Here is a 72,089-nt window from a genome sequence, read left to right on the forward strand (position 1 = left end):
AGCACCTAATCAGCCAAGCGATGATCATTTCTCAGCCGCACGATCATCGCCTCAGCCTCTTGATCTGTGCCTACTCAGCCCCACGACCAGCGCCTACACAGCCATTCGATCTGTGCCTGAGAGCCACTTGATCAACGACTACCAGCCGCTTGATCAGCACCTGTCAACCACTTTATCATCACCTGTCAGCCGCTTGATCAGCGCCTATTAGCCGCTTTATCATCACATAATCAGCTGCATGATCAGCGCCTACTCAGCGGCTTGATCAGTACCAGTCAGCCAGTTGATCAGCACCTGTCAGCAGCTTGATCAGCGCCTATTAGCTGTTTGATTAGGACCTGTCAGCCAGTTGATCAGCACCTCTCAGGCAGTTGATCAGAACCTGTAAGCCACTGGATCAGCGCCTGTTAGCCGCTTGATCATCGCCTTACCAGCTGCACGATCAGTGCCTACTCAGCCGCTTGACCAGAACCTGTCAGCCAGTTGATCAGCACCTGTCAGCCGCTTGATCAGCACCTGTCAACCACTTTATCAGCACCTTTCAGCCGCTTGATCAGCGCCTTTCAGCCGCTTTATCATCGCCTAATCAGCTGCGTGATCAGTGCCTACTCAACCGCTTGATCAGTACCTGTCAGCCACTTTATCAGCACCTGTCGGCCACTATAACAGCACCTGTCAACTGCTTGATCAGCGACCAATTTGCTGCGTGATCAGATCCTTCTCAGCCACGTGATCAGTGGCCTTCAGCCAGTTGATCAGCACCTGTAAGCCACTGGATCATCACTTGTTAGCCGCTTGATCATCGCTTTATCAGCTCCATGATCAGCGCATACTCAGCTGCTTGATCAGAACCTGTCAGCCAGTTGACCAGCACCTGTCAGCCGCTTGATCAGCACCTGTCAGCAGGTTTATCAGCACCTATCAGCTGCTTGATTAGCACCTGTCAGCTAGTTGATCAGCACCTGTCAGCCAATTGATCAGCACATGTCAGGCGCTTCATTAGCACCTGTCAGCCAGTTGAACAGCACCTGTCAGCCCCTTGATCATCGCCTATCAGCCGTGTGATTAGCACCTGTCAGCCAGTTGATCAGCACCTGTCAGCAGCTTGATCATCTCCTATCAGCTACTTGATTAGCACTTTTCAGCCAGTTGATCAGCACCTGCCTACCGATTGATCAGTGCCTGTCAGCTGCTTGATCATTGCATTCTCAGCTGCGCAATCAGCACCTATCAGCTGCTTGTTTAGCACCTGTCAGCCAGTTGATCAGCACCTGTCAGCAACTTGATCATCGCCTATCAGCCGCTTGATTAGCACCTGTCAGCCAGTTGAACAGCACCTGTCAGCCCCTTGATCATCGCCTATCAGCCGTGTGATTAGCACCTGTCAGCCAGTTGATCAGCACCTGTCAGCCTCTTGATCAGAACCTGTCAGCAGCTTGATCATCGCCTATCAGCTACTTGATTAGCACTTGTCCGCCAGTTGATCAGCACCTGCCTACCGATTGATCAGTGCCTGTCAGCTGCTTGAGCATTGCATTCTCAGCTGCGCAATCAGCACCTATCAGCTGCTTGTTTAGCACCTGTCAGCCAGTTGATCAGCACCTGTCAGCACCTTGATCATCGCCTATCAGCCGCTTGATTAGCACCTGTCAGCCAGATGATCAGCACCTTTCAGCAGCTTGAGAAGAGAGTATCAGCTGCTTGATCAGCACCTGTCAGCCAGTTGATCAGCACCTGAGAGTCGCTTCATTAGCACCTGTCAGCCAGTTGATCAGCACCTGAGAGTCGCTTCATTAGCACCTGTCAGCCAGTTGATAAGCACCTGTCATCCGATTGATCAGCACCTGTCAGCAGGTTGATCAGTGCGTATCAGCTGCTTGATTAACACCTGTCAGTCTATTGATCATCACCTGTCAACCGCTAGATCAGCACCCACTTTGCTGCATGAACAGAGCCTACTCAGCCACGAGGTCAGTGACGCTCAGTCGGTTGATCTTCTCCTGTCAGGCGCTTGATCATTTCCTGCTCTGCTGGTCATTCAGCGGCTGGTCAACCACTGGATCAGTGTCAGTCAGCCGCTTGACCACTGCCCACTCAGCAGATTGAAAAGCGCCTACGCGGCCGAGCGATAAGCGCCTGTCAGCCGCTTTACAAGCACCTGTAAACCGCTTGATCAACACTTACTGAGCTGCGCTATCAGTGCTTAATCAGCCGCGAGATCAGTGTCTGTCAGCTGCTTGATCAGCACCTGTCAGCCGATTGAACAGTGCCTATTCAGCCGCACAAATAGCATCTCTCAGCCCGTTGATCTGCTCCTACTGAGCCCAAAGATCAGCGCCTACTCAGCCGCCCGATCAGTGACTGTCAGCCTCTTGAGAAGTACCTGTCAGCCACTTGATCAGCACCTGTCAGCCAATATATCAGCAACTCTCAACAGCTTGATCAGTGCCCGCTTAGCTGCGTAATCAGAGCCTACTCCGCCACAGGATCAGTGACCCTCAGCGGGCTGATCAGCGCCTGTCAGCGGCTTGATCATTTCCTGCTCTGATGGTCATTCAGCGCCTGGTCCACCACTAGATCAGTGCCTGTCAGCCCCATGACCAGTGCCCACTCAGCTGATTGATAAACGCATACGCATCCATGCGATAAGCGCCTGTCAGCCACTTGAGAAGCATCTGTCAGCAACTTGATCAGTACCTGTCAGCCAGTTGATCAGCACCTGTCAGCCACTTCATTTGCACCTGTCAGCCATTTTATCAGCAACTGTCAGGCGCTAGGGCAGCCCCTAGAAGCAGCTTGATCATTAACTGTCAGCCACATTATCAGCACGTGTTAGCCGCTGTATCAGAACCTGTCAACCGCTTGATCAGCACCTGTCAGCAGCTTTATCATCACCTATCAGCTGCTTGATTAGCCCCTGTCAGCCACTTGATCAGCAATTGTCAGCCGCTTGTTATGCACCTGTCAGGAGCTTGATCAGCGCTTGACCATTTTCCACTCAGCCGATTGAAAAGCAAAGACTCAACCGCGTGAATATCATCTTTCAGCCAGTTGATCTGTGCCTACTGATCCCCGCAGTCAGTGCCTACACAGTTGCCCGATCAGTGCTTGTCAGCCGCTTGACAAGTACCTGTCAGCCACTTGATCAGCACCTGTCAGCAGCTTGATGTGCACCTATCAGCCGCTTGTTAAGCACCTGTCAGCAGCTTGATCAGCGCTTGACCACTTTCCACTCAGCCGATTGAAAAGCACTGACTCAGCCGCGCGAATAGCATCTTTCAGCCAGTTGATCTGTGCCCACTGAGCCCCACAGTCAGTGCCTACACAGCCGCCCGATCAGTGCTTGTCAGCCGCTTGACAAGTACCTGTCAGCCTCTTGATCAGCACCTAATCAGCCACACGATGATCATTTACTCAGCCGCGCGATCATCGCCTCAGCCTCTTGATCTGTGCCTACTCAGCCCCATGACCAGCGCCTACTCAGCCATGCGATCTGTGCCTGACAGCCACTTGATCAACGACTATCAGCCGCTTGATCATCGCCTTATCAGCTTCACGATCAGCACCTACTCAGCCGCTTGGTCAGAACCTGTCAGGCAGTTGATCAGCACCAGTCAGCCGCTTGATCATTTCCTGCTCTGCTGGTCATTCAGCTCCTGGTCATCCACTTGATCAGTGCCTGTCAGCCGCTTGAGAAGTACCTGGCAGCCACTTGACCAGCACCTAATCAGCCACGCGATCATCATTTACTCAGCCGCACGATCATCGCCTCAGCCGCTTGATCTGTGTCTACTCAGCCCCGCGATCAGCGCCTACTCAGCCGTGCGAGGTGCGCCTGACAGACACTTGAGAAGTACTGTCAGCCACTTTATCAGCGACTATCAGTCACTTGATCAGCACCTGTCAACGACTTTATCAGCACCTGTCAGCCGCTTGATTAGCGCCTGTCAGCTGCTTGACCACTGCCCACTCAGCCGATTGAAAAGCGCCAATGCAGCCGCGCGATAAGCACCAGTCAGCCGCCTGAAAATCACCTGTCAGCAGCTTGATCAGGGCCTATTAGCCACTTGATTAGCACCTGTCAGCTAGTTGATCAGCACCTGTCAGCCAATTCATCAGCACCTGTCAGCCGCTTCATTAGCACCTGTCAGCCAGTTGAACAGCACCTGTCAGCCCCTTGATCATCGCCTATCAGCCGTGTGATTAGCACCTGTCAGCCAGTTGATCAGCACCTGTCAGCCCCTTGATCAGCGCCTATCAGCCTCTTGATCAGCACCTGCCAGCCACTTGATCAGCACCTGTCAGCAGCTTGATAAACACGTGTCAGCCTCTTGATCAGCACCTAATCAGCCAAGCGATGATCATTTACTCAGCCCCGCGATCATCGCCTCAGCCTCTTGATCTGTGCCTACTCAGCCCCACGAGCAGCGCCTACTCAGCCATGCGATCTGTGCCTGAGAGCCACTTGATCAACGACTATCAGCCGCTTGATCAGCACCTGTCAACCACTTTATCATCACCTGTCAGCCGCTTGATCAGCGCCTGTTAGCCGCTTTATCATCACATAATCAGCTGCATGATCAGCGCCTACTCAGCCGCTTGATCAGTACCAGTCAGCCAGTTGATCAGCACCTGTCAGCACCTTGATCAGCGCCTATAAGCTTCTTGATTAGCACCTGTCAGACAGTTGATCAGCAGCTGTCAGCCAGTTGATCAGAACCTGTAAGCCACTGGATAAGCGCCTGTTAGCCGCTTGATCATCGCCTTACCAGCTGCACGATCAGCGCCTACTCAGCCGCTTGCCCAGGACTTGTCAGCCTGTTGATCAGCGCCTATCAGCCGCTTGATTAGCACCTGTCTAGCCAGTTGATTAGCACCTGTCAGCTGCTTAATCAGCACCTGTCAGCAGCTTGATCAGCACCTGTCAGCAGCTTTATCAGCACCTATCAGCTGCTTGATTAGCACCTGTCAGCATGTTGATCAACACCTGTCAGCCGCTGGATTAGCACCTGTCAGCCAGTTGATAAGCACCTGTCAGCTACTTGATCAGCACCTGTAAGCCGCTTAAACAGCGCCTGCCAGCCGCTTCATCAGTGCCTTTCAGGTGCTTGATCATTGCCTTCTCAGCTGCGCGATCAGCGCCTACTCAGCCGCGAATCAGCCCCTACACAGCCGCGTGATCATAGTCTGTCAGCCTCTTTATCAGAGTCGGTCATCCGCTTGATCAGCACCTGTCAGCAAGTTGAAGAGTGCCTACTCAGCCGCGCAAATTGCATCTCTCAGCCAGTTCATCTGCACCTACTGAGCCCAGCAATCAACGCCTACTCAGCCGCCCGATCCGTGCCTGTCAGCCGCTTGAGAAGTACCTGTCATTCAGTTGATCAGCACCTCTCAGCCAGTTGATCACCACCTGTAAGCCACTGGATCAGGACCTGTCAGCCGCTTGATCAGCGCGTATCAGCTACTTAATTAACACTTCTCAGCCAGTTGATCAGCACCTGTTAGCCGCTTGATCAGCACCTATCAGCCAGTTGATCATCACTTGTAAACCACTGAATCAGCACCTGTCAGCGTCTTGATCAACACCTTTCAACAGCTTGATCAGCGCCTATCAGCTGCTTAATTAACACTTCTCAGCCAGTTGTTCAGCACCTGTTAGCCTCTTGATCAGGGCCTATCAGCCGCTTGATTAGCACCTGTCAGCCAGTTGATGAGCACCTGTCAGCCGCTAATCAGCACCTGTCAGCAGCTTGATCAGCACCTGTCAGCATCTTTATCAGCACCTATCAGCTGCTTGATTAGCACCTGTCAGCATGTTGATTAACACCTGTCAGCCGCTTCATTAGCAACTGTCAGCCAGTTGATCAGCACCTGTCAGCTGCTTGATCAGCACCTGTAAGCCGCTTAAACAGCGCCTTCCAGCCGCTTGATCAGTGCCTTCTCAGCTGCGCGATCAATGCCTACTCAGCCGCGAAACAGCCCCTACACAGCCGCATGATCATAGTCTGTCGGCCGCTTGATCAGAGAGTGTCAGACGCTTGACCAGCGCCTAAACACCCCCTCGATCAGCGCCTATTGAGCGGCGCGATCAGCACCTGTCAGCCGCTTGACAAGCTCCTATAATCCACTTGATCAACACCTAATTAGCTTCGCTATCAGTATTAACTGAGCCATGCGATCATCGCCTCAGCCGCTGATCTGTTCCTATTCAACCCCGCGATCAGTTCCTACTCAGCCATGCAATATGTGCCTGACAGCCGATTGAGAAGTACTGTCAGCCGCTTGATCAGCGATTATCAGCCGCCAGATCAGCATCTGTCAAAGACTTTATCAGCACCTTTCAGCCGCTTGATCAGCGCCTGTCAGCCGCTTGATCATTTCCTGCTCTGCTGGGTATTCAGCGCCTGGTCAACCACTTCATCAGTGCCTATCAGCCACTTGATCAGTGCCCACTCAGCTGATTGAAAAGCGCCTACGCAGCCGCGCAATAAGTGCCTCTCAGCCGCTTGACAAGCACCTGTCAGAAGCTTGATCAGGGCCTATCAGCCACTTGAATAGTACCTATCAGCCAGTTGATCAGCACCTGTCAGCCACTTGATCAGCACCTGTCAGCAGCATGATAAACGAGTGTCAGCCTCTTGATCAGCACCTAATCAGCCAAGTGATGATCATTTCTCAGCCGCACGATCATCGCCTCAGCCTCTTGATCTGTGCCTACTCAGCCCCACGACCAGCGCCTACACAGCCATTCGATCTGTGCCTGAGAGCCACTTGATCAACGACTACCAGCCGCTTGATCAGCACCTGTCAACCACTTTATCATCACCTGTCAGCCGCTTGATCAGCGCCTATTAGCCGCTTTATCATCACATAATCAGCTGCATGATCAGCGCCTACTCAGAGGCTTGATCAGTACCAGTCAGCCAGTTGATCAGCACCTGTCAGCAGCTTGATCAGCGCCTATTAGCTGTTTGATTAGGACCTGTCAGCCAGTTGATCAGCACCTCTCAGGCAGTTGATCAGAACCTGTAAGCCACTGGATCAGCGCCTGTTAGCCGCTTGATCATCGCCTTACCAGCTGCACGATCAGTGCCTACTCAGCCGCTTGACCAGAACCTGTCAGCCAGTTGATCAGCACCTGTCAGCCGCTTGATCAGCACCTGTCAACCACTTTATCAGCACCTTTCAGCCGCTTGATCAGCGCCTTTCAGCCGCTTTATCATCGCCTAATCAGCTGCGCGATCAGTGCCTACTCAACCGCTTGATCAGTACCTGTCAGCCACTTTATCAGCACCTGTCGGCCACTATAACAGCACCTGTCAACTGCTTGATCAGCGACCAATTTGCTGCGTGATCAGATCCTTCTCAGCCACGTGATCAGTGGCCTTCAGCCAGTTGATCAGCACCTGTAAGCCACTGGATCATCGCTTGTTAGCCGCTTGATCATCGCTTTATCAGCTGCATGATCAGCGCATACTCAGCTGCTTGATCAGAACCTGTCAGCCAGTTGACCAGCACCTGTCAGCCGCTTGATCAGCACCTGTCAGCAGGTTTATCAGCACCTATCAGCTGCTTGATTAGCACCTGTCAGCTAGTTGATCAGCACCTGTCAGCCAATTGATCAGCACATGTCAGGCGCTTCATTAGCACCTGTCAGCCAGTTGAACAGCACCTGTCAGCCCCTTGATCATCGCCTATCAGCCGTGTGATTAGCACCTGTCAGCCAGTTGATCAGCACCTGTCAGCAGCTTGATCATCTCCTATCAGCTACTTGATTAGCACTTTTCAGCCCGTTGATCAGCACCTGCCTACCGATTGATCAGTGCCTGTCAGCTGCTTGATCATTGCATTCTCAGCTGCGCAATCAGCACCTATCAGCTGCTTGTTTAGCACCTGTCAGCCAGTTGATCAGCACCTGTCAGCAACTTGATCATCGCCTATCAGCCGCTTGATTAGCACCTGTCAGCCAGTTGAACAGCACCTGTCAGCCCCTTGATCATCGCCTATCAGCCGTGTGATTAGCACCTGTCAGCCAGTTGATCAGCACCTGTCAGCCTCTTGATCAGAACCTGTCAGCAGCTTGATCATCGCCTATCAGCTACTTGATTAGCACTTGTCAGCCAGTTGATCAGCACCTGCCTACCGATTGATCAGTGCCTGTCAGCTGCTTGAGCATTGCATTCTCAGCTGCGCAATCAGCACCTATCAGCTGCTTGTTTAGCACCTGTCAGCCAGTTGATCAGCACCTGTCAGCACCTTGATCATTGCCTATCAGCCGCTTGATTAGCACCTGTCAGCCAGATGATCAGCACCTTTCAGCAGCTTGAGCAGCGAGTATCAGCTGCTTGATCAGCACCTGTCAGCCAGTTGATCAGCACCTGAGAGTCGCTTCATTAGCACCTGTCAGCCAGTTGATCAGCACCTGAGAGTCGCTTCATTAGCACCTGTCAGCCAGTTGATCAGCACCTGTCATCCGGTTGATCAGCACCTGTCAGCAGGTTGATCAGTGAGTATCAGCTGCTTGATTAACACCTGTCAGTCTATTGATCATCACCTGTCAACCGCTAGATCAGCACCCACTTTGCTGCATGAACAGAGCCTACTCAGCCACGCGGTCAGTGACGCTCAGCCGGTTGATCTTCTCCTGTCAGGCGCTTGATCATTTCCTGCTCTGCTGGTCATTCAGCGCCTGGTCAACCACTGGATCAGTGTCAGTCAGCCGCTTGACCACTGCCCACTCAGCAGATTGAAAAGCGCCTACGCAGCCGAGCGATAAGCGCCTGTCAGCCGCTTTACAAGCACCTGTAAACCGCTTGATCAACACTTACTGAGCTGCGCTATCAGTGCTTAATCAGCCGCGAGATCAGTGTCTGTCAGCTGCTTGATCAGCACCTGTCAGCCGGTTGAACAGTGCCTATTCAGCCGCGCAAATTGCATCTCTCAGCCACTTGATCTGCTCCTACTGAGCCCCATGATCAGCGCCTACTCAGCCGCCCGATCAGTGACTGTCAGCCTCTTGAGAAGTACCTGTCAGCCACTTGATCAGCACCTGTCAGCCGCTTGATAAACGCATGTCAGCAGCTTGATCAGTACCTGTCAGCCACTTTATCAGCACCTGTCAGCCAATATATCAGCAACTCTCAACAGCTTGATCAGTGCCCGCTTAGCTGCGTAATCAGAGCCTACTCCGCCACAGGATCAGTGACCCTCAGCGGGCTGATCAGCGCCTGTCAGCGGCTTGATCATTTCCTGCTCTGATGGTCATTCAGCGCCTGGTCCACCACTAGATCAGTGCCTATCAGCCCCTTGACCAGTGCCCACTCAGCTGATTGGTAAACGCATACGCATCCACGCGATAAGCGCCTGCCAGCCACTTGAGAAGCATCTCTCAGCAACTTGATCAGTACCTGTCAGCCAGTTGATCAGCACCTGTCAGCCACTTCATTTGCACCTGTCAGCCACTTTATCAGCAACTGTCAGGCGCTAGGGCAGCCCCTAGAAGCAGCTTGATCATTAACTGTCAGCCACATTATCAGCACGTGTTAGCCGCAGTATCAGAACCTGTCAACCGCTTGATCAGCACCTGTCAGCAGCTTTATCAGCACCTATCAGCTGCTTGATTAGCCCCTGTCAGCCACTTGATCAGCAATTGTCAGCCGCTTGTTATGCACCTGTCAGCAGCTTGATCAGCGCTTGACCACTTTCCACTCAGCCGATTGAAAAGCAGACTCAACCGCGTGAATATCATCTTTCAGCCAGTTGATCTGTGCCTACTGAGCCCCGCAGTCAGTGCCTACACAGCTGCCCGATCAGTGCTTGTCAGCTGCTTGACAAGTACCTGTCAGCCACTTGATCAGCACCTCTCAGCAGCTTGATGTGCACCTATCAGCCGCTTGATTAGCACCTGTCAGCCGGTTGATCAGCAATTGTCAGCCGCTTGTTAAGCACCTGTCAGCAGCTTGATCAGCGCTTGACCACTTTCCACTCAGCCGATTGAAAAGCAGTGACTCAGCCGCGCGAATAGCATCTTTCAGCCAGTTGATCTGTGCCTACTGAGCCCCGCAGTCAGTGCCTACACAGCCGCCTGATCAGTGCTTGTCAGCCGCTTGACAAGTACCTGTCAGCCTCTTGATCAGCACCTAATCAGCCACACGATGATCATTTACTCAGCTGCGCGATCATTGCCTCAGCCTCTTGATCTGTGCCTACTCAGCCCCATGACCAGCGCCTACTAAGCCATGCGATCTGTGCCTGACAGCCACTTGATCAACGACTATCAGCCTCTTGATCATCGCCTTATCAGCTTCACGATCAGCACCTACTCAGCCGCTTGGTCAGAACCTGTCAGGCAGTTGATCAGCACCAGTCAGCCGCTTGATCATTTCCTGCTCTGCTGGTCATTCAGCTCCTGGTCATCCACTTGATCAGTGCCTGTCAGCCGCTTGAGAAGTACCTGGCAGCCACTGGACCAGCACCTAATCAGCCACGCCATCATCATTTACTCAGCCGCACGATCATCGCCTCAGCCGCTTGATCTGTGTCTACTCAGCCCCCCGATCAGCGCCTACTCAGCCGTGCGAGGTGCGCCTGACAGACACTTGAGAAGTACTGTCAGCCACTTTGTCAGCGACTATCAGTCGCTTGATCAGCACCTGTCAACGACTTTATCAGCACCTGTCAGCCGCTTGATTAGTGCCTGTCAGCTGCTTGACCACTGCCCACTCAGCCGATTGAAAAGCGCCAATGCAGCCGCGCGCGATAAGCACCAGTCAGCCGCCTGAAAATCACCTGTCAGCAGCTTGATCAGGGCCTATTAGCCACTTGATTAGCACCTGTCAGCTCGTTGATCAGCACCTGTCAGCCAATTGATCAGCAACTGTCAGCCGCTTCATTAGCACCTGTCAGCCAGTTGAACAGCACCTGTCAGCCCCTTGATCATCGCCTATCAGCCGTGTGATTAGCACCTGTCAGCCAGTTGATCAGCACCTGTCAGCCTCTTGATCAGAACCTGTCAGCAGCTTGATCATCGCCTATCAGCTACTTGATTAGCACTTGTCAGCCAGTTGATCAGCACCTGCCTACCGATTGATCAGTGCCTGTCAGCTGCTTGAGCATTGCATTCTCAGCTGCGCAATCAGCACCTATCAGCTGCTTGTTTAGCACCTGTCAGCCAGTTGATCAGCACCTGTCAGCACCTTGATCATCGCCTATCAGCCGCTTGATTAGCACCTGTCAGCCAGATGATCAGCACCTGTCAGCAGCTTGAGCAGCGAGTATCAGCTGCTTGATCAGCACCTGTCAGCCAGTTGATCAGCACCTGTCAGCAGATTGATCAGGGCCTATCAGCCACTTGATTAGCACCTGTCAGCCAGTTGATCAGCACCTGAGAGTCGCTTCATTAGCACCTGTCAGCCAGTTGATCAGCACCTGTCATCCGGTTGATCAGCACCTGTCAGCAGGTTGATCAGTGAGTATCAGCTGCTTGATTAACACCTGTCAGTCTATTGATCATCACCTGTCAACCGCTAGATCAGCACCCACTTTGCTGCATGAACAGAGCCTACTCAGCCACGCGGTCAGTGACGCTCAGCCGGTTGATCTTCTCCTGTCAGGCGCTTGATCATTTCCTGCTCTGCTGGTCATTCAGCGCCTGGTCAACCACTGGATCAGTGTCAGTCAGCCGCTTGACCACTGCCCACTCAGCAGATTGAAAAGCGCCTACGCAGCCGAGCGATAAGCGCCTGTCAGCCGCTTTACAAGCACCTGTAAACCGCTTGATCAACACTTACTGAGCTGCGCTCTCAGTGCTTAATCAGCCGCGAGATCAGTGTCTGTCAGCTGCTTGATCAGCACCTGTCAGCCGGTTGAACAGTGCCTATTCAGCCGCGCAAATAGCATCTCTCAGCCAGTTGATCTGCTCCTACTGAGCCCCATGATCAGCGCCTACTCAGCCACCCGATCAGTGACTGTCAGCCTCTTGAGAAGTACCTGTCAGCCACTTGATCAGCACCTGTCAGCCGCTTGATAAACGCATGTCAGCAGCTTGATCAGTACCTGTCAGCCACTTTATCAGCACCTGTCCGCCAATATATCAGCAACTCTCAACAGCTTGATCAGTGCCCGCTTAGCTGCGTAATCAGAGCCTACTCCGCCACAGGATCAGTGACCCTCAGCGGGCTGATCAGCGCCTGTCAGCGGCTTGATCATTTCCTGCTCTGATGGTCATTCAGCGCCTGGTCCAACACTAGATCAGTGCCTGTCAGCCCCTTGACCAGTGCCCACTCAGCTGATTGGTAAACGCATACGCATCCACGCGATAAGCGCCTGCCAGCCACTTGAGAAGCATCTGTCAGCAACTTGATCAGTACCTGTCAGCCAGTTGATCAGCACCTGTCAGCCACTTCATTTGCACCTGTCAGCCACTTTATCAGCAACTGTCAGGCGCTAGGGCAGCCCCTATAAGCAGCTTGATCATTTACTGTCAGCCACATTATCAGCACGTGTTAGCCGCTGTATCAGAACCTGTCAACTGCTTGATCAGCACCTGTCAGCATGTTGATCAACACCTGTCAGCCGCTTCATTAGCAACTGTCAGCCAGTTGATCAGCAACTGTCAGCCGCTTGATTACCACCTGTCAGCTAGTTGATCAGCACCTGTCAGCTGCTTGACCAGCACCTGTAAGCCGCTTAAACAGCGCCTGCCAGCCACTTCATCAGTGCCTGTCAGCTGCTTGATCATTGCCTTCTCAGCTGCGGGATCAGCGCCTACTCAGCCGCGAATCAGCCCCCACACAGCCGCGTGATCATAGTCTGTCAGCCTCTTTATCAGAGTCGTTCATCCGCTTGATCAGCACCTGTCAGCAGGTTGAAGAGTACCTACTCAGCCGCGCGAATTGCATCTCTCAGCCAGTTGATCTGCTCCTACTGAGCACCGCAATCAGCGCCTACTCAGCCGCCCAATAAGTGCCTGTCAGCCGCTTGAGAATTACCTGTCAGCCAGTTGATCAGCACCTCTCAGCCAGCTGATCACCACCTGTAAGCCACTGGATCAGCACCTTTCAGCCGCTTGATCAGCACCTATCAGAAGCTTGATTAGCGCCTATCAGCTGCTTAATTAACACATCTCAGCCAACTGATCAGCTCCTGTTAGCCGCTTGATCAGCACCTATCAGCCAGTAAATCATCACCTGTAAGCCACTGAATCAGCACTTGTCAGCGGCTTGATCAGCACCTTTCAGCAGCTTGATCAGCGCCTATCAGCTGCTTAATTAACACTTCTCAGCCAGTTGATCAGCACCTGTTAGCCGCTTGATCAGCGCCTATCAGCCGCTTTATTAGCACCTGTCAGCCAGTTGATTAGCACCTGTCAGCCGCTTAATCAGCTCCTGTCAGCAGCTTGATCAGCACCTGTCAGCGGCTTGATCAGCACCTATCAGCTGCTTGATTAACACCTGTCAGCATGTTAATCAACACCTGTCAGCCGCTTAATTAGCAACTGTCAACCAGTTGATCAGCACCTGTCAGCTGCTTGATCAGCACCTCTAAGCCGCTTAAACAAGGCTTGCCAGCCGCTTGATCAGTGCCTTCTCAGCTGCGCGTTCAATGCCTACTCAGCCGCGAAACAGCCCCTACACAGCCGCATGATCATAGTCTATCGGTCGCTTGATCAGAGAGTGTCAGACGCTTGACAAGCGCCTAATCACCCCCTCGATCAGCGCCTATTGAGCAGCGCGATCAGCACCTGTCAGCCGCTTGACAAGCTCCTATAATCCACTTGATCAACACCAAATTATCTTCGCTATCAGTATTTACTGAGCCATGCGTTCATCGCCTCAGCCGCATGATGTGTGCCTACTCAACCCCTCGATCAGTGCCTACTCAGCCGTGCGATATGTGCCTGACAGCCGATTGAGTTTTACTGTCAGCCGCTTGATCAGCGATTATCAGCCGCTAGATCAACATCTGTCAACGACTTTATCAGCACATGTCAGCCGCGTGATCAGCACCTGTGAGCCGCTTTATCATCACCTAAGCAGCTGCGTGATCAGCGCCTGCTCAACCGCTTGATCAGTACCTGTCAGCCACTTTATCAGCACCTGTCAGCCACTCTATCAGCACCTGTCAACTGCTTGATCAGCGACCTATTTGCTTCGTGATCAGGTCCTACTCAGCCACATGATCAGTGACCCTCAGCCTGTTGTTCAGCGCCTGTCAGCTGCTTGATCATTTCCTGCTCTGCTGGTCATTCTCCGCCTGGTCAACCACTTCATCAGTGCCTGTCAGCCACTTGACCAGTGCCCACTCAGCTGATGGAAAAGCGCCTACGCAGCCGCGCGATAAGTGCCTCTCAGCCGCTTGACAAGCACCTGTCCGAAGCTTGATCAGGGCCTATCAGCCACTTGAATAATACCTATCAGCCAGTTGATCAGCACATGTCAGCCCCTACATCAGAGCCTATCATCGGCTTGATCAGCACCTGTCAGGGGCTTGATGAGCGCCTATCAGCCACTTGATTATCCCCTGTCAGCCAGTTGACCAGCACCTGGCAGCCTCTTGATCCGCGCCTATCAGTGGCTTGATTAGCCCCTATCAGCCAGTTGATCAGCAATTGTCAGCTGCTTGTTAAGCACCTGTCAGCAGCTTGATCAGCGCTTGACCACTTTCCGCTCAGCCGATTGAAAAGCACCGACTCAGCCACGCGAATAGCATCTTTCAGCCACTTGATCTGTGCCTACTGAGCCCCGCAGTCAGTGCCTACACAGCCGCCCGATCAGTGCTTGTCAGCCGCTTGACAAGTACCTGTCAGCCACTTGATCAGCACCTGTCAGCAGCTTGATAAACGCGTGTCAGCCTCTTGATCAGCACCTAATCAGCCACGCGATGATCATTTACTTAGATCTGTGATCATCGCTTCAGCCTCTTGATCTGTGCCTACTCAGCCCCACGACCAGCGCCTACTCAGCAATGCGATCTGCGCCTGACAGCCACTTGATCAATGACTCTCAGCCGCTTGATCAGCACCTGTCAACCACTTTATCATCACCTGTCAGCCGCTTGATCAGCGCTGTTAGCCGCTTTATCATCACATAATCAGCTGCATGATCAGCGCCTACTCAGCTGCTTGATCAGTTCCAGTCAGCCAGTTGATCAGCACCTGTCAGCACCTTGATCAGCGCCTATAAGCAGCTTGATTAGCACCTCTCAGCAAGTTGATCAGCACCTCTCAGCCAGTTGATGAGAACCTGTAAACCACTGGATCAGCACAACTTATCCGCTTGATCATCGCTTTACCAGCTGCACGATCAGCGCCTACTCAGCCGCTTGATCAGAACCTGTTAGCCAGTTGATCAGCACCTGTCAGCCGCTTGATCAGCACCTGTCAGCCAGTTGATCAACACCTGTCAGCTGCTTCATCAGCACCTGTAAGCCGTTTAAACAGCGCCTGTCAGCCGCTTAATCAATGCCTGTCAGGGCTTGATCAGTGCCTTCTCAGCTGTGCGATCAATGCCTACTGAGCCTCGAATCAGCCCCTACACAGCCACGTGATCATAGTCTGTCTGCCGCTTGATCGGAGACTGTCAGACGCTTGTTCAGCGCATAATCACCCCCTCGATCAGCGCCTACTGAGCGGCGCAATCAGCACCTGTCAGCTGCTTGACAAGCACCTATAAACCACTTGATCAACACCTAATTAGCTTCGCTATCAGTATTTACTGAGCCATGTGATCATCGCCTCAGCCGCATGATCCGTGCCTACTCAGCCCCGCGATCAGTGTCTACTCAGCCATGTGATATGTGCCTGACAGCCGATTCCGAAGTACTGTCAGCCGCTTGATCAGCGATTATCAGCCGCTAGATCAACATCTGTCGACGACTTTTTCAGCACCTGTAAGCTGCTTGATCAGCGCCTGTCAGCCGCTTGATCATTTCCTGCTCTGCTGGTCATTCAGCGCCTGGTCAACCACTTCATCAGTGCCTGTCAGCCTCTTGACCAGTGCCCACTCAGCTGATTGAAAAGCGCCTACGCAGCCGCGCATTAAGTGCCTCTCAGCCGCTTGACAAGCAAATGTCAGAAGCTTGATCAGGGCCTATCAGCCACTTGAACTGTACCTATCAGCCAGTTCATTAGCTCCTGTCAGCCGCTTGATCAGTGCCTATCAGTGGCTTGATTAGCCTCTGTCAGCCAGTTCATCAGCAATTGTCAGCCGCTTGTTAAACACCTGTCAGCAGCTTGATCACCGCTTGACCACTTTCCTCTCAGCGATTGAAAAGCACCGACTCAGCCGCGCGAATAGCATCTTTCAGCCAGTTGATCTGTGCCTACTGAGCCCCGCAGTCAGTGCCTACACAGCCTCATGATCAGTACCTGTCAGCCGCTAGACAAGTACCTGTCAGCCACTTGATCAGCACCTGTCAGCAGCTTGATAAACGCATGTCAGCCTATTGATCAGCACCTAATCAGCCACAGGATGATCATTTACTCAGCCGCGCGATCATCGCCTTAGCCTCTTGATCTGTGCCTACTCAGCCCCACGACAAGCGCGTACTCAGCCATGCTATCTGCACCTGACAGCCACGTGATCAACGACTATCAGCCCCTTGATCAGCACCTGTCAACCACTTTATCATCACCTTTCAGCCGCTTGATCAGCGCCTGTTAGCCGCTTTATCATCGCCTAATCAGCTGCATGATCAGCACCTACTCAGCCGCTTGATCAGTACCAGTCAGCCAGTTGATCAGCACCTGTCAGCAGCTTGATCAGCGCCTATCAGCTGATTGATTAGCACCTGTCAGCATGTTGATCAACACCTGTCAACCGCTTTTTTAGCAACTGTCAGCCAGTTGATCAGCCAATGTCAGCCGCTGGATAAGCACCTGTCAGCCAGTTGATCAGCACCTGTCAGCTGCTTGATCAGCACCTGTAAGCCGCTTAAACTCTGCCAGCCAGCCGCTTCATCAGTGCCCGTCAGCTGCTTGATCATTGCCTTCTCAGCTGCACGATCAGCGCCTACTCAGCCGCTCGATCAGTGCCTGTCAGCCGCTTGAGAAGTACCTGTCAGCCAGTTGATCAGCACCTCTCAGCTTTTTGATCACCACCTGTAAGCCACTGGATCACCACCTGTCAGCCGTTTGATCAGCATCTTTCAGCAGCTTGATCAGCGCCTATCAGCTGCTTAATTAACACTTCTCAGCCAGTTGATCAGCAGTTGTTAGCCGCTTAATCAGCGCCTATCAGCAGCTTGAGTAGCACCTGTCAGCCAGTTGATTAGCACCTGTCAGCCGCTTAATCAGCACTTGTCAGCAGCTTGATCAGCACCTGTCAGCAGCTTTATCACTACCTATCAGCTGCTTGATTAGCGACTGGAAACATGTTGATCAACACCTGTCAGCCGCTTCATTAGCAACTGTCAGCCAGTTGATCAGCACCTGTCAGCTTCTTGAACAGCACCTGTAAGCCCCTTAAACAGCGCCTGCCAGCCGCTTGATCATTGCCTTCTCAGCTGCGTGATCAATGCCTACTCAGCCGCGTGATCATAGTCTGTCAGCCGCTTGATCAGAGACTGTCAGACCCTTGATCAGCGCCTAATCACCCCCTCCATCAGCGCCTATTGAGCAGCGCGATCAGCACCTGTCAGCCACTTGACAAGCACCTATAAACCACTTGATCAACATGTAATTAGCTTGGCTATCAGTATTTACTGAGCCATGCGATCATCGCCTCAGCCCCATGATCTGTGCCTACTCAGCCCCGCGATCAGCGCCTACTCAGGCGCCCGATCAGCACCTTTCAGCCGCTTGATCAGCACCTATCAGCAGCTTGATCAGCGCCTATTAGCTGCTTAATTAACACTTCTAAGCCAGTTTATCAGCACCTGTTTACCGCTTGATCAGCACCTATCAGACAGTTGATCATCACCTCTTAGCCAATGAATCAGCACCTTTCAGCAGCTTGATCAGCGCCTATCAGCTGCTTAATTAACACTTCTCAGCCAGTTGATCAGCACCTGTTAGCCGCTTGATTAGAGCCTGTCATCCAGTTGATGAGCACCTGTCAGCTGCTTAATCAGACCTGTCAGCCGCTTGATCAGCGCCTGTTAGCCGCTTTATCATTACCTAATCAGCTGCATGACTTGCGCCTACTCAGCCGCTTGATCAGAACCTGTCAGCCAGTTCATCGGCACCTGTCAGCCACTTGATCAGCACCTGTCAGCAGCTTGATAAACGCGTGTCAGCCTCTTGATCAGCACCTAATCAGCCACGCGATGATCATTTACTTAGATCTGTGATCATCGCTTCAGCCTCTTGATCTGTGCCTACTCAGCCCCACGACCAGCGCCTACTCAGCAATGCGATCTGCGCCTGACAGCCACTTGATCAATGACTCTCAGCCGCTTGATCAGCACCTGTCAACCACTTTATCATCACCTGTCAGCCGCTTGATCAGCGCTGTTAGCCGCTTTATCATCGCCTAATCAGCTGCATGATTAGTGCCTACTCAGCCGCTTGATCAATACCAGTCAGCCAGTTGATCAGCACCTGTCAGCAGCTTGTTCAGCGCCTATCAGTTGCTTGATTAGCACCTCTCAGCCAGTTAATCAGCACCTGACAGCCAGTTGATCAGCACCTGTAAGCCACTGGATCATCGCCTGTTAGCCGCTTGATCACCACCTTATCAGCTGCACGATCAGCGCCTACTCAGCCGCTTGATCAGAACCTGTCAGCCAGTTGATCGGCACCTGTCAGCCACTTGATCAGCACCTGTCAGCATGTTGATCAACACCTGTCAGCCGCTTCATTAGCAACTGTCAGCCTGTTGATCAGCACCTGTCAGCAACTTGATAAACGTGTGACAGCCTCTTGATCAGCACTTAATCAGCCACGCGATGATCATTTACTCAGCCGCGTGATCATCCCCTCAGCCTCTTGATCTCTGCGTACTCAGCCTTGCAATCTGCGCCTGACAGCTACTTGATCCACGACTATCAGCCGTTGATCAACACCTGTCAACCACTTTATCATCACCTGTAAGCCACTTGATCAGCGCCTGTTAGCCGCTTTGTCATCGCCTAATCAGCTGCCTGATCAGCGCCTACTCAGCCGCTTGATCAGTACCAGTCAGCCAGTTGATCAGCACCTGTCAGCAGCTTGATCAGCGCCTATCAGCTGCTTCATTAGCACCTGTCAGCATGTTGATCAACACCTGTCAACCGCTTTTTTAGCAACTGTCAGCCCGTTGATAAGCAACTGTGAGCCACTGGATTAGCATCTGTCAGCCAGTTGATCAGCACCTGTCAACAGCTTAATCAGTGCCTATCAGCTGCTTGGTTAGCACCTGCCAGCCAGTTGATCAGCACGTCTCAGCCAGTTAATCATCACCTGTAAGCCACTGGATCAGCGCCTGTTAGCCGCTTGATCATCGCCTTATCAGCTGCACAATCAGCGCCTACTCAGCTGCTTGATTAGAACCTGTCAGCCGCTTGATCAGCACCTGTCAGCAGCTTTATCAGCACCTATCAGCTGCTTGATTAGCACCTGTCAGCATGTTGATCAACACCTGTCAGCCGCTTGATTAGCACCTGTCAGCCAGTTGATCAGCACCTGTCAGCTGCTTGATCAGCACCTGAAAGCCACTTAAACAGCGCCTGTCAGCCACTTCATCAGTGCCTGTCAGCTGCTTGATCATTGCCTTCTCAGCTGCACGATCAGCGCCTACTCAGCCACGAATAAGCCCATACACAGCCGCGTGATCATAGTCTGTCAGCCTCTTTATCAGAGTAGATGATCCGATTGATCAGCACCTGTCAGCAGGTTGAAGAATGCCTACTCAGCTGCGCGAAATGCATCTCTCAGCCAGATGATCTGCGCCTACTGAGGCCCGCAATCAGCACCTACTCTGCCGCCCGATCAGTGCCTGTCAACCGCTTGAGAAGTACCTTTCAGCCAGTTGATCAGCACCTGTTATCCACTGGATCAGCACCTGTAAGCTGCTTGATTAGCACCTGTCAGCCAGGTGATCAGCAACTCTCAGCCAGTTGATCAGAACCTGTAAGACACTGGATCAGCGCAAGTTAGCTGCTTGATCATCGCCTTATCAGCTGCACGATCAGCACCTACTCAGCCGCTTGACAAGCACATATAAACCACTTGATCAACACCTAATTAGATTCACTATCAGTATTTACTGAGCCATGCGATCAACGCCTCAGCCGCATGAACTGTGCCTACTCAGCCCTGCGATCAGTGCCTACTCAGCCGTGCGATATGTGCCTGACAGCCAATTGAGAAGTACTGTCAGCCGCTTGATCAGCGATTATCAGCCGCTAGATCAGCATCTGTCAACGACTTTATCAGCACCTTTCAGCCGCTAGATCAGCGCCTATCAGCCGCTTGATCAGCGATTATCAGCCGCTAGATCAACATCTGTCAACGACTTTATCAGCACCTGTCAGCCGCTTGATCAGCGCCTGTCAGCCGCTTTATCATCGCCTAATCAGCTGCGTGATCAGCGCCTTCTAAACCGCTTGACCAGTACCTGTCACCCCCTTTATCAGCACCTGTCAGCCACTCTATCAGCACCTGTCAACTGCTTGATCAGCGACCACATTGCTGCCTGATCAGATCCTACTCAGCCATGTGATCCGTGACCCTCAGCCTGTTGATCAGCACCTGTCAGCCGCTTGATCATTTCCTGCTCTGCTGGTCATTCAGCGCCTGGTCAACCACTTCATCAGTGCCGGTCAGCCACTTGACCAGTGCCCACTCAGCTGATTGAAAAGCACCTACGCGGCGCGATAGGTGCCTCTCAGCCGCTTGACAAGCACCTGTCCGAAGATTGATCAGGGCCTATCAGCCACTTTAATAGTACCTATCAGCCAGTTGATCAGCATCTGTCAGCCCCTTAATCAGCGCCTATCAGCCACTTGATTAGCACCTGTCAGCCAGTTGACCAGCACCTGTCAGCCGCTTGATCAGCTCCTATCAGTGGCTTAATTAGCCCCTGTCAGCCAGTTGATCAGCAATTGTCAGCCGCTTGTTAAACGCCTGTCAGCAGCTTCATCAGCGCTTGACCACTTTCCTCTCAGCCGATTGAAAATCACCGACTCAGCCACGCGAATAGCATCTTTCAGCCAGTTGATCTGTGCCTTCTGAGCCCTGCAGTCAGTGCCTACACAGCCTCCCGATCAGTGCTTGTCAGCCGCTTGACAAATACCTGTCAGCCTCTTGATCAGCACCTGTCAGCAGCTTGATAAACGCGTGTCAGCCTCTTGATCAGCACATAATCAGCCACGAGATGATCATTTACTCAACTGCGCAATCATCGCCTCAGCCTCTTGATCTGTGCCTACTGAGCCCCACGAGCAGCGCCTACTCCGCCATGCGATCTGCGCCTTACAGCCATTTGATCAACGACTATCAGCCTCTTGATCAGCACCTGTCAAACACTTTATCATCACCTGTCAGCCGCTTGATCAGTACCAGTCATTCAGTTGATCAGCACCTGTCATCAGCTTGATCAGCGCCTATAAGCTGCTTGATTAGCTCCTGACAGCCAGTTGAACAGCACCTCTCAGCCAGTTGATCAGCACCTGTAAGCCACTGGATCATCGCCTGTTAGCTGTTTGATCATCGCCTTATCAGCTGCACAATCAGCGCCTACTCAACCACTTGATCATAACCTGTCAGCCAGTTGATCAGCACCTGCCAGCCGCTTGATCAGCACCTGTCAGCAGCTTTATCAGCACCTAACAGCTGCTTGATTAGCACATGTCACCATGTTGATCAACACCTGTCAGCCGGTTCATTAGCAACTGTCAGCCAGTTGATCAGCGGCTGTCAGCTGCTTCATTAGCAACTGTCAGCCAGTTGATCAGCACCTGTCAGTTGCTTGATTAGCACCTGTAAGCCGCTTAAACAGCGCCTGCCAGCCGCTTGATAAGTGCCTTCTCAGCTGCGCGATCAATGCCTACTCAGCCTCGAATCAGTCCCTACACAGCCGCGTGATCATAGTCTGTCAGCCGCTTGATCAGAGGCTGTCAGACGCTTGATCAGCGCCTAATCACCCCCTCAATCAGCGCCTATTGAGCAGCGCGATCAGCACCTGTCAGCCACTTGACAAGCACCTATAAACCACTTGATCAACATGTAATTAGCTTGGCTATCAGTATTTACTGAGCCATGCGATCATCGCCTCAGCCCCATGATCTGTGCCTACTCAGCCCCGCGATCAGCGCCTACTCAGGCGCCCGATCAGCACCTTTCAGCCGCTTGATCAGCACCTATCAGCAGCTTGATCAGCGCCTATCAGCTGCTTAATTAACACTTCTAAGCCAGTTTATCAGCACCTGTTTGCCGCTTGATCAGCACCTATCAGACAGTTGATCATCACCTCTTAGCCAATGAATCAGCACCTTTCAGCAGCTTGATCAGCGCCTATCATCTGCTTAATTAACACTTCTCAGCCAGTTGATCAGCACCTGTTAGCCGCTTGATTAGCCCCTATCGGCCGCTTGATTAGAGCCTGTCATCCAGTTGATGAGCACCTGTCAGCTGCTTAATCAGACCTGTCAGCCGCTTGATCAGCGCCTGTTAGCCGCTTTATCATTACCTAATCAGCTGCATGACTAGCGCCTACTCAGCCGCTTGATCAGAACCTGTCAGCCAGTTCATAGGCACCTGTCAGCCACTTGATCAGCACCTGTCAGCCGCTTGATAAACGCGTGTCAGCCTCTTGATCAGCACCTAATCAGCCACGCGATGATCATTTACTTAGATCTGTGATCATCGCTTCAGCCTCTTGATCTGTGCCTACTCAGCCCCACGACCAGCGCCTACTCAGCAATGCGATCTGCGCCTGACAGCCACTTGATCAATGACTCTCAGCCGCTTGATCAGCACCTGTCAACCACTTTATCATCACCTGTCAGCCGCTTGATCAGCGCTGTTAGCCGCTTTATCATCGCCTAATCAGCAGCATGATTAGTGCCTACTTAGCCGCTTGATCAATACTTGTCAGCCAGTTGATCAGCACCTGTCAGCAGCTTGTTCAGCGCCTATCAGTTACTTGATTAGCACCTGTCAGCCAGTTAATCAGCACCTGACAGCCAGTTGATCAGCACCTGTAAGCCACTGGATCATTGCCTGTTAGCCGCTTGATCACCACCTTATCAGCTGCACGATCAGCGCCTACTCAGCCGCTTGATCAGAACCTGTCAGCCAGTTGATCGGCACCTGTCAGCATGTTGATCAACACCTGTCAGCCGCTTCATTAGCAACTGTCAGCCTGTTGATCAGCACCTGTCAGCAACTTGATAAACGCGTGTCAGCCTCTTGATCAGCACTTAATCAGCCACGCGATGATCATTTACTCAGCCGCGTGATCATCCCCTCAGCCTCTTGATCTCTGCCTACTCAGCCATGCGATCTGCGCCTGACAGCTACTTGATCCACGACTATCAGCCATTGATCAACACCAGTCAACCACTTTATCATCACCTGTAAGCCGCTTGATCAGCGCCTGTTAGCCGCTTTGTCATCGCCTAATCAGCTGCCTGATCAGCGCCTACTCAGCCGCTTGATCAGTACCAGTCAGCCAGTTGATCAGCACCTGTCAGCAGCTTGATCAGCGCCTATCAGCTGCTTCATTAGCACCTGTCAGCATGTTGATCAACACCTGTCAACCGCTTTTTTAGCAACTGCCAGCCCGTTGATAAGCAACTGTGAGCCGCTGGATTAGCATCTGTCAGCCAGTTGATCAGCACCTGTCAACAGCTTAATCAGTGCCTATCAGCTGCTTGGTTAGCACCTGCCAGCCAGTTGATCAGCACGTCTCAGCCAGTTAATCATCACCTGTAAGCCACTGGATCAGCGCCTGTTAGCCGCTTGATCATCGCCTTATCAGCTGCACAATCAGCGCCTACTCAGCTGCTTGATTAGAACCTGTCAGCCGCTTGATCAGCACCTGTCAGCAGCTTTATCAGCACCTATCAGCTGCTTGATTAGCACCTGTCAGCCAGTTGATCAGCACCTGTCAGCTGCTTGATCAGCACCTGAAAGCCACTTAAACAGCGCCTGTCAGCCACTTCATCAGTGCCTGTCAGCTGCTTGATCCTTGCCTTCTCAGCTGCACGATCAGCGCCTACTCAGCCACGAATAAGCCCATACACAGCCGCGTGATCATAGTCTGTCAGCCTCTTTATCAAAGTAGATGATCCGATTGATCAGCACCTGTCAGCAGGTTGAAGAATGCCTACTCAGCTGCGCGAAATGCATCTCTCAGCCAGATGATCTGCGCCTACTGAGGCCCGCAATCAGCACCTACTCTGCCGCCCGATCAGTGCCTGTCAACCGCTTGAGAAGTACCTTTCAGCCAGTTGATCAGCACCTGTTATCCACTGGATCAGCACCTGTAAGCTGCTTGATTAGCACCTGTCAGCCAGGTGATCAGCAACTCTCAGCCAGTTGATCAGAACCTGTAAGACACTGGATCGGCGCAAGTTAGCTGCTTGATCATCGCCTTATCAGCTGCACGATCAGCACCTACTCAGCCGCTTGATCAGAACCTGTCAGCCAGTTGATCAGCACCTGTCAGCCCCTTATTCAGCACCTGTCAGCAGCTTTATCAGCACCTATCAGCTGCTTGATTAGCACCTGTCAGCATGTTGATCAACACCTGTCAGCCGCTTCATTAGCAACTCTCAGCCAGTTCATCAGCCACTGTCAGCCGCTGGATTAGCACCTGTCAGCCAGTTGATCAACACCTGTCAGCTGCTTGATCAGCACCTGTAAGCCGCTTAAACAGCGCCTGCCAGCCGCTTAATCAATGCCTGTCAGCGCTTGATCAGTGCCTTCTCAGCTGTGCGATCAATGCCTACTGAGCCTCGAATCAGCCCCTACACAGCCACGTGATCATAGTCTGTCTGCCGCTTGATCAGAGACTGTCAGACGCTTGTTCAGCGCATAATCACCCCCTCGATCAGCGCCTACTGAGCGGCGCAATCAGCACCTGTCAGCTGCTTGACAAGCACCTATAAACCACTTGATCAACACCTAATTAGCTTCGCTATCAGTATTTACTGAGCCATGCGATCATCGTCTCAGCCGCATGATCTGTGCCTACTGAGCCCCGCGATCAGTGCCTACTCAGCCGTGCGATATGTGCCTGACAGCCGATTGAGAATTACTGTCAGCCGCTTGATCAGCGATCATCAGACGCTAGATCAGCATCTGCCAACGACTTTATCAGCACCTTTCAGCCGCTTGATTAATGCCTGTTAGCCGCTTGATCAGCGATTATCAGCCGCTAGATCAACATCTGTCAACGACATTATCAGCACCTGTCAGCCGCATGATCAGCGCCTGTCAGCCTCTTTATCATCGCCTAATCAGCTGCGTGATCAGCGCCTACTCAACCGCATGATCAGTACCTGTCAGCCACATTATCAGCACCTGCCAGCCACTCTATCAGCACCTGTCAACTGCTTGATAGCGACCAATTTTCTGCGTGATCAGATCCTACTCAGCCACGTGATGCGCGACCCTCAGCTGGCTGATCAGCGCCTGTCAGCTGCTTGATCAGTTCCTGCTCTGATAGTCATTCAGCGCCTGGTCGACCACTAGATCAGTGCCTGTCAGCCCCTTGACCAGTGCCCACTCAGCTGATTGAAAAGCGCCAATGCAGCCGCACGATAAGCACCAGTCAGCCGCCTGAAAATCGCCTGTCAGCAGCTTGATCATGGCCTATAGGCCACTTGATTAGCACCTGTCAGCTAGTTGATCAGCACCTGTCAGCCAATGGATCAGCACCTGCCAGCCGCTTCATTAGCACCTGTCAGCCAGTTGATCAGCACCTGTCAGCCTCTTGATCAGAACCTGTCAGCAGCTTGATCATCGCCTATCAGCTACATGATTAGCACTTGTCAGCCAGTTGATCAGCACCTGCCTACCGATTGATCAGTGCCTGTCAGCTGCTTGATCATTGCATTCTCAGCTGCGCAATCAGCACCTATCAGCTGCTTGTTTAGCACCTGTCAGCCAGTTGATCAGCACCTGTCAGCACCTTGAGCAGTGAGTATCAGCTGCTTCATCAGCACCTGTCACCCAGTTGATCAGCACCTGTCAGCAGATTGATCAGGGCCTACCAGCCACTTGATTAGCACCTGTCAGTCAATTGATCAGCACCTGAGAGTCGCTTCATTAGCACCTGTCAGCCAGTTGATCAGCACCTGTCATCCGCTTGATCAGCACCTGTCAGCAGGTTGATCAGTGCGTATCAGCTGCTTGATTAACACCTGTCAGTCTATTGATCATCACCTGCCAACCGCTAGATCAGCGCCCACTTTGCTGCATGAACAGAGCCTACTCAGCCACGCGGTCAGTGACGCTCAGCCGGTTGATCTTCTCCTGTCAGGCGCTTGATCATTTCCTGCTCTGCTGGTCATTCAGCGCCTGGTCAACCACTTGATCAGTGTCAGTCAGCCGCTTGACCACTGCCCACTCAGCAGATTGAAAAGCGCCTACGCGGACGAGCGATAAGCGCCTGTCAGCCGCTTTACAAGCACCTGTAAACCGCTTGATCAACACTTACTGAGCTGCGCTATCAGTGCTTAATCAGCCGCGAGATCAGCATCTGTCAACTACTTTATCAGCACCTTTCAGACGCTTGATCAGCGCCTATCAGCTGCTTAATTAACACTTCTCAGCCAGTTGATCAGCACCTGAGAGCCGCTTGATCAGCGCCTATCAGCTGCTTGATTAGCACCTGTCAGCCGCTTAATCAGCACCTGTCAGCAGCTTGATCAGCATCTGTCAGCAGCTTTATCAGCACCTATCAGCTGCTTGATTAGCACCTGTCAGCATGTTGATCAACACCTGTCAGCCGCTTCATTAGCAACTGTCAGCCAGTTGATCAGCACCTGTCAGCTGCTTGATCAGCACCTGTAAGCCGCTTAAACAGTGCTGCCAGCCGCTTGATCAGTGCCTTCTCAGCTGCGCCATCAATGCCTACTTAGCCGAGAAACAGCCCCTACACTGCCGGGTGATCATAGTCTGTCGGCCGCTTGATCAGAGACTGTCAGACGCTTGATCAGCGCCTAATCACCCCCTCGATCAGCGCCTATTCAGCAGCGTGATCAGCACCTGTCAGCCGCTTGACAAGCTCCTATACACCACTTGATCAACACCTAATTAGCTTCGCTATCAGTATTTACTGAGCCATGCGATGCTCGCCTCAGCCGCATGATCTGTGCCTACTCAACCCCGCGATCACTGCCTACTCAGCCGTGCGATATGTGCCTGACAGCCGATTGAGAATTACTGTCAGCCGCTTGATCAGCGATTATCAGCCGCCAGATGAGCATCTGTCAAAGATTTAACAGCACCTGTCAGCCCCTTGATCAGCGATTATTAGCCGCTAGATCAACATCTGTCAACGACTTTATCAGCACCTGTCAGCCACTTCATCAGCGCCTGTCAGCCGCTTTATCATCGCCTAATCAGCTGCGCGATCAGCGCCTACTCAACGGCTTGATCAGTACCTGTCAGCCACTTTATCAGCACCTGTCAGCCACTCTATCAGCACCTGTCAACTGCTTGATCAGCGACCACTTTGCTGCGTGATCAGTTCCTACTCAGCCACGTGATCCGTGACCCTCAGCCGGTTGATCAGCGCCTGTCAGCCGCTTGATCATTTCCTGCTCTGCTGGTCATTCAGCGCCTGGTCAACCACTTCATCAGTGCCTGTCAGCCACTTGACCAGTGCCCAATCAGCTGATTGAAAAGCGCCTACACAGCTGCGCGATAAGTGCCTCTCAGCCACTTGACAAGCACCTGTCAGAAGTTTGATCAGGGCCTATCAGCAACTTGATCAGCACCTGCCAGCTGCTTGATGAGTGCCTATCAGCCGCTTGATTAGCACCTGTCAGCCAGTTGATCAGCACCTGTCAGCCCCTTGATCAGCGCCTATCAGCCGCTTGATCAGCACCTGTCAGCCGCTTGATGAGTGCCTATCAGCCGCTTGATTAGCACCTGTCAGCCAGTTGACAAGCACCTGTCAGCCACTTGATAAGCGCCAATCAGTGGCTTGATTAGCCCCTGTCAGCCAGTTGATCAGCAAATGTTAGATGCTTGTTAAACACCTGTCAGCAGCTTTCTCAGCACCTGTCAGCAGCTTTCTCAGCACCTGTCAGCCGCTCAATCAGCACCTGTCAGCATGTTGATCAAAACCTTTCAGCCGCTTCATTAGCAACTGTCAGCCAGTTGATCAGCGGCTGTCAGCCGCTTCATTAGCCCCTGTCAGCCAGTTGATCAGCACCTGTCAGCTGCTTGATCAGCACCTGAAAGCCGCTTAAACAGCACCTGACAGCCTCTTGATCATTGCCTTCTCAGCTGCGGGATCAATGCCTACTCATCTGCGAATCAGCCCCTAAACAGCCGCGTGATCATAGTCTGTAAGCCGCTTGATCAGAGACTGTCAGACACTTGATCAGCGCCTAATCACCCCCTCGATCAGCGCATATTCAGCGGCATGATCAGCACCTGTCAGCCGCTTGACAAGCTCCTATACACCACTTGATCAACACCTAATTAGCTTCGCTATCAGTATTTACTGAGCCATGCGATCATCGCCTCAGCCACATGATCTGTGCCTACTCAGCCCCGCGATCAATGTCTACTCAGCCATGCGATATGTGCCTGAAAGCCGATTGAGAAGTACTGTCAGTGGCTTGATCAGCGATTATCAGCCGCTAGATCAGCATCTATTAACGACTTTATCAGCACCTTTCAGCCGCTTGATCAGCGCCTGTCAGCCACTTTATCATTGCCTAATCAGCTGCGCGATCAGCGCCTACTCAGCCGCTTGATCATAATCTGTCAGCCAGTTGATCAGCACCTGTCAGCCGCTTGATCAGCACCTGTCAGCAGCTTTATCAGCACCTATCAGCTGCTTGATTAGCACCTGTCAGCATGTTGATCAACAGCTGTCAGCCGCTTCATTAGCACCTCTCAGCCAGTTGATCAGCACCTGTCAGCTGCTTGATCAGCACATATAACCGGCTTCATCAGTGCCCGTCAGCTGCTTTATCATTGCCTTCTCAGCTGGGCTATCAGCGCCTACTCAGCCGCAAATCAGCCCCTACACAGACGCGTGATCATAGTCTGCCAGCCGTTTGAGCAGAGACTGTCAGGCGCTTGATCAGCGCCTAATCACCCCCTCCATCAGTGCCTATTGAGCAGGGCGATCAGCACCTGTCAGGCGCTTGACAAGAACTTATACACCACTTGATCAACACCTTATTAGCTTCACTCTCAGTATTTCCTGAGCCATGCGATCATGGCCTCAGCTGCATGATCTGTGCCTACTCAGCCCCGCGATCAGTGCCTACTCAGCCGTGCGATATGTGCCTGACATCCGATTGAGAAGTACTGTCACTCGCTTGATCAGTGATAATCAGCCGCTAGATCAGCGATCATCAACCGCTAGATCAGCATCTGTCAACGACTTTATCAGCACCTTTCAGACGCTTGATCAGCGCCTATCAGCTGCTTAATTAACACTTCTCAGCCAGTTGATCAGCACCTGAGAGCCGCTTGATCAGCGCCTATCAGCTGCTTGATTAGCACCTGTCAGCCAGTTGATTAGCACCTGTCAGCCGCTTAATCAGCACCTGTCAGCAGCTTGATCAGCATCTGTCAGCAGCTTTATCAGCACCTATCAGCTGCTTGATTAGTACCTGTCAGCATGTTGATCAACACCTTTCAGCCGCTTCATTAGCAACTGTCAGCCAGTTGATCAGCACCTGTCAGCTGCTTGATCAGCACCTGTAAGCCGCTTAAACAGTGCTGCCAGCCGCTTGATCAGTACCTTCTCAGCTGCGCCATCAATGCCTACTTAGCCGAGAAACAGCCCCTACACTGCCGGGTGATCATAGTCTGTCGGCCGCTTGATCAGAGACTGTCAGACGCTTGATCAGCGCCTAATCACCCCCTCGATCAGCGCCTATTCAGCAGCGTGATCAGCACCTGTCAGCCGCTTGACAAGCTCCTATACACCACTTGATCAACACCTAATTAGCTTCGCTATCAGTATTTACTGAGCCATGCGATGCTCGCCTCAGCCGCATGATCTGTGCCTACTCAACCCCGCGATCACTACCTACTCAGCCGTGCGATATGTGCCTGACAGCCGATTGAGAATTACTGTCAGCCGCTTGATCAGCGATTATCAGCCGCCAGATCAGCATCTGTCAAAGATTTAACAGCACCTGTCAGCCCCTGGATCAGCGATTATTAGCCGCTAGATCAACATCTGTCAACGACTTTATCAGCACCTGTCAGCCACTTCATCAGCGCCTGTCAGCCGCTTTATCATCGCCTAATCAGCTGCCCGATCAGCGCCTACTCAACGGCTTGATCAGTACCTGTCAGCCACTTTATCAGCACCTGTCAGCCACTCTATCAGCACCTGTCAACTGCTTGATCAGCGACCACTTTGCTGCGTGATCAGTTCCTACTCAGCCACGTGATCCGTGACCCTCAGCCGGTTGATCAGCGCCTGTCAGCCGCTTGATCATTTCCTGCTCTGCTGGTCATTCAGCGCCTGGTCAACCACTTCATCAGTGCCTGTCAGCCACTTGACCAGTGCCCAATCAGCTGATTGAAAAGCGCCTACACAGCCGCGCGATAAGTGCCTCTCAGCCGCTTGACCAGCACCTGTCAGAAGTTTGATCAGGGCCTATCAGCCACTTGATCAGCACCTGCCAGCTGCTTGATGAGTGCCTATCAGCCGCTTGATTAGCACCTGTCAGCCAGTTGATCAGCACCTGTCAGCCCCTTGATCAGCGCCTATCAGCCGCTTGATCAGCACCTGTCAGCCGCTTGATGAGTGCCTATCAGCCGCTTGATTAGCACCTGTCAGCCAGTTGACCAGCACCTGTCAGCCGCTTGATAAGCGCCTATCAGTGGCTTGATTAGCCCCTGTCAGCCAGTTGATCAGCAATTGTTAGATGCTTGTTAAACACCTGTCAGCAGCTTGATCAGCACCTGTCAGCAGCTTTATCAGCACCTGTCAGCCGCTTAATCAGCACCTGTCAGCATGTTGATCAAAAGCTTTCAGCCGCTTCATTAGCAACTGTCAGCCAGTTGATCAGCACCTGTCAGCTGCTTGATCAGCACCTGAAAGCCGCTTAAACAGCACCTGACATCCTCTTGATCATTGCCTTCTCAGCTGCGGGATCAATGCCTACTCATCTGCGAATCAGCCCCTAAACTGCCGCGTGATCATAGTCTGTAAGCCGCTTGATCAGAGACTGTCAGACACTTGATCAGCGCCTAATCACCCCCTCGATCAGTGCATATTCAGCGGCGTGATCAGTACCTGTCAGCCACTTTATCAGCACCTGTCAGCCAATATATCAGCAACTCTCAACAGCTTGATCAGTGCCCGCTTAGCTGCGTAATCAGAGCCTACTCCGCCACAGGATCAGTGACCCTCAGCGGGCTGATCAGCGCCTGTCAGCGGCTTGATCATTTCCTGCTCTGATGGTCATTCAGCGCCTGGTCCACCACTAGATCAGTGCCTGTCAGCCCCTTGACCAGTGCCCACTCAGCTGATTGGTAAACGCATACGCATCCACGCGATAAGCGCCTGTCAGCCACTTGAGAAGCAACTGTCAGCAACTTGATCAGTACCTGTCAGCCAGTTGATCAGCACTTGTCAGCCACTTCATTTGCACCTGTCAGCCACTTTATCAGCAACTGTCAGGCGCTACGGCAGCCCCTATAAGCAGCTTGATCATTAACTGTCAGCCACATTATCAGCACGTGTTAGCCGCTGTATCAGAACCTGTCAACCGCTTGATCAGCACCTGTCAGCAGCTTTATCAGCACCTATCAGCTGCTTGATTAGCCCCTGTCAGCCACTTGATCAGCAATTGTCAGCCGCTTGTTATGCACCTGTCAGCAGCTTGATCAGCGCTTGACCACTTTCCACTCAGCCGATTGAAAAGCAAAGATTCAACCGCGTGAATATCATCTTTCAGCCAGTTGATCTGTGCCTACTGAGCCCCGCAGTCAGTGCCTACACAGCCGCCCGATCAGTGCTTGTCAGCCGCTTGACAAGTACCTGTCAGCCACTTGATCAGCACCTGTCTGCAGCTTGATGTGCACCTATCAGCCGCTTTATTAGCACCTGTCAGCCAGTTGACCAGCACCTGTCAGCCGCTTGGTCAGCGCCTATCAGTGGCTTGATTAGCCCCTGTCAGCCAGTTGATCAGCAATTGTCAGCCGCTTGTTAAGCACCTGTCAACAGATTGATCAGCGCTTGACCACTTTCCACTCAGCCGATTGAAAAGCAAAGACTCAACCGCGTGAATATCATCTTTCAGCCAGTTGATCTGTGCCTACTGAGCCCTGCAGTCAGTGCCTACACAGCTGCCCGATCAGTGCATGTCAGCCGCTTGACAAGTACCTGTCAGCCACTTGATCAGCACCTGTCAGCAGCTTGATGTACACCTATCAGCTGCTTGATTAGCACCTGTCAGCCAGTTGACCAGCACCTGTCAGCCTCTTGGTCAGAGCCTGTCAGCAGCTTGATCAGCGCTTGACCACTTTCCACTCAGCCGATTGAAAAGCACCGACTCAGCCGCGCGAATAGCATCTTTCAGCCAGTTGATCTGTGCCTACTGAGCCCTGCAGGCAGTGCCTACACAGCCGCCTGATCAGTGCTTGTCAGCCGCTTGACAAGTACCTGTCAGCCTCTTGATCAGCACCTGTCAGCAGCTTGATGTGCACCTATCAGCTGCTTGATTAGCCCCTGTCAGCCAGTTGATCAGCAAATGTCAGCCGCTTGTTAAGCACCTGTCAGCAGCTTGATCAGCACTTGACTACTTTCCACTCAGCCGATTGAAAAGCACCGACTCAGCCGCGCGAATTGCATCTTTCAGCCAGTTGATCTGTGCCTACTGAGCCCCGCAGTCAGTGCCTACACAGCCGCCTGATCAGTGCTTTTCCCCCGCTTGACAAGTACCTGTCAGCCTCTTGATCAGCACCTAATCAGCCACACGATGATCATTTACTCAGCCGCGCGATCATCGCCTCAGCCTCTTCATCTGTGCCTACTCAGCCCCATGACCAGCGCCTACTAAGCCATGCGATCTGTGCCTGACAGCCACTTGATCAACGACTATCAGCCACTTGATCATCGCCTTATCAGCTTCACGATCAGCACCTACTCAGCCGCTTGGTCAGAACCTGTCAGGCAGTTGATCAGCACCAGTCAGCCGCTTGATCATTTCCTGCTCTGCTGGTCATTCAGCTCCTGGTCATCCACTTGATCAGTGCCTGTCAGCCGCTTGAGAAGTACCTGGCAGCCACTTGACCAGCCCCTAATCAGCCACACGATGATCATTTACTCAGCCGCGCGATCATCGCCTCAGCCTCTTGATCTGTGCCTACTCAGCCCCATGACCAGCGCCTACTCAGCCATGCGATCTGTGCCTGACAGCCACTTGATCAACGACTATCAGCCGCTTGATCATCGCCTTATCAGCTTCACGATCAGCACCTACTCAGCCGCTTGATCAGAACCTGTCAGGCAGTTGATCAGCACCAGTCAGCCTCTTGATCATTTCCTGCTCTGCTGGTCATTCAGCTCCTGGTCATCCACTTGATCAGTGCCTGTCAGCCGCTTGAGAAGTACCTGGCAGCCACTGGACCAGCACCTAATCAGCCACGCGATCATCATTTACTCAGCCGCACGATCATCGCCTCAGCCGCTTGATCTGTGTCTACTCAGCCCCGCGATCAGCGCCTACTCAGCCGTGCGAGGTGCGCCTGACAGACACTTGAGAAGTACTGTCAGCCACTTTATCAGCGACTATCAGTCGCTTGATCAGCACCTGTCAACGACTTTATCAGCACCTGTCAGCCGCTTGCTTAGTGCCTGTCAGCTGCTTGACCACTGCCCACTCAGCCGATTGAAAAGCGCCAATGCAGCCGCGCGATAAGCACCAGGCAGCCGCCTGAAAATCACCTGTCAGCAGCTTGATCAGGGCCTATTAGCCACTTGATTAGCACCTGTCAGCTAGTTGATCAGCACCTGTCAGCCCCTTGATCATCGCCTATCAGCCGTGTGATTAGCACCTGTCAGCCAGTTGATCAGCACCTGTAAGCCTCTTGATCAGAACCTGTCAGCAGTTTGATCATCGCCTATCAGCTACTTGATTAGCACTTGTCAGCCAGTTGATCAGCACCTGCCTACCGATTGATCAGTGCCTGTCAGCAGCTTGATCATTGCATTCTCAGCTGCGCAATCAGCACTTATCAGCTGCTTGATCAGCACCTGTCAGCCAGTTGATCAGCACCTGTCAGCAGATTGATCAGGGCCTATCAGCCACTTGATTAGCAACTGTCAGCCAGTTGATCAGCACCTGAGAGTCGCTTCATTAGCACCTGTCTGCCAGTTGATCAGCACCTGTCATCCGCTTGATCAGCACCTGTCAGCAGGTTGATCAGTGCGTATCAGCTGCTTGATTAACACTTGTCAGTCTATTGATCATCACCTGTCAACCGCTAGATCAGCACCCACTTTGCTGCATGAACAGAGCCTACTCAGCCACGCGGTCAATGACGCTCAGCCGGTTGATCTTCTCCTGTCAGGCGCTTGATCATTTCCTGCTCTGCTGGTCATTCAGCGCCTGGTCAACCACTGGATCAGTGTCAGTCAGCCGTTTGACCACTGCCCACTCAGCAGATTGAAAAGCGCCTACGCAGCCGAGCGATAAGCGCCTGTCAGCCGCTTTACAAGCACCTGTAAACCGCTTGATCAACACTTACTGAGCTGCGCTATCAGTGCTTAATCAGCCGCGAGATCAGTGTCTGTCAGCTGCTTGATCAGCACCTGTCAGCCGGTTGAACAGTGCCTATTCAGCCGAGCAAATAGCATCTCTCAGCCAGTTGATCTGCTCCTACTGAGCCCCACGATCAGCGCCTACTCAGCCGCCCGATCAGTGACTGTCAGCCTCTTGAGAAGTACCTGTCAGCCACTTGATCAGCACCTGTCAGCCGCTTCATAAACGGTGTCAGCAGCTTGATCAGTACCTGTCAGCCACTTTATCAGCACCTGTCAGCCAATATATCAGCAACTCTCAACAGCTTGATCAGTGCCCGCTTAGCTGCGTAATCAGAGCCTACTCCGCCACAGGATCAGTGACCCTCAGCGGGCTGATCAGCGCCTGTCAGCGGCTTGATCATTTCCTGCTCTGATGGTCATTCAGCGCCTGGTCCACCACTAGATCAGTGCCTTTCAGCCCCTGGACCAGTGCCCACTCAGCTGATTGATAAACGCATACGCATCCACGCGATAAGCGCCTGTCAGCCACTTGACAAGCTTCTGTCAGCAGCTTGATCAGTACCTGTCAGCCAGTTGATCAGCACCTGTCAGCCACTTCATTTGCACCTGTCAGCCACTTTATCAGCAACTGTCAGGCGCTAGGGCAGCCCCTATAAGCAGCTTGATCATTAACTGTCAGCCACATTATCAGCACCTGTTAGCGGCTGTATCAGAACCTGTCAATCGCTTGATCAGCACCTGTCAGCAGCTTTATCAGCACCTATCAGCTGCTTGATTAGCCCCTGTCAGCCACTGGATCAGCGATTGTCAGCCGCTTGTTATGTACCTGTCAGCAGCTTGATCAGCAACTATCAGGCCCTAGGGCAGCCCCTATAAGCAGCTTGAACATTAACTCTCAGCCACATTATCAGCACCTGTTAGCCGCTGTATCAGAAATTGTCAACCGGTTGATCAGCACCTGTCAGCAGCTTTATCAGCACCTATCAGCTGCTTGATTAGCACCTGTCAGCATGTTGATCAACACCTGTCAGCCGCTTCATTAACAACTGTCAGCCAGTTGATCAGCAACTCTCAGCCGCTTGATTAGCACCTGTCAACCAGTTGATCAGCACCTGTCAGCCGCTTGATCAGCACCTGTCAGCTGCTTGATTAGCCCCTGTCAGCCACTTGATCAGCAATTGTCAGCCGCTTGTTATGCACCTGTCAGCAGCTTGATCAGCGCTTGACCACTTTCCACTCAGCCGATTGAAAAGCAAAGACTCAACTGCGTGAATATCATCTTTCAGCCAGTTGATCTTTGCCTACTGAGCCCCGCAGTCAGTGCCTACACAGCTGCCCGATCAGTGCTTGTCAGCCGCTTGACAAGTACCTGTCAGCCACTTGATCAGCACCTGGCAGCAGCTTGATGTGCACCTATCAGCCGCTTGATTAGCAACTGTCAGCCAGTTGATCAGCAATTGTCAGCCGCTTTTTAAGCACCTGTCAGCAGCTTGATCAGCGCTTGACCACTTTCCACTCAGCCGATTGAAAAGCCCTGACTCAGCCGCGCGAATTGCATCTTTCAGCCAGTTGATCTGTGCCTACTGAGCCCCGCAGTCAGTGCCTACACAGCCGGCTGATCAGTGCTTGTCAGCCGCTTGACAAGTACCTGTCAGCCTCTTGATCAGCACCTAATCAGCCACACGATGATCATTTACTCAGCCGCGCGATCATCGCCTCAGCCTCTTGATCTGTGCCTACTCAGCCCCATGACCAGCGCCTACTCAGCCATGCGATCTGTGCCTGACAGCCACTTAATCAACGACTATCAGCCGCTTGATCATCGCCTTATCAGCTTCACGATCAGCACCTACTCAGCCGCTTGGTCAGAACCTGTCAGGCAGTTGATCAGCACCAGTCAGCCGCTTGATCATTTCCTGCTCTGCTGGTCATTCAGCTCCTGGTCATCCACTTGATCAGTGCCTGTCAGCCGCTTGAGAGAACCTGGCAGCCACTGGACCAGCACCTAATCAGCCACGCGATCATCATTTACTCAGCCGCCCGATCATCGCCTCAGCCGCTTGATCTGTGTCTACTCAGCCCCGCGATCAGCGCCTACTCAGCCGTGCGAGGTGCGCCTGACAGACACTTGAGAAGTACTGTCAGCCACTTTATCAGCGACTATCAGTCGCTTGATCAGCACCTGTCAACGACTTTATCAGCACCTGTCAGCCGCTTGATTAGTGCCTGTCAGCTGCTTGACCACTGCCCACTCAGCCGATTGAAAAGCGCCAATGCAGCCCCGCGATAAGCACCAGTCAGCCGCCTGAAAATCACCTGTCAGCAGCTTGATCAGGGCCTATTAGCCACTTGATTAGCACCTGTCAGCTCGTTGATCAGCACCTGTCAGCCAATTGATCAGCACCTGTCAGCCGCTTCATTAGCACCTGTCAGCCAGTTGAACAGCACCTGTCAGCCCCTTGATCATCGCCTATCAGCCGTGAGATTAGCACCTGTCAGCCAGTTGATCAGCAGCTGTCAGCCTCTTGATCAGAACCTGTCAGCAGCTTGACCATCACCTATCAGCTACTTGATTAGAACTTGTCAGCCAGTTGATCAGCACCTGCCTACCGATTGATCAGTGCCTGTCAGCTGCTTGATCATTGCATTCTCAGCTGCGCAATCAGCACCTATCAGCTGCTTGATTAGCACCTGTCAGCCAGATGATCAGCACCTGTCAGCAGCTTGAGCAGCGAGTATCAGCTGCTTGATCAGCACCTGTCAGCCAGTTGATCAGCACCTGTCAGCAGATTGATCAGGGCCTATCAGCCACTTGATTAGCACCTGTCAGCCAGTTGATCAGCACCTGAGAGTCGCTTCATTAGCACCTGTCAGCCAGTTGATCAGCACCTGTCATCCGGTTGATCAGCACCTGTCAGCAGGTTGATCAGTGCGTATCAGCTTCTTGATTAACACCTGTCAGTCTATTGATCATCACCTGTCAACCGCTAGATCAGCACCCACTTTGCGGCATGAACAGAGCCTACTCAGCCACGCGGTCAGTGACGCTCAGCCGGTTGATCTTCTCCTGTCAGGCGCTTGATCATTTCCTGCTCTGCTGGTCATTCAGCGCCTGGTCAACCACTGGATCAGTGTCAGTCAGCCGCTTGACCACTGCCCACTCAGCAGACTGAAAAGCGCCTATGCAGCCGAGCGATAAGCGCCTGTCAGCCGCTTTACAAGCACCTGTAAACCGCTTGATCAACACTTACTGAGCTGTGCTATCAGTGCTTAATCAGCCGCGAGATCAGTGTCTGTCAGCTGCTTGATCAGCACCTGTCAGCCGGTGGAACAGTGCCTATTCAGCCGCGCAAATAGCATCTCTCAGCCAGTTGATCTGCTCCTACTGAGCCCCATGATCAGCGCCTACTCAGCCGCCCGATCAGTGACTGTCATCCTCTAGAGAAGTACCTGTCAGCCACTTGATCAGCACCTGTCAGCCGCTTGATAAACGCGTGTCAGCAGCTTGATCAGTACCTGTCAGCCACTTGATCAGCACCTGTCAGCCAGTATATCAGCAACTCTCAACAGCTTGATCAGTGCCCGCTTAGCTGCGTAATCAGAGCCTCCTCCGCCACAGGATCAGTGACCCTCAGCGGGCTGATCAGCGCCTGTCAGCGGCTTGATCATTTCCTGCTCTGATGGTCATTCAGCGCCTGGTCCACCACTAGATCAGTGCCTGTCAGCCCCTTGACCAGTGCCCACTCAGCTGATTGGTAAACGCATACGCATCCACGCGATAAGCGCCTGCCAGCCACTTGAGAAGCATCTGTCAGCAACTTGATCAGTACCTGTCAGCCATTTGATCAGCACCTGTCAGCCACTTCATTTGCACCTGTCAGCCACTTTATCAGCAACTGTCAGGCGCTAGGGCAGCCCCTATAAGCAGCTTGATCATGAACTGTCAGCCACATTATCAGCACCTGTTAGCCGCTGTATCAGAACCTGTCAACCGCTTGATCAGCACCTGTCAGCAGCTTTATCAGCACCTATCAGCTGCTTGATTAGCCCCTGTCAGCCACTTGATCAGCAATTGTCAGCCGCTTGTTATGCACCTGTCAGCAGCTTGATCAGCGCTTGACCACTTTCCACTCAGCCGATTGAAAAGCAAAGACTCAACCGCGTGAAGAGCATCTTTCAGCCAGTTGATCTGTGCCTACTGAGCCCCGCAGTCAGTGCCTACACAGCTGCCGATCAGTGCTTGTCAGCCGCTTGACAAGTACCTGTCAGCCACTTGATCAGCACCTGTCAGCAGCTGGATGTGCACCTATCAGCCGCTTGATTAGCAACTGTCAGCCAGTTGACCAGCACCTGTCAGCAGATTGATCAGGGCCTATCAGCCACTTGATTAGCACCTGTCAGCCAGTTGATCAGCACCTGAGAGTCGCTTCATTAGCACCTGTCAGCAAGTTGATCAGCACCTGTCATCCGGTTGATCAGCACCTGTCAGCAGGTTGATCAGTGTGTATCAGCTGCTTGATTAACACCTGTCAGTCTTTTGATCATCACCTGTCAACCGCTAAGTCAGCACCCACTTTGCTGCATGAACAGAGCCTACTCAGCCACGCGGTCAGTGACGCTCAGCCGGTTGATCTTCTCCTGTCAGGCGCTTGATCATTTCCTCCTCTGCTGGTCATTCAGCACCTGGTCAACCACTGGATCAGTGTCAGTCAGCCGCTTGACCACTGCCCACTCAGCAGATTGAAAAGCGCCTACGCAGCCGAGCGATAAGCGCCTGTCAGCCGCTTTACAAGCACCTGTAAACCGCTTGATCAACACTTACTGAGCTGCGCTATCAGTGCTTAATCAGCCGTGAGATCAGTGTCTGTCAGCTGTTTGATCAGCACCTGTCAGCCGGTTGAACAGTGCCTATTCAGCCGCGCAAATAGTATCTCTACCAGTTGATCTGCTCCTACTGAGCCCCATGATCAGCGCCTACTCAGCCGCCCGATCAGTGCCTGTCAGCCTCTTGAGAAGTACCTGTCAGCCACTTGATCAGCACCTGTCAGCCAATATATCAGCAACTCTCAACAGCTTGATCAGTGCCCTCTTAGCTGCGTAATCAGAGCCTCCTCCGCCACAGGATCAGTGACCCTCAGCGGGCTGATCAGCGCCTGTCAGCGGCTTGATCATTTCCTGCTCTGATGGTCATTCAGCGCCTGGTCCACCACTAGATCAGTGCCTGTCAGCCCCTTGACCAGTGCCCACTCAGCTGATTGATAAACGCATACGCATCCACTCGATAAGCGCCTGTCAGCCACTTGAGAAGCATCTGTCAGCAACTTGATCAGGGCCTTTCAGCCACTTGATCAGTACCTGTCAGCCAGTTGATCAGCACCTGTCAGCCACTTCATTTGCACCTGTCAGCCACTTTATCAGCAACTGTCAGGCGCTAGGGCAGCCCCTATAAGCAGCTTGATCATTAACTGTCAGCCACATTATCAGCACCTGTTAGCCGCTGTATCAGAACCTGTCAACCGCTTGATCAGCACCTGTCAGCAGCTTGATGTGCACCTATCAGCCGCTTGATTAGCACCTTTCAGCCAGTTGACCAGCACCTGTCAGCCGCTTGGTCAGCGCCTATCAGTGGCTTGATTAGCCCCTGTCAGCCAGTTGATCAGCAATTGTCAGCCGCTTGTTAAGCACCTGTCAGCAGCTTGATCAGCGCTTGACCACTTTCCACTCAGCCGATTGAAAAGCACTGACTCAGCCGCGCGAATAGCATCTTTCAGCCAGTTGATCTGTGCCTACTGAGCCCCGCAGTCAGTGCCTACACAGCCGCCTGATCAGTGCTTGTCAGCCGCTTGACAAGTACCTGTCAGCCTCTTGATCAGCACCTAATCAGCCACATGATGATCATTTACTCAGCCGCGCGATCATCGCCTCGGCCTCTTGATCTGTACCTACTCAGCCCCATGACCAGCGCCTACTCAGCCATGCGATCTGTGCCTGACAGCCACTTGATCAACGACTATCAGCCCCTTGATCATCGCCTTATCAGCTTCACGATCAGCACCTACTCAGCCGCTTGGTCAGAACCTGTCAGGCAGTTGATCAGCACCAGTCAGCCGCTTGATCATTTCCTGCTCTGTTGGTCATTCAGCTCCTGGTCATCCACTTGATCAGTGCCTGTCAGCCGCTTGAGAAGAACCTGGCAGCCACTGGACCAGCACCTAATCAGCCACGCGATCATCATTTACTCAGCCGCCCGATCATCGCCTCAGCCGCTTGATCTGTGTCTACTCAGCCCCGCGATCAGCGCCTACTCAGCCGTGCGAGGTGCGCCTGACAGACACTTGAGAAGTACTGTCAGCCACTTTATCAGCGACTATCAGTCGCTTGATCAGCTCCTGTCAACGACTTTATCAGCACCTGTCAGCCGCTTGATTAGTGCCTGTCAGCTGCTTGACCACTGCCCACTCAGCCGATTGAAAAGCGCCAATGCAGTCGATCGATAAGCACCAGTCAGCCGCCTGAAAATCACCTGTCAGCAGCTTGATCAGGGCCTATTAGCCACTTGATTAGCACCTGTCAGCTCGTTGATCAGCACCTGTCAGCCAATTGATCAGCACCTGTCAGCCGCTTCATTAGCACCTGTCAGCCAGTTGAACAGCACCTGTCAGCCCCTTGATCATCGCCTATCAGCCGTGTGATTAGCACCTGTCAGCCAGTTAATCAGCACCTATCAGCCTCTTGATCAGAACCTGTCAGCAGCTTGATCATCGCCTATCAGCTACTTGATTAGCACTTGTCCGCCAGTGGATCAGCACCTGCCTACCGATTGATCAGTGCCTGTCAGCTGCTTGATCATTGCATTCTCAGCTGCGCAATCAGCACCTATCAGCTGCTTGTTTAGCACCTGTCAGCCAGTTGATCAGCACCTGTCAGCAGCTTGAGCAGCGTGTATCAGCTGTTTGATCAGCACCTGTCAGCCAGATGATCAGCACCTGTCAGCACCTTGATCATCGCCTCTCAGCCGCTTGATTAGCACCTGTCAGCCAGATGATCAGCACCTGTCGGCAGCTTGAGCAGTGAGTATCAGCTGCTTGATCAGCAACTGTCAGCCAGTTGATCAGCACCTGTCAGCAGATTGATCAGGTCCTATCAGCCACTTGATTAGCACCTGTCAGCCAGTTGATCAGCACCTGAGAGTCGCTTCATTAGCACCTGTCAGCCAGTTGATCAGCACCTGTCATCCGCTTGATCAGCACCTGTCAGCAGGTTGATCAGTGCGTATCAGCTGCTTGATTAACACCTGTCAGTCTGTTGATCATCACCTGTCAAACGCTTGATCAGTGCCCACTTTGCTGCATGATCAGAGCCTACTCAGCCACGCGGTCAGTGACGCTCAGCCGGTTGATCTTCTCCTGTCAGGCGCTTGATCATTTCCTGCTCTGCTGGTCATTCAGCGCCTGGTCAACCACTTCATCAGTGGCTGTCAGAAACTTAACCAGTGCCCTCTCAGCTGATTGAAAAGCGCCTACACAGCAGCGAGAAAAGTGCCTCTCAGCCGCTTGACAAGCACCTGTCAGAAGCTTGATCAGGGCCTATCAGTGGCTTGATTAGGCCCTGTCAGCCAGTTGATCAGCAATTGTCAGCCGCTTCTTACGCACCTGTCAGCAGCTTGATCAGCCCTTACCCCCTTTCCACTCAGCCGATTGAAAAGCACCGACTCGGCCGCGCAAATAGCATCTTTCGGCCAGTTGATCTGTGCCTACTGTGCCCCCCAATCGTCGCCTACTCAGCCGCCCGATCAGTGTCTGTCAGCCGCTTGAGAAGTACCTGTCAGCCCGTTGATCAGCACCTGTCAGCCCCTTGATCAGCACCTATCAGCCGCTTGATCAGCACCTGTCAGCCACTTGATCAGCACCTGTCAGCAGCTTGATAAACGCGTGTCAGCCATTGATCAGCACCTAATCAGCCACGCGATGATCATTTATTCAGCCGCGTGATCACCGCCTCAGCCTCTTGATCTGTGCCTACTCAGCTCCACGACCAGCGCCTACTCAGCCATGCGATCTGCGCCTGACAGCCACTTGATCACCGACTATCAGCCGCTTGATCAGCACCTCTCAACCACTTTATCATCACCTGTCCTCCGCTTGATCAGCGCCTGTTAGCCGCTATATCATTGCCTAATCAGCTGCATGATCAGCGCCTACTCAGCCACTTGATCAGTACCAGTAAGCCAGTTGATCAGCACCTGTCAGCAGCTTGATCAGCGCCTATCAGCTGCTTGATTAGCACCTGTCAGCCAGTTGATCAGCACCTCTCAGACAGTTGATCACCACCTGTAAGACACTGGATAAGCACCTGTCAGCCGCTTGATCAGCACCTTTCAGCAGCTTGATCAGCGCTTATCAGCTGCTTAATTAACACTTCTGAGCCACTTGATCAGCACCTGTTAGCCACATGATTAGCGCCTATCAGCCTCTTGATTAGCACCTGTCAGCCAGTTGTTTAGCACCTGTCAGCCGCTTAATCAGCACCTGTAATCAGCTTGATCAGCACCTTTTAGCAGCTTTATCAGCACCTATTAGCTGCTTGATTATCACCTGTCAGCATGTTGATCAACACCTGTCAGCCGCTTCATTAGCAACTGTCAGGCAGTTGATCAGCAACTATCATCCGCTTGATTAGCACTTGTCAGACAGTTGATGAGCACCTGTCAGCCATTTTATCAGCATCTTTCAGCAGCTTGATCAGCGCCTATCAGCTGCTTAATTAACACTTCTCAGCCAGTTGATCAGCACCTGTCAGCAGCTTTATCAGCACCTGTCAGCAGCTTTATCAGCACCTATCAGCTGCTTGATTAGCACCTGTCAGCATGTTGATCAACTCCTGTCAGCCGCTTCATTAGCAACTGTCAGCCAGTTGATCAGCACCTGTCAGCTTCTTGATCAGCACCTGTAAGCCGCTTAAACAGAGCCTGCCATCCGCTTGATCATTGCCTTCTCAGCTGCGCGATAAATACCTACTCAGCCGCGAATCAGCCCCTACACAGCCAAGTGATCATAGTCTGTCAGCCACTTGATCAGAGACTGTCAGACGCTTGATCAGCGCCTAATCACCCCCTTGATCAGCACCTATTGACTGGCGCGATCAGCACCTCTCAGCCGCTTGACAAGCACCTATAAACCACTTGATCAACACCTAATTAGCTTCGCTATTAGTATTTACTGAGCCATGGGATCATCGCCTCAGCCGCATGATCTGTGCCTACTCAGCCCCGCGATCAGTGCCTACTCAGCCGTGTGATATGTGCCTGACAACCGATTGTGAAGTACTGTCAGCCGCTTGATCAGCGATTATCAGCCGCTAGATCAGCATCTGTCCACGACTTATCAGCACATTTCCGCCGCTTGATCAGGGCCTGTCAGGCGCTTTATCCTCGCCTAATCAGCTGTGCGATCAGCGCCTACTCAACCGGTTGATCAGTACCTGTCTGCCACTTTATCAGCACCTGTCAGCCACTATATCAGCACCTGTCAACTGCTTGAACAGCGACCACTTTGCTGCGTGATCAAATCCTACTCAGCCACGTGATCAGTTACCCTCAGCCGGTTGATCAGGGCCTGTCATCCGCTTGATCATTTCCTGCTCTGCTGGTCATTCAGCGCCTGGTCAACCACTTCACCAGTGCCTGTCAGTGACTTGACCAGTGCCCACTCAGCTGATTGAAAAGCGCCTACACAGCCGCGCGATAAGTGACTCTCAGCCGCTTGACAAGCACCTGTCATAAGCTTGATCAGGGCCTATCAGCCAATTGAATAGTACCTATCAGCCAGTTGATCAGCGCCTGTCAGACCCTTGATCAGCGCCTATCAGCCGCTAGATCATCACCTGTCAGCCGCTTGATCAGCGCCTATCAGCCGCTTGATCAGCACCTGTCAGCCAGTTGACCAGTACCTGTCAGCCGATTGATCAGCGCCTAGCAGTGCTTGATTAGCCCCTGTCAGCCAGTTGATCAGCACCTCTCAGCTGCTTGATCAGCACCTGTAAGCTGCTTAAACAGCGCCTGCCAACTGCTTCATCAGTGCCTGTCAGCTGCTTGACCATTGCCTTCTCAGCTGCGCGATCAGCGCCTAGTCAGCCGCGAATCAGCCCCTACACAGCCGCGTGATCATAGTCTTTCATTCTCTTTATCAGAATCGGTCATCCGCTTGATCAGCACCTGTCAGCAGGTTGAAGAGTGCCTACTCAGCCACGCGAATTGCATCTCTCAGCCAGTAGATCTGCACATACTGAGCCCCGCAATCAGCGCCTACTCAGCCGCCCGATCAGCACCTGTCAGCCAGTTGATCAGCACCTGTCAGCTGCTTGGTCAGCACCTGTAAGCCGCTTAAAGAGCGCCTGCCAGCCGCTTCATCAGTGCCTGTCAGCTGCTTGATCAGCGACCACTTTGCTGCATGATCAGATCCTACACAGCCACGTGATCAGAACCTATTCAGCCACATGATCAGTGACCCTCAGCCGGTTGATCAGCGCCTGTCAGCCGCTTGATCATTTCCTGCTCTGCTGGTCATTCAGCGCCTGGTCAAGCACTTCATCAGTGCCTGTCAGCCACTTGACCAGTGCCCACTCAGCTGATTGAAAAGCACCTGCGCAGCCGTGCGATAAGTGCCTCTCAGCCACTTGACAAGCACCTGTCAGAAGCATGATCAGGGCCTATCAGCCACTTGAATAGTACCTATCAGCCAGTTGATCAGCACCTGTCAGCCGCTTGATCTGCACCTGTCAGCCGCTTGATCTGCACCTGTCAGCCGCTTGATCAGCGCCTGTTACCCACTTTATCATCGTCTAACCAGCTGCATGATCAGCGCCTACTCAGCCGCTTGATCAGTACCAGTCAGCCAGTTGATCAGCACCTGTCAGCAGCTTGATAAACGCGTGTCAGCCTCTTGACCAGAACCTAATCAGCCATGCGATCATCATTTACTCACCCGCACGATCATCACCTCAGCTGCTTGATCTGTGTCTACTCAGCCCCGCGATCAGTGCCTACTCAGCCGTGCGATGTGCGCCTGACAGACACTTGAGAAGTACTGTCAGCCACTTTATCAGCGACTATCAGTCGCTTGATCAGCACCTGTCAACGACTTTATGAGCACCTGTCAGCCGCTTGATTAGCGCCTGTCAGCTGCTTGACCACTGCCCACTCAGCCGATTGAAAAGCGCCAATGCAGCCGCGCGATAAGCACCAGTCAGCCGCCTGAAAATCACCTGTCAGCAGCTTGATCAGGGCCTATTAGCCACTTGATTAGCACCTGTCAGCTAGTTGATCAGCACCTGTCAGCCAATTGATCAGCACCTCTCAGCCAGTTGAACAGCACCTGTCAGCACCTTGATCATCGCCTATCAGCCGTGTGATTAGCACCTGTCAGCCAGTTGATCAGCACCTGTCAGCCTCTTGATCAGAACCTGTCAGCAGCTTGATCATCGCCTGTCAGCTACTTGATTAGCACTTGTCAACCAGTTGATCAGCACCTGCCTACCGATTGATCAGTGCCTGTCAGCTGCTTGATCATTGCATTCTCAGGTGCGCAAACAGCGCCTATCAGCTGCTTGTTTAGCACCTGTCAGCCAGTTGATCAGCACCTGTCAGCATCTTGATCATCGCCTCTCAGCCGCTTGATTAGCACCTGTCAGCCAGATGATCAGCACCTGTCAGCAGCTTGAGCAGCGAGTATCAGCTGCTTGATCAGCACCTGTCAGCCAGTTGATCAGCACCTGTCAGCAGATTGATCAGGGCCTATCAGCCACTTGATTAGCACCTGTCAGCCAGTTGATCAGCACCTTAGAGTCGCTTCATTAGCACCTGTCAGCCAGTTGATCAGCACCTGTCATCCGCTTGATCAGCACCTGTCAGCAGGTTGATCAGTGCGTATCAGCTGCTTGATTAACACCTGTCAGTCTGTTGATCATCACCTGTCAAACGCTTGATCAGCGCCCACTTTGCTGCATGATCAGAGCCTACTCAGCCACGCGGTCAGTGACGCTCAGCCGGTTGATATTCTCCTGTCAGGCGCTTGATCATTTCCTGCTCTGCTGGTCATTCAGCGCCTGGTCAACCACTTCATCAGTGGCTGTCAGAAACTTAACCAGTACCCTCTCAGCTGATTGAAAAGCGCCTACACAGCAGCGAGAAAAGTGCCTCTCAGCCGCTTGACAAGCGCCTGTCAGAAGCTTGATCAGGGCCTATCAGTGGCTTGATTAGCCCCTGTCAGCCAGTTGATCAGCAATTGTCAGCCGCTTGTTATGCACCTGTCAGCAGCTTGATCAGCGCTTGACCACTTTCCACTCAGCCGATTGAAAAGCAAAGACTCAACCGCGTGAATAGCATCTTTCAGCCAGTTGATCTGTGCCTACTGAGCCCCGCAGTCAGTGCCTATACAGCCGCCCGATCAGTGCTTGTTAGCCGCTTGACAAGTACCTGTCAGCCTCTTGATCAGAACCTGTCAGCAGCTTGATCATCACCTATCAGCTACTTGATTAGCACTTGTCAGCCAGTTGATCAGCACCTGCCTACCGATTGATCAGTGCCTGTCAGCTACTTGATCATTGCATTGTCAGCTGCGCAATCAGCACCTATCAGCTGCTTGTTTAGCACCTGTCAGCCAGTTGATCAGCACCTGTCAGCACCTTGATCATCGCCTATCAGCCGCTTGATTAGCACCTTTCAGCCAGATGATCAGCACCTGTCAGCAGCTTGATCATCGCCTATCAGCCGTGTGATTAGCACCTGTCAGCCTCTTGATCAGAACCTGTCAGCAGCTTGATCATCGCCTATCAGCTACTTGATTAGCACCTGTCAGCCAGTTGATCAGCACCTGCCTACCGATTGATCAGTGCCTGTCAGCTGCTTGAACATTGCATTCTCAGCTGTGCAAACAGCACCTATTAGCTGCTTGTTTAGCACCTGTCAGCCAGTTGATCAGCACCTGTCAGCACCTTGATCATTGCCTATCAGCCGCTAGATTAGCACCTGTCAGCCAGATGGTCAGAACCTGTCAGCAGCTTGAGCAGCGAGTATCAGCTGCTTGATCAGCACCTGTCAGCCAGTTGATCAGCACCTGTCAGCAGATTGATCAGGGCCTATCAGCCACTTGATTAGCACCTGTCAGCCAGTTGATCAGCACCTGAGAGTCGCATCATTAGCACCTGTCAGCCAGTTGATCAGGACCTGTCATCCGCTTGATCAGCACCTGTCAGCAGGTTGATCAGTGCATATCAGCTGCTTGATTAACACCTGTCGGTCTATTGATCATCACTGTCAACCGCTAGATCAGCACCCACTTTGCTGCATGAACAGAGCCTACTCAGCCACACGGTCAGTGACGCTCAGCCGGTTGATCTTCTCCTGTTAGGCGCTTGATCATTTCCTGCTCTGCTGGTCATTCAGCGCCTGGTCAACCACTTCATCAGCACCTGTAAGCCACTGGATCAGCGCCTGTTAGCCCCTTGTTCATCGCCTTATCACCTGCACGATCAGCTCCTACTCAGCCGCTTGATCAGAACCTGTCAGCCTGTTGATCAGCACCTGTCAGATTCTTGATCAGCAACTCTCAGCAGTTTTATCAGCACCTATCAGCTGCTTGATTAGCACCTTTCAGCCTATTGATCTACACCTGTCAGCCGCTTCATTAGCAACTATCAGCCAGTTGATCAGCACCTGTCAGCAGCTTGATCAGCACCTATCAGCTGCTTGATTAGCACCTGTCAGCCAGTTGATCTGCACCTGACAGCCAGTTGATCAGCACCTGTAAGCCACTGGATCAGCGCCTGTTAGCCCCTTGATCATCGCCTTATCACCTGCACGATCAGCTCCTACTCAGCCGCTTGATCAGAACCTGTCAGCCTGTTGATCAGCACCTGTCAGATTCTTGATCAGCAACTGTCAGCAGTTTTATCAGCACCTATCAGCTGCTTGATTAGCACCTTTCAGCCTGTTGATCAACACCTGTCCGCCGCTTCATTAGCAACTGTCAGCCAGTTGATCAGCACCTGTCAGCCGCTTGATCAGCACCTGTAAGCCGATTAAACAGCACCTGCCAGCCGCTTCATCAGTGCCTGTCAGCTGCTGGATCATTGCCTTCTCACCTGCACGATCAGTGCCTAATCAGCCGCGAATCAGCCCCTCCACAGCCACGTGATCATAGTCTGTCAGCCTCTTTATCAAAGTCAGTCATCCGCTTCATCAGCAACTGTCTGCAGGTTGAAGAGTGCCTACTCAGCCGCGCGAATTGCATCTCTCACCCAGTTGATCTGCGCCTACTGAGCCCCGCAATTAACGCCTACTCAGCCGCCCGGTCCATGCCTGCCAGCCGCTTGAGAAGTACCTGTCAGCCAGTTGATCAGCACCTCTCATCCAGTTGATCACCACCTGTAAGCCACTGCATCAGCACCTGTCAGCCGCTTGATCAGCACCATTCAGCAGCTTGATCAGCACTTATCAGCTGCTTAATTAACACTTCTCAGCCAGTTCATCAGCACCTGTTAGCTGCTTGATCAGGGCCTATCAGCCGCTAGATCATCATCTGTCAGCCGCTTGATCAGCGCCTATCAGCCGCTTGACCAGCACCTGTCAGCCAGTTGACCAGCACCTGTCAGCCGCTTGATAAGCGCCTATCAGTGGCTTGATTAGCCCCTGTCAGCCAGTTGATCAGCAATTGTTAGATGCTTGTTAAACACCTGTCAGCAGCTTGATCAGCACCTGTCAGCAGCTTGATCAGCACCTGTCAGCCGCTTAATCAGCACCTGTCAGCATGTTGATCAAAACCTTTCAGCCGCTTCATTAGCAACTGTCAGCCAGTTGATCAGCACCTGTCAGCTGCTTGATCAGCACCTGAAAGCCGCTTAAACAGCACCTGACAGCCTCTTGATCATTGCCTTCTCAGCTGCGCGATCAATGGCTACTCTTCTGCGAATCAGCCCCTAAACAGCCGCGTGATCATAGTCTGTAAGCCGCTTGATCAGAGACTGTCAGACACTTGATCAGCGCCTAATCACCCCCTCCATCAGTGCCTATTGAGCAGGGCGATCAGCACCTGTCAGGCGCTTGACAAGAACTTATACACCACTTGATCAACACCTTATTAGCTTCACTCTCAGTATTTCCTGAGCCATGCGATCATGGCCTCAGCTGCATGATCTGTGCCTACTCAGCCCCGCGATCAGTGCCTACTCAGCCGTGCGATATGTGCCTGACATCCGATTGAGAAGTACTGTCACTCGCTTGATCAGTGATAATCAGCCGCTAGATCAGCGATCATCAACCGCTAGATCAGCATCTGTCAAGTACTTTATCAGCACCTTTCAGACGCTTGATCAGCGCCTATCAGCTGCTTAATTAACACTTCTCAGCCAGTTGATAAGCACCTGTTAGCCGCTTAATGAGCGCCTGTCAGCCGCTTGATTATAACCTGTGAGCCAGTTGATTAGCACCTGTCAGCCGCTTAATCAGCACCTTTCACCAGCTTGATCAGCACCTGTCAGCAGCTTGATGAGCACCAATCAGCTGCTTGATTAGCACCTGTCAGCATGTTGATCAACACCTGTCAGCCGCTTCATTAGCAACTCTCAGCCAGTTGATCAGCAGCTGTCAGCCTCTTCATTAGCAACTGTCAGCCAGTTGATCAGCACCTCTCAGCCAGTTGACCAGCACCTGTAAGCCACTGGGTCAGCGCCTGTTAGCCGCTTGATCATCGCCTTATCAGCTGCACGATCAGCGCCTACTCAGACTCTTGATCAGAGCCTCTCAGCCAGTTGATCGGCACCTGTCAGCCGCTTGATCAGTACCTGTCAGCAGCTTTATCAGCACCTATCAGCTGCTTCATTAGCACCTGTCAGCATGTTGATCAACAACTGTCAGCTGCTGGATTAGTACCTGTCAGTCAGTTGATTAGCACCTGTCAGCTGCTTGATCAGCACCTGTAAGCCGCTTAAACAGTGCCTGCCAGCCGCTTCATCAGTGCCTGTCAGCTCCTTGATCATTGCCTTCTCAGCTGCGGGATCAGCGCCTACTCAGCCGCGAATCAGCCCCTACACAGCCGAGTGATCATAATCTGTCAGCCTCTTTATCAGAGTAGGTTATCCGCTTGATCAGCACCTGTCAGCAGGTTGAAATGTGCCTACGTAGCCGCTTGATCAGCACCTGTCAGCAGGTTGAAGAGTGCCTACTCAGCCGTGCGAATTGCATCTCTCAGCCAGTTGATCTGCGCCTACTGAGCCCCGCAATCAGCGCCTACTCAGCCAACCGATCAGTGCCTGTCAGCCGCTTGAGAAGTACCTGTCAGCCTGTTGATCACCACCTCTCAGCCAGTTGATCTCCACCTGTTAGCCATTGGATCAGCACCTCTCAGGCGCTTGATCAGCACCTTTCAGCAGATTGATCAGCGCCTATCAGCTGCTTAATTAACACTTCTCAGCCAGTTGATCAGCACCATTTAGCCGCTTGATCAGCGCCTATCAGCCGCTTGATTAGCACCTGTCAGCCAGTTGATTAGCACCTGTCAGCCGCTTCATTAACAACTGTGAGCCAGTTGATCAGCACCTGTCAGCTGCTTTATCAGCACATGTAAGCCGCTTAAACAACGCCTGCCAGCCGCTTGATCAGTGCCTTCTCAGCTGCGCGATCAATGCCTACTCAGCCGTGAATCAGCCCCTACACAGCCGCGTGATCATACTCTGTCAGCCGCTTGGTCAGAGGCTGTCAGACGCTTGATCAGCGCCTAATCACCCCCTCGATCAGCGCCTATTGACCGGCGCGATCAGCACCTGTCAGCCGCTTGACAGGCACCTATAAACCACTTGATCAACACCTAATAGCTTCGCTATCAATATTTACTGAGCCAAGCGATCATCGCCTCAGCCGCATGATCTGTGCCTACTCAGCCCCGTGATCAGTGCGTACTCAGCTGTGCGATATGTACCTGACAGCCGATTGAGAAGTACTGTCAGCCACTTGATCAGCACCTGTCAGCAGCTTGATAAACGCGTGTCAGCCTCTTGATCAGCACCTAATCAGCCACGTGATGATCATTTACACAGCTGCGTGATCATCGCCTCAGCCTCTTGATCTCTGCCTACTCATCCCCACCACCAGCGCCCTCTCAGCCATGCGATCTGTGTCTGACAGCCAATTGATCAACGACTATCAGACGCTTGATCAGCACCTGTAAAGCACTTTATCATCACCTGTCAGCCGATTGATCAGCCCCTGTTACCCGCTTTATCATCGCCTAATCAGCTGCATAATCAGCGCCTATCAGCCACTTGATTAGCACCTCTCAGCCAGTTGATTAGCATCTGTCAGCCACTTAATCAGCACGTGTCAGCAGCTTGATCAGCACCTATCAGAAGCTTTATCAGCGCCTATCAGATGCTTGATTAGCACTTGTCAGCTTGTTGATCAACACCTGTCAGCCGCATCATTAGCAGCTGTCAGCCAGTTGATCAGGGGCTGTCAGCCGCTTCTTTAGTAACTGTTAGACAGTTGAACAGCACCTGTCAGCAGCTTGATAAACGCGTGTCAGCCTCTTGATCAGCACCTAATCTGCCAAGCGATGATCATTTACTCAGCCCCGCGTTCATCGCCTCAGCCTCTTGATCTGTGCCTACTCAGCCCCACGACCAGCGCCTACTCAGCCACGCGATCTGCGCCTGACAGCTACTTAATCAACGACTATCAGCCGCTTGATCAGCACCTGTCAACCACTATATCATCACCTGTCAGTCGCTTGATCAGCGCCTGTTAGCCGCTTTATCATCACATAAACAGCTGCATGATCAGCGCCTACTCAGCTGCTTGATCAGTACCAGTTAGCCAGTTGATCAGCACCTGTCAGCACCTTGATCAGCGCCTATAAGCTGCTTGATCAACACCTAATTAGCTTCGCTATCAGTATTTACTGAGCCATGCGATCATCTTCTCAGCCGCATGATCTGTGCCTACTGAGCCCCGCGATCAGTGCCTACTCAGCCGTGCGATATGTGCCTGACATCCGAATGGGAAGTACTGTCAGCCGCTTGATCAGCGATCATCAGACGCTAGATCAGCATCTGCCAACGACTTTATCAGCACCTTTCAGCGGCTTGATTAATGCCTGTTAGCCGCTTGATCAGCAATTATCAGCTGCTAGATCAACATCTGTCAACGACATTATCAGCACCTGTCAGCCGCATGATCAGCGCCTGTCAGCCTCTTTATCATCCCCTAATCAGCTGCGTGATCAGCGCCTACTCAACCGCTTGATCAGTACCTGTCAGCCACATTATCAGCACCTGTCAGCCACTCTATCAGCACCTGTCAACTGCTTGATCAGCGACCAATTTTCTGCGTGATCAGATCCTACTCAGCCACGTGATGCGTGACCCTCAGCTGGCTGATCAGCGCCTGTCAGCTGCTTGATCAGTTCCTGCACTGATAGTCATTCAGCGCCTGGTCGACCACTAGATCAGTGCCTGTCAGCCCCTTGACCAGTGCCCACTCAGCTGATTGAAAAGCGCCAATGCAGCAGCACGATAAGCACCAGTCAGCTGCCTGAAAATCACCTGTCAGCAGCTTTATCATGGCCTATAGGCCACTTGATTAGCACCTGTCAGCTATTTGATCAGCACCTGTCAGCCAATTGATCAGCACCTTTCAGCCGCTTCATTAGCACCTGTCAGCCAGTTGATCAACACCTGTCAGCTGCTTGATCAGCACCTGTAAGCCGCTTAAACAGCGCCTGCCAGCCGCTTAATCAATGCCTGTCAGCGCTTGATCAGTGCATTCTCAGCTGTGCGATCAAAGCCTACTGAGCCTCAAATCAGCCCCTACACAGCCGCGTGATCATAGTCTGTCTGCCGCTTGATCAGAGACTGTCAGACGCTTGTTCAGCGCATAATCACCCCCTCGATCAGCACCTATTGATCGGTGCAATCAGCACCTGTCAGCTGCTTGACAACCACCTATAAACCACTTGATCAACACCTAATTAGCTTCGCTATCAGTATTTACTGAGCCATGAGATCATCATCTCAGCCGCATGATCTGTGCCTACTGAGCCCCGCGATCAGTGCCTACTCAGCCGTGCGATATGTGCCTGACATCCGAATGGGAAGAACTGTCAGCCGCTTGATCAGCGATCATCAGACGCTAGATCAGCATCTGCCAACGACTTTATCAGCACCTTTCAGCGGCTTGATTAATGCCTGTTAGCCGCTTGATCAGCGTTTATCAGCCGCTAGACCAACATCTGTCAACGACATTATCAGCACCTGTCAGCCGCATGATCAGCGCCTGTCAGCCTCTTTATCATCCCCTAATCAGCTGCATGATCAGCGCCTACTCAACCGCTTGATCAGTACCTGTCAGCCACATTATCAGCACCTGTCAGCCACTCTATCAGCACCTGTCAACTGCTTGATCAGCGACCAATTTTCTGCGTGTTCAGATCCTACTCAGCCCTGTGATGCGTGACCCTCAGCTTGCTGATCAGCGCCTGTCAGCTGCCTTATCAGTTCCTGCTCTGCTGGTCATTCAGCGCCTGGTCAACCACTTCACCAGTGCCTTTCAGTGACTTGATCAGTGCCCACTCAGCTGATTGAAAAGCGCCTACACAGCCGCGTGATAAGTGCCTCTCAGCCGCTTGACAAGCACCTGTCAGAAGCTTGATCAGGGCCTATCAGCCACTTGAATAGTACCTATCAGCCAGTTGATCAGCGCCTGTCAGACCCTTGATCAGTTCCTATCAGCCGCTAGATCATCACCTGTCAGTCGCTTGATCAGCGCCTATCAGCCGCATGATCAGCACCTGTCAGCAGCTTGATCAGCATCTGTCAGCAGCTTTATCAGCACCTATCAGCTGCTTGATTAGCACCTGTCAGCATATTGATCAACACCTGTCAGCCGCTTCATTAGCAACTGTCAGCCAGTTGATCAGCACCTGTCAGCTGCTTGATCAGCACCTGTAAGCCACTTAAACAGCGCTGCCAACCGCTTGATCAGTGCCTTCTCAGCTGCGCCATCAATGCCTACTTAGCCGAGAAACAGCCCCTACACTGCCGGGTGATCATAGTCTGTCGGCCGCTTGATCAGAGACTGTCAGACGCTTGATCAGCGCCTAATCACCCCCTCGATCAGCGCATATTCAGCGGCGTGATCAGCACCTGTCAGCCGCTTGACAAGCTCCTATAAACCACTTGATCAACACCTAATTAGCTTCGCTATCAGTATTTACTGAGCCATGCGATGCTCACCTCAGCCGCTTGATCTGTGTCTACTCAGCCCCGCGATCAGCGCCTACTCAGCCGTGCGATGTGCGCCTGACAGACACTTGAGAAGTACTGTCAGCCACTTTATCAGCGACTATCAGTCGCTTGATCAGCAACTGTCAACGACTTTATCAGCACCTTTCAGCCACTTTATCAGTGCCTGTCAGCCGCTTGATCAGCGATTATCAGCCGCTAGATCCACATCTGTCAACGACTTTATCAGCACCTGTGAGCTCCTTGATCAGCACCTGTCAGCCGCTTTATCATTGCCTAATCAGCTGCACGATCAGCGCCTACTCAACCGCTTGATCTGTACGTGTCAGCCACTTTATCAGCACCTGTCAGCCACTATATCAGCAACTGTCAACTGCTTGATCAGCGACCACTTTGCTGCGTGATCAGATCCTACTCAGCCACGTTATCAGTGACCCTCAGCCGGTTGATCAGCGACTGTCAGCCGCTTGATCATTTCCTGCTTTGCTGGTCATTCAGCGCCTGGTCCACCACTTCATCAGTGCCTGTCAGCCACTTGACCACTGCTCACTCAGCTGATTGAAAAGCGCCTACCCAGCCGCACGATAAGTGACTCTCAGCCGCTTGACAAGCAACTGCGAGAAGCTTGATCATGGGCTATGAGCCACTTGAAAAGTACCTATCAGCCAGTTGATCGGCACCTTTCAGCCCCTTGATCAGCGCCTATCATCCGCTTGATCAGCTCCTGTCAGCCGCTTGATGAGCGCCTATCAGTGGCTTGATTATCCCCTGTCAGCCAGTTGATCAGCAATTGTCAGCCGCTTCTTAAGCACCTGTCAGCAGCTTGAATAGCGCTTGACCACTTTCCACTCAGCTGATTGAAAAGCACCGACTCAACCGCACGAATACAATCTTTCAGCCAGTTGATCTCTGCCTACTGAGCACTGCAGTCAGTGCCTACACAGCCGCCCGATCAGTGTCTGTCAGCCGCTTGATCAGCACCTGTCAGCAGGTTTATCAGCACCTATCAACTGCTGGATCAGCACCTGTCAGCCGCTTGATCAGCACCTGTCAGCAGCTTGATAAACGCCTGTCAGCCTCTTGATCAGCACCTAATCTGCCAAGCGATGATCATTTACTTAGCCGCGTGATCATCGCCTCAGCCTCTTGATCTGTGCCTATTCAGCCCCACAACCAGCGCCTACTCAGTCATGCGATCTGTGCCTGACAGCCACTTGATCAACGACTATCAGCCGCTTGATCAGCACCTGTCAACCACTTTATCATCACCTGTCAGCCGCTTGATTAGCGCCTGTCAGCCGCTTTATCATCGCCTAATCAGCTGCGTGATCAGCGCCTACTCAACCGCTTGATCAGTACCTGTCATCCACTTTATCAGCACCTGTCAGCCACTATATCAGCACCTGTCAACTGCTTGAGCAGCGACCACTTTGCTGAGTGATCAGATCCTACTCAGCCACGTGATCAGTGACTCTCAGCCGGTTGATCAGCGCCTGTCAGCCGCTTGATCATTTCCTGCTCTGTTGTTCATTCAACGCCTGGTCAACCACTTCATCAGTGCCTGTCAGCCACTTGACCAGTGCCCACTCAGCTGATTGAAAAGTGCCTACACAGCCGCGGGATAAGTGCCTCTCAGCCGCTTGACAATCACCTGTCAGAAGCTTGATCAGGGCCAATCTACCACTTGAATAGTACCTGTCATCCAGTTGAACGACACCTGTCAGCCTTTTGATCAGGAACTTTCAGCAGCTTTATCAGCACCTATCAGCTGCTTGATTAGCACCTGTCAGCATGTTGATCAACACCTGACAGCCCCTTCATTAGCAACTGTCAGCCAGTTGATCAGCAACTGTCAGCCGCTTGATTACCACCTGTCAGCTAGTTGATCAGCACCTGTCAGCTGCTTGATCAGCACCTGTAAGCCGCTTAAACAGCGCCTGCCAGCCGCTTCATCAGTGCCTGCCAGGTGCTTGATCAGTGCCTTCTCAGCTGCGGGATCAGCGCCTACTCATCCGCGAATCAGCCCCTACACAGCCGCGTGATCATAGTGTGTCAGCCTCTTTATCAGAGTTGGTCATCCGCTTGATCAGCACCTGTCAGCAGGTTGAAGAGTGCCTACTCAGCCGTGCGAATTGCATCTCTCAGCCAGTTGATCTGCACCTACTGAGACCTGCAATCAGCGCCTACTCAGCCGCCCGATCAGTGCCTGTCAGCTGCTTGAGAAGTACCTGTCAGCCAGTTGATCACCACCTGTAAGCCACTGGATCAGAACCTGTCAGACGCTTGATCAGCACCGTTCAGCAGCTTGATCAGCACCTATCAGCTGCTTAATTAACACTTCTCAGCCAGTTGATCAGCACCTGTTAGCCGCTTGATCACCGCCTATCAGCCGCTTAATCAGCACCTATCAGCCGCTTGATTAGCACCTGTCAGCATGTTGATCAACACCTGTCAGCCGCTACATTAGCAACTGTCAGCCAGTTGATCAGCACCTGTCAGTTGCTTGATCAGCACCTGTAAGCCGCTTAAACAGCGCCTGCCATCCGCTTGATAAGTGCATTCTCAGCTGCACGATTAACGCCTACTCAGCCGTGAATCAGCCCCTACACAGCCACGTGATCATAGTCTGTCAGCCATTTGATCAGAGACTGTCAGACGCTTCATCAGCGCTTAATCACCCCCTCCATCAGCGCCTATTGAGCGGCGCGATCAGCACCTGTCACCCGCTTGATCAGCGATTATCAACCGCTAGATCAACATCTGTCAACGATTTTATCAGCAACTGTCAGCCACTTTATCAGCACCTGTCAGCCACTATATCAGCACCTGTCAACTGCTTGATCAGCGACCACTTTGCTGCGTGATCAGATCCTACTCATCCACGTGATCAGTGACCCTCAGCCGGTTGATCAGCGCCTGTCAGCTGCTTGATCACTTCCTGCTCTGCTGGTCATTCAGCGCCTGGTCAAGCACTTCATCAGTGCCTGTCAGCCACTTGACCAGTGCCCACTCAGCTGATTGAAAAGTGCCTGCGCAGCCGCGCGATTAGTGCCTCTCAGCCGCTTGACAAGCACCTGTCAGAAGCTTGATCAGGGCCTATCAGCCACTTGAATAGTACCTATCAGCCAGTTGATCAGCACCTGTCAGCCGCTTGATGAGCGCCAATCAGCCGCTTGATCTGCACCTGTCAGCCGATTGGTGAGCGCCTATCAGCCGCTTGATCAGCGCCTGTTAGCCAATTATCATCGTCTAATCAGCTGCATCATCAGGGCCTTCTCACCAGCTTGATCAGTACCAGTCAGCCAGTTGATCAGCACCTGTCAGCAGCTTGATAAACGCGTGTCAGCCTCTTGACCAGCACCTAATCAGCCACGCGATCATCATATACTCAGCGGCACCATCATCACCTCAGCCGCTTGATCTGTGTCTACTCAGCCCCGCGATCAGCGCCTACTCAGACGTGCGAGGTGCGCCTGACAGACACTTGAGAAGTACTGTCAGCCACTTTATCATCGACTATCAGTCGCTTGATCAGCACCTGTCAACGACTTTATTAGCACCTGTCAGCCGCTTGATTAGTGCCTGTCAGCTGCTTGACCACTGCCCACTCAGCCGATTGAAAAGCGCCAATGCAGCCGCGCGATAAGCACCAGTCAGCCGCCTGAAAATCACCTGTCAGCAGCTTGATCAGGGCCTATTAGCCACTTGATTAGCACCTGTCAGCTAGTTGATCAGCACCTGTCAGCCAATTGATCAGCACCTGTCAGCCAGTTGAACAGCACCTGTCAGCACATTGATCATCGCCTATCAGCCGTGTGATTAGCACCTGTCAGCCTCTTGATCAGAACCTGTCAGCAGCTTGATCATCGCCTATCAGCTACTTGATTAGTACTTGTCAGCCAGTTGATCAGCACCTGCCTACCGATTGATCAGTGCCTGTCAGCTGCTTGATCACTACATTCTCAGCTGGGCATCAGCACCTATCATCTGCTTATTTAGCACCTGTCAGCCAGTTGATCAGCACCTGTCAGCACCTTGATCATCGCCTATCAGCCACTTGATTAGCACCTGTCAGCTAGATGATCAGCACCTGTCAGCACCTTGATCATCGCCTATCAGCCGTGTGATTAGCACCTGTCAGCCTCTTGATCAGAACCTGTCAGCAGCTTGATCATCGCCTATCAGCTACTTGATTAGCACTTGTCAGCCAGTTGATCAGCACCTGCCTACCGATTGATCAGTGCCTGTCAGCTGCTTGATCATTGCATTCTCAGCTGCGCAATCAGCACCTATCAGCTGCTTGTTTAGCACCTGTAAGCCCCTTGATCAGCGACTATCAGCCACTTGATCAGCACCTGTCAGCTGCTTGATGACCGCCTATCAGCCGCTTGATTAGCACCTGTCAGACAGTTGACCAGCACCTGTCAGCCGCTTGATCAGCGCCTATCAGTGGCTTGATTAGCCCCTGTAAGGCAGTTGATCAGCAATTGTCAGCCGCTTGTTATGCACCTGTCAGAAGCTTGATCAGCGCTTGACCAATTTCCACTCAGCCGATTGAAAGGCAAAGACTCAGCCGCGCGAATAGCATCTTTCAGCCAGTTGATCTGTGCCTACTGAGCCCTGCAATCAGTGCCTACTCAGCCGCCCCATCAGTGTCTGTCAGCCGCTTGAGAAGTACCTGTCAGCCTGTTGATCAACACCTGTCAGCCCCTTGATCAGCGCCTATCAGCCGCTTGATCAGCACCTGTCAGCCACTTGATCAGCATCTGTCAGCCGCTTGATAAACGTGTGTCAGCCTCTTGATCAGCACCTAATCAGCCAAGCGATGATCATTTACTCAGCCGAGCGATCATCACCTCAGACTGTTGATCTGTGCCTACTCAGCCCCACGACCAGCGCCTACTCAGCCATGCGATCTGCGCCTGACAGCCACTTGATCAACGACTATCAGCCGCTTGATCAGCACCTGTCAACCACTTTATCATAACCTGTCAGCCGATTGGTGAGCGCCTGTTAGCCTCTTTACCATCGCCTAATCAGCTGCTGATCAGCACCTACTCAGCCGCTTGATCAGTACCAGTCAGCCAGTTGATCAGCACCTATCAGCAGCTTGATAGGCGCCTATCAGCTTCTTGGTTAGCACCTGTCAGACAGTTGATCACCACCTCTCAGCCAGTTGATCAGCACCTGTAAGCCACAGGATCAGCCCCTGTTAGCCGCTTGATCATCGCCTTATCAGCTGTACGATCAGCGCCTACTCAGCTGCTTGATCAGAACCTGTCAGCCCGTTGATCAGCACCTGTCAGCCGCTTGATCAGCACCTGTCAGCAGCTTTATCAGCCCTTATCAGCTGCTTGATTAGCACCTGTCAACATGTTGATCAACACATGTCAGCTGCTTCATTAGCAACTGTCAGCCAGTAGATCAGCAACTGTCAGCCGCTGGATTAGCACCTGTCAGCAGCTTTATCAGCACCTATCAGCTGCTTGATTAGCACCTGTCAGCATGATGATCAACACCTGTCAGCCGCTTCATTAGCAACTGTCAGCCAGTTGATCAACACCTGTAAGCCGCTTAAACAGCGCCTGCCATCCGCTTGATAAGTGCATTCTCAGCCTCACGATCAACGCCTACTAAGCCGCGACTCAGCTCCTACACACCCGCTTGATCATAGTCTGTCAGCCATTTGATCAGAGACTGTCAGACGCTTGATCAGCGATTATCAGCCGCTAGATTAACATCTGTCAACGACTTTATCAGCACCTTTCAGCCGCTTGATCAGCGCCTGTCAACCGCTTGATCAGCGATTATCAGCCGCTAGAACATGTGTCAACGACTTTATCAGCACCTGTCAGCCGCTTGATCAGCGCCTACTCAACCGCTTGATCAGTATTTGTCAGCCTATTTATCAGCACCTGTCAGCCACTATATCAGCACCTGTCAGCCACTATATCAGCACCTGTCAACTGCTTGATCAGCGAAGACTTTGCTGCGTGATCAGATCCTACTCAGCCACGTGATCAGTGACCCTCAGCCGGTTGATCAGCGCCTGTCAGCCGCTTGATCATTTCCTGCTCTGCTGGTCATTCAGCACCTGGTCAAGCACTACATCAGTGCCTGTCAGCCACTTGACCAGTGTCCACTCAGTTGATTGAAAAGCGCCTACGCGGCCCGATAAGTGCCTCACATCCGCTTGACAAGCACCTGTCAGAAGCTTGATCAGGGCCTATCAGCCACTTGAATAGTACCTATTAGCCAGTTGATCAGCACCGGTCAGCCGCTTGATTAGCACCTGTCAGCCAGTTGACCAGCACCTGTCAGCCACGCGATGATCATTTACTCAGCGCGCGATCATCGCCTCAGCCTCTTGATCTGTGCCTACTCAGCCCCACGACCAGCGCCTACTCAGCCATGCAATCTGCGCCTGGCAGCCACTTGATCAACGACTATCAGCCGCTTGATCAGCACCTGTCAACCACTTTATCATCACCTGTCAGCCGCTTGATCAGCGTCTGTTAGCCCCTTTATCATCACCTAATCAACTGCATGATTAGCGCCTACTCAGCCGCTTGATCAGTAACAGTCAGCCAGTTGATGAGCACCTGTCAGCAGCTTGATCAGCGACTATCAGCTGCTTGATCAGCACCTGTCAGCCAGTTGATCAGCACCTGTCAGCCACTTCATTTGCACATGTCAGCCACTTTATCAGCAACTGTCAGGCGCTAAGGAAGCCCCTATAAGCAGCTTGATCATTAACTGTCAGCCACATTATCAGCACGTGTTAGCAGCTGTATCAGAACCTGTCAACCGCTTGATCAGCACCTGTCAGCAGCTTTATCAGCACCTATCAGCTGCTTGATTAGCACCTGTCAGCCTCTTGATCAGCACCTGTCAGCCTCTTGATCAGAACCTGTCAGCAGATTGATCAGGGCCTATCAGCCACTTGATTAGCACCTGTCAGCCAGTTGATCAGCACCTGTCATCCGCTTGATCAGCACCTGTCAGCAGGTTGATCAGTGCGTATCAGCTGCTTGATTAACACCTGTCAGTCTATTGATCATCACCTGTTAACCGCTTGATCAGCACCCACTTTGCTGCATGATCAGAGCCTACTCAGCCACGCGGTCAGTGACGCTCAGCCGGTTGATCTTCTCCTGTCAGGCGCTTGATCATTTCCTGCTCTGCTGATCATTCAGCGCCTGGTCAACCACTTGATCAGTGTCAGTCAGCCGCTTGACCACTGCCCACTCAGCAGATTGAAAAGCGCCTACGCGGCCGAGCGATAAGCGCCTGTCAGCCGCTTTACAAGCACCTGTAAACCGCTTGATCAACGCTTACTGAGCTGCGCTATCAGTGCTTAATCAGCCGCGAGATCAGTGTCTGTCAGCTGCTTGATCAGCACCTGTCAGCCGGTTGAACAGTGCCTATTCAGCCGCGCAAATAGCATCTCTCAGCCAGTTGATCTGCTCCTACTGAGCCCCATGATCAGCGCCTACTCAGCCGCCCGATCAGTGCCTGTCAGCCTCTTGAGAAGTACCTGTCAGCCACTAGATCAGCACCTGTCAGCCGCTTGATAAACGCGTGTCAGCAGCTTGATCAGTACCTGTCAGCCTCTTTATCAGCACCTGACAGCCAATATATCAGCAACTCTCAACAGCTTGATCAGTGCCCGCTTAGCTGCGTAATCAGAGCCTACTCCGCCACAGGATCAGTGACCCTCAGCCGGCTGATCAGCACCTGTCAGCGGCTTGATCATTTCCTGCTCTGATGGTCATTCAGCGCCCGGTCCACCACTAAATCAGTGCCTGTCAGCCCCTTGACCAGTGCCCACTCAACTGATTGAAAAGCGCCTATGCAGCCGCGCGATAGGTGCCTCTCAGCCGCTTGACAAGCAACTGTCAGATTCTTGATCAGGGACTATCAGCCACTTGAGTAGTTCCTGTCAGCCAGTTGATCGGTACCTGTCAGCCGTTTCATCAGGACCTTTCAGCAGCTTTATCAGCACCTATCAGCTGCTTGATTAGCACCTGTCAGCATGTTGATCAATACCTGTCAGCCGCTTCATTAGTAACTGTCAGCCAGTTGATCAGCAACTGTCAGCCGCTTGATAAGCAACTGTCAGCCAGTTGATCAGCACCTGTCAGCTGCTTGATCAGCACCTGTAAGCCGCTTAAACAGTGCCTGCCAGCCGCTTCATCAGTGCCTGTCAGGTGCTTGATCATTGCATTCTCAGCTGCGGGATCAGCGCCTACTCAGCCGCGAATCAGCCCCTACACAGCCGCGTGATCATAGTCTGTCAGCCTCTTTATCAGAGTCGGTCATCCGCTTGATCAGCACCTGTCAGCAGGCTGAAGAGTGCCTACTCAGCCGCGCGAATTGCATCTCTCAGCCAGTTGATCTGCGCCTACTGAGCCCCGCAATCAGCGCCTACTCAGCCGCCCGATCAGTGCCTGTCAGCCACTTGAGAAATACCTGTCAGCCAGTTGATCAGCACCTCTGGCCAGTTGATCACCACCTGTAAGCCACTGGATCAGCACCTGTCAACCGCTTGATCAGCACCATTCAGCAGCTTGATCAGCACCTTTAAGGTGCTTAATTATCACTTCTCAGCCAGTTCACAGCACCTGTCTGCCGCTTAATCAGCACCTGTCAGCAGCTAGATCAGCACCTGTCAGCAGCTTGATCAGCACCTATCAGCTGCTTGATTAGCACCTGTCAGCATGTTTATCAACACCTGTGAGCCGCTTCATTAGCAACTGTCAGCCAGTTGATCAGCACCTGTCAGCTGCATGATCAGCACCTATAAGCCGCTTAAACAGCGCCTGCCAGCCGCTTGATCACTGCCTTCTCAGCTGCGCGATCAGCGCCTACTCAGCCGCGAATCAGCCCCTACACAGCCTCGTGATCATAGTCTGTCAGCCTCTTTATCAGAGTCGGTCATCGGCTTGATCAGCACCTGTCAGTAGGTTGAAGAGTGCCTACTCAGCCGTGCGAATCGCATCTCTCAGCCAGTTGATCTGCACCTACTGAGACCTGCAATCACTGCCTACTCAGCCGCCCGATTAGTGCCTGTCAGCTGCTTGAGAAGTAACTGTCAGCCAGTTGATCAGCACCTCTCAGCCAGTTGATCACCACCTGTAAGCCACTGGATCAGCACCTGTCAGCCGCTTGATCAGCACTGTTCAGCAGCTTGATCAGCACCTATCAGCTGCTTAATTAACACTTCTCAGCCAGTTGATCAGCACCTGTCAGCTGCCTGATCAGCACCTATAAGCCGCTTAAACAGCGCTTGCCAGCCGCTTCATCAATGCCTGTCAGCGCTTGATCAGTGCCTTCTCAGCTGTGCGATCAATGCCTACTGAGCCTCGACTCAGCCCCTACACAGCTGCGTAATCATAGTCTGTCTGCCGCTTGATCAGAGACTGTCAGACGCTTGATCAGTGCCTAATCACCCCCCGATCAGCGCCTATTCAGCGGCGCAATCAGCACCTGTCAGCTGCTTGACAAGCACCTATAAACCACTTGATAAACACCTAATAAGATTCACTGTGAGTATTTACTGAGCCATGCAATCATCGCCTCAGCCGCATGATCTGTGCCTAATCAGCCGTGCGATATGTGCCTGAGACCCGAATGCGAAGTACTCTCAGCCGCTTGATCGGCGATCTTCAGCCGCTAGATCGGCATCTGCCAACGACTTTATCAGCACCTGTCAGCTGCTTGATTAGCGCCTGTTAGCCGCTTTAACATCACCTAATCAGCTGCATGATCAGCGCCTACTCAGCCGCTTGATCAGTACCAGTAAGCCAGTTGATCAGCACCTGTCAGCAGCTTGAGCAGCGCCTATCAGCTGATTGATTAGCACCTGTCAGCCGGTTGATCAGCACCTGAGAGTCGCTTCATTAGCACCTGTCAGCCAGTTGATCAGCACCTGTCATCCGGTTGATCAGCACCTGTCAGCAGGTTGATCAGTGCGTATCAGCTGCTTGATTAACACCTGTCAGTCTATTGATCATCACCTGTCAACCGCTAGATCAGCACCCACTTTGCTGCATGAACAGAGCCTACTCAGCCACGCGGTCAGTGACGCTCAGCCGGTTGATCTTCTCCTGTCAGGCGCTTGATCATTTCCTGCTCTGCTGGTCATTCAGCGCCTGGTCAACCACTGGATCAGTGTCAGTCAGCCGCTTGACCACTGCCCACTCAGCAGATTGAAAAGCACCTACGCAGCTGAGCGATAAGCGCCTGTCAGCCGCTTTACAAGCACCTGTAAACCGCTTGATCAACACTTACTGAGCTGCGCTATCAGTGCTTAATCAGCCGCGAGATCAGTGTCTGTCACCTGCTTGATCAGCACCTGTCAGCCGGTTGAACAGTGCCTATTCAGCCGCGCAAATAGCATGTCTCAGCCCGTTGATCTGCTCCTACTGAGCCCCATGATCAGCGGCTACTCAGCCGCCCGATCAGTGACTGTCAGCCTCTTGAGAAGTACCTGTCAGCCACTTGATCAGACCCTGTCAGCCGCTTGACAAACGCATGTCAGCAGCTTGATCAGTACCTGTCAGCCACTTTATCAGCACCTGTCAGCCAATATATCAGCAACTCTCAACAGCTTGATCAGTGCCCGCTTAGCTGCGTAATCAGAGCCTACTCCGCCACAGGATCAGTGACCCTCAGCGGGCTGATCAGCGCCTGTCAGCGGCTTGATCATTTCCTGCTCTGATGGTCATTCAGCGCCTGGTCCACCACTAGATCAGTGCCTGTCAGCCCCTTGACCAGTGCCCACTCTGCTGATTGATAAACGCATATGCATCCACGGGATAAGCGCCTGTCAGCCACTTGAGAAACATCTCTCAGCAACTTGATCAGTACCTGTCAGCCAGTTGATCAGCACCTGTCAGCCACTTCATTTGCACCTGTCAGCCACTTTATCAGCAACTGTCAGGCGCTAGGGCAGCCCCTATAAGCAGCTTGATCATTAACTCTCAGCCACATTATCAGCACGTGTTACCCGCTTGATCAGCACCTGTCAGCAGCTTTATCAGCACCTGTCAGCTGCTTGATTAGCCCCTGTCAGCCACTTGATCAGCAATTGTCAGCCGCTTGTTATGCACCTGTCAGCAGCTTGATCAGCGCTTGACCACTTTCCACTCAGCCGATTGAAAAGCAAAGACTCAACCGCGTGAATAGCATCTTTCAGCCAGTTGATCTGTGCCTACTGAGCCCCGCAGTCAGTGCCTACACAGCTGCCCGATCAGTGCTTGTCAGCCGCTTGACAAGTACCTGTCAGCCACTTGATCAGCTCCTGTCAGCAGCTTGATGTGCACCTATCAGCCGCTTGATTAGCACCTGTCAGCCAGTTGACCAGCACCTGTCAGCCGCTTGGTCAGCGCCTATCAGTGGCTTGATTAGCCCCTGTCAGCCAGTTGATCAGCAATTGTCAGCCGCTTGTTAAGCACCTGTCAGCAGCTTGATCAGCGCTTGACCACTTTCCACTCAGCCGATTGAAAAGCACTGACTCAGCCGCGCGAAAAGCATCTTTCAGCCAGTTGATCTGTGCCTACTGAGCCCCGCAGTCAGTGCCTACACAGCCGCCTGATCAGTGCTTGTCAGCCGCTTGACAAGTACCTGTCAGCCTCTTGATCAGCACCTAATCAGCCACACGATGATCATTTACTCAGCCGCGCGATCATCGCCTCAGCCTCTTGATCTGTGCCTACTCAGCCCCATGACCAGCGCCTACTCAGCCATTCGATCTGTGCCTGACAGCCACTTGACCAACGACTATCAGCCGCTTGATCATTGCCTTATCAGCTTCACGATCAGCACCTACTCAGCCGCTTGATCAGAACCTGTCAGGCAGTTGATCAGCACCAGCCAGCTGCTTGATCATTTCCTGCTCTGCTGGTCATTCAGCTCCTGGTCATCCACTTGATCAGTGCCTGTCAGCCGCTTGAGAAGTACCTGGCAGCCACTGGACCAGCACCTAATCAGCCACGCGATCATCATTTACTCAGCCGCACGATCATCGCCTCAGCCGCTTGATCTGTGTCTACTCAGCCCCGCGATCAGCGCCTACTCAGCCGTGCGAGGTGCGCCTGACAGACACTTGAGAAGTACTGTCAGCCACTTTATCAGCGACTATCAGTCGCTTGATCAGCACCTGTCAACGACTTTATCAGCACCTGTCAGCCGCTTGATTAGTGCCTGTCAGCTGCTTGACCACTGCCCACTCAGCCGATAGAAAAGCGCCAATGCAGCCGCGCGTTAAGCACCAGTCAGCCGCCTGAAAATCACCTGTCAGCAGCTTGATCAGGGCCTATTAGCCACTTGATTAGCACCTGTCAGCTAGTTGATCACCACCTGTCAGCCAATTGATCAGCACCTGTCAGCCGCTTCATTAGCAACTGTCAGCCAGTTGAACAGCACCTGTCAGCCCCTTGATGATCGCCTATCAGCCGTGTGATTAGCACCTGTCAGCCTCTTGATCAGAACCTGTCAGCAGCTTGATCATCGCCTATCAGCTATTTGATTAGCACTTGTCCGCCAGTTGATCAGCACCTGCCTACCGATTGATCAGTGCCTGTCAGCTGCTTGATCATTGCATTCTCAGCTGCGCAATCAGCACCTATCAGCTGCTTGTTTAGCACCTGTCAGCCAGTTGAACAGCACCTGTCAGCACCTTGATCATCGCGTATCAGCTGTTTGATTAGCACCTGTCAGCCAGATGATCAGCACCTGTCAGCAGCTTGAGCAGCGAGTATCAGCTGCGTGATCAGCACCTGTCAGCCAGTTGATCAGCACCTGTCAGCAGATTGATCAGGGCCTATCAGCCACTTGATTAGCACCTGTCAGCCAGTTGATCAGCACCTGAGAGTCGCTTCATTAGCACCTGTCAGCCAGTTGATCAGCACCTGTCATCCGGTTGATCAGCACCTGTCAGCAGGTTGATCAGTGCGTATCAGCTGCTTGATTAACACCTGTCAGTCTATTGATCATCACCTGTCAACCGCTAGATCAGCACCCACTTTGCTGCATGAACAGAGCCTACTCAGCCACGCGGTCAGTGACGCTCAGCCGGTTGATCTTCTCCTGTCAGGCGCTTGATCATTTCCTGCTCTGCTGGTCATTCAGCGCCTGGTCAACCACTGGATCAGTGTCAGTCAGCCGCTTGACCACTGCCCACTCAGCAGATTGAAAAGCACCTACGCAGCTGAGCGATAAGCGCCTGTCAGCCGCTTTACAAGCACCTGTAAACCGCTTGATCAACACTTACTGAGCTGCGCTATCAGTGCTTAATCAGCCGCGAGATCAGTGTCTGTCACCTGCTTGATCAGCACCTGTCAGCCGGTTGAACAGTGCCTATTCAGCCGCGCAAATAGCATGTCTCAGCCCGTTGATCTGCTCCTACTGAGCCCCATGATCAGCGGCTACTCAGCCGCCCGATCAGTGACTGTCAGCCTCTTGAGAAGTACCTGTCAGCCACTTGATCAGACCCTGTCAGCCGCTTGACAAACGCATGTCAGCAGCTTGATCAGTACCTGTCAGCCACTTTATCAGCACCTGTCAGCCAATATATCAGCAACTCTCAACAGCTTGATCAGTGCCCGCTTAGCTGCGTAATCAGAGCCTACTCCGCCACAGGATCAGTGACCCTCAGCGGGCTGATCAGCGCCTGTCAGCGGCTTGATCATTTCCTGCTCTGATGGTCATTCAGCGCCTGGTCCACCACTAGATCAGTGCCTGTCAGCCCCTTGACCAGTGCCCACTCTGCTGATTGATAAACGCATATGCATCCACGGGATAAGCGCCTGTCAGCCACTTGAGAAACATCTCTCAGCAACTTGATCAGTACCTGTCAGCCAGTTGATCAGCACCTGTCAGCCACTTCATTTGCACCTGTCAGCCACTTTATCAGCAACTGTCAGGCGCTAGGGCAGCCCCTATAAGCAGCTTGATCATTAACTCTCAGCCACATTATCAGCACGTGTTACCCGCTTGATCAGCACCTGTCAGCAGCTTTATCAGCACCTGTCAGCTGCTTGATTAGCCCCTGTCAGCCACTTGATCAGCAATTGTCAGCCGCTTGTTATGCACCTGTCAGCAGCTTGATCAGCGCTTGACCACTTTCCACTCAGCCGATTGAAAAGCAAAGACTCAACCGCGTGAATAGCATCTTTCAGCCAGTTGATCTGTGCCTACTGAGCCCCGCAGTCAGTGCCTACACAGCTGCCCGATCAGTGCTTGTCAGCCGCTTGACAAGTACCTGTCAGCCACTTGATCAGCTCCTGTCAGCAGCTTGATGTGCACCTATCAGCCGCTTGATTAGCACCTGTCAGCCAGTTGACCAGCACCTGTCAGCCGCTTGGTCAGCGCCTATCAGTGGCTTGATTAGCCCCTGTCAGCCAGTTGATCAGCAATTGTCAGCCGCTTGTTAAGCACCTGTCAGCAGCTTGATCAGCGCTTGACCACTTTCCACTCAGCCGATTGAAAAGCACTGACTCAGCCGCGCGAAAAGCATCTTTCAGCCAGTTGATCTGTGCCTACTGAGCCCCGCAGTCAGTGCCTACACAGCCGCCTGATCAGTGCTTGTCAGCCGCTTGACAAGTACCTGTCAGCCTCTTGATCAGCACCTAATCAGCCACACGATGATCATTTACTCAGCCGCGCGATCATCGCCTCAGCCTCTTGATCTGTGCCTACTCAGCCCCATGACCAGCGCCTACTCAGCCATTCGATCTGTGCCTGACAGCCACTTGACCAACGACTATCAGCCGCTTGATCATTGCCTTATCAGCTTCACGATCAGCACCTACTCAGCCGCTTGATCAGAACCTGTCAGGCAGTTGATCAGCACCAGCCAGCTGCTTGATCATTTCCTGCTCTGCTGGTCATTCAGCTCCTGGTCATCCACTTGATCAGTGCCTGTCAGCCGCTTGAGAAGTACCTGGCAGCCACTGGACCAGCACCTAATCAGCCACGCGATCATCATTTACTCAGCCGCACGATCATCGCCTCAGCCGCTTGATCTGTGTCTACTCAGCCCCGCGATCAGCGCCTACTCAGCCGTGCGAGGTGCGCCTGACAGACACTTGAGAAGTACTGTCAGCCACTTTATCAGCGACTATCAGTCGCTTGATCAGCACCTGTCAACGACTTTATCAGCACCTGTCAGCCGCTTGATTAGTGCCTGTCAGCTGCTTGACCACTGCCCACTCAGCCGATAGAAAAGCGCCAATGCAGCCGCGCGTTAAGCACCAGTCAGCCGCCTGAAAATCACCTGTCAGCAGCTTGATCAGGGCCTATTAGCCACTTGATTAGCACCTGTCAGCTAGTTGATCACCACCTGTCAGCCAATTGATCAGCACCTGTCAGCCGCTTCATTAGCAACTGTCAGCCAGTTGAACAGCACCTGTCAGCCCCTTGATGATCGCCTATCAGCCGTGTGATTAGCACCTGTCAGCCTCTTGATCAGAACCTGTCAGCAGCTTGATCATCGCCTATCAGCTATTTGATTAGCACTTGTCCGCCAGTTGATCAGCACCTGCCTACCGATTGATCAGTGCCTGTCAGCTGCTTGATCATTGCATTCTCAGCTGCGCAATCAGCACCTATCAGCTGCTTGTTTAGCACCTGTCAGCCAGTTGAACAGCACCTGTCAGCACCTTGATCATCGCGTATCAGCTGTTTGATTAGCACCTGTCAGCCAGATGATCAGCACCTGTCAGCAGCTTGAGCAGCGAGTATCAGCTGCGTGATCAGCACCTGTCAGCCAGTTGATCAGCACCTGTCAGCAGATTGATCAGGGCCTATCAGCCACTTGATTAGCACCTGTCAGCCAGTTGATCAGCACCTGAGAGTCGCTTCATTAGCACCTGTCAGCCAGTTGCTCAGCACCTGTCATCCGGTTGATCAGCACCTGTCAGCAGGTTGATCAGTGCGTATCAGCTGCTTGATTAACACCTGTCAGTCTATTGATCATCACCTGTCAACCGCTAGATCAGCACCCACTTTGCTGCATGAACAGAGCCTACTCAGCCACGCGGTCAGTGACACTCAGCCGGTTGATCTTCTCCTGTCAGGCGCTTGATCATTTCCTGCTCTGCTGGTCATTCATCTCCTGGTCATCCACTTGATCAGTGCCTGTCAGCCGCTTGAGAAGTACCTGGCAGCCACTTGACCAGCACCTAATCAGCCACGCGATCATCATTTACTCAGCCGCACGATCATCGCCTCAGCCGCTTGATCTGTGTCTACTCAGCCCCGCGATCAGCGCCTACTCAGCCGTGCGAGGTGCGCCTGACAGACACTTGAGAAGTACTGTCAGCCACTTTATCAGCGACTATCAGTCGCTTGATCAGCACCTGTCAACGACTTGATCAGCACCTGTCAGCCGCTTGATTAGTGCCTGTCAGCTGCTTGACCACTGCCCACTCAGCCGATTGAAACGTGCCAATGCAGCCGCGCGATAAGCACCAGTCAGCCGCCTGAAAATCACCTGTCAGCAGCTTGATCAGGGCCTATTAGCCACTTGATTAGCACCTGTCAGCTAGTTGATCAGCACCTGTCAGCCAATTGATCAGCACCTGTCAGCCGCTTCATTAGCACCTGTCAGCCAGTTGAACAGCACCTGTCAGCCCCTTGATCATCGCCTATCAGCCGTGTGATTAGCACCTGTCAGCCAGTTGATCAGCACCTGTCAGCCTCTTGATCAGAACCTGTCAGCAGCTTGATCATCGCCTATCAGCTACTTGAGTAGCACTTGTCCGCCAGTTGATCAGCACCTGCCTACCGATTGATCAGTGCCTGTCAGCTGCTTGATCATTGCATTCTCAGCTGCGCAATCAGCACCTGTCAGCTGCTTGTTTAGCACCTGTCAGCCAGTTGATCAGCACCTGTCAGCACCTTGATCATCGCCTATCAGCCGCTTGATTACCACCTGTCAGCCAGTTG

This window comes from Bubalus kerabau, unplaced genomic scaffold (genome assembly GCF_029407905.1).
Source record: "Bubalus kerabau isolate K-KA32 ecotype Philippines breed swamp buffalo unplaced genomic scaffold, PCC_UOA_SB_1v2 scaffold_25, whole genome shotgun sequence".
Taxonomy (NCBI): Eukaryota; Metazoa; Chordata; class Mammalia; order Artiodactyla; family Bovidae; genus Bubalus; species Bubalus kerabau.